Genomic DNA, 72089 nt, shown 5'->3' with positions numbered 1-72089 from the left:
CTTGACCCAGTAGCTGGGCAGTAGCGGGGGACCAGCAGCAGCTAGGGAGGTCTGGCTCCAGCTGTAGTGGGGCCAGCCAGCAGTGGGGCTGAGCTGGAGCCCTAGCCTAGGGCAGTGTTAAGCACTGGGCCACGAGGATAGGGACCTCCTCTGGTCCAGCAAATCCCCTCATTCGGGTCCTGTCATGTCTCAAAGGTGCCAGACCAGGGAGGTCCAACCTGTAGTTGCCTTGGGTCAGATTTAAAAAAAAAAAAGAAAAAAGGAGCACTGAAAATCAGAGACCACTTTTGAAAATTTCAGTTCCAGTTTGCTGGGCAAGAAGCTAAGTGACTTTCACCACCAGTGCCAGGTTTTGCTATAATTAATTTTAGAATAATTCTGTTTCCTTTTCTAATTTTAGTATACTGTAGTCAGCAAACCAATCTTGAGTGTATATATCACATCTGTAGCACTCCACCGCATTTAGATTTCCAAACCATCTGACTACTTGGGGGGAGCCATTTCTTATCCCCTGTGAGTATGGCCCTACCAAATTCATGTCCATGAAAAACACTTCATGGACTGTGAAATCTGGTCTTTTGTATGCTTTTGAATTATGTTAAATAATGTTGTACAGACAGTGTGCTTCTAATAGCAGCAAAGAAGTAATGGTAGCAGTACTACACACCTCTCCCACACAATAACCTTGTGACCCCCTTCCCCCTTCACAACTACTTTTTGGGTCAGGATCCCTGCAATTACATCACCATGAAATTTTAGATTTAATTAGCTAAAATCATAAAATTTACAATTTAAAAAATCGTATGACCATGAAATTGACCAAAATGGACCGTGAATTTGGTAGGGCTCTACCTCTGAGGTTTCCACCAAACATGTAGTTTCCTAAAAAACCTAGGCAAAAATCTAGCCAAAATCATTTCACTTAGAGCGTCTCTTGTTTTCTTGTTATGTTTAATAATGATATTTGATTTGTAGACTAATCCCAAAGTGCTTTAAAACTTACACACTTCAGCATTCATAGGAATCACTTCATGGCTTATGCAATGCAATATACTCCCATCCTTTAACCATTCCAGAATACACAGATAATGTGTAACTACCAATTCAGTGACTTATAGTATACCAGTCTGTGAAAATGTATCTTCTCCTCAGGAATGTTTAGGTAAAAATGTAAATGGAGCTAGATTACTTTGGCTGTGGAAGAAGAGTAGGCAGGAAGCAGTAGCAGCTGCAAGCTGTAAAATGGTCATTTCAGGGCTGCAGCTGTGTGTCTCTGGAAAATGTAAAGGGCTAGCCCCAAGAGAGATATCCTTATGGTTAAATTTTCCCATAAGTGGGCTATGCTGTGCTGGGAAGGGTTAGGCCAGATCATGGGATTTTGTGGGGAAAAGAGTGCCTGTTTTTGTACATCACAAATGGATTCATAATTCTTAGAGGCAGAGCATTACAGTTCCACCGTGGAACAGTCCTGATATCTTGGTAATTTCCTTTCACAACAGGAAGGTGAATTTCTTTCAGCTGAGAGATGACAACATTTAAAACCACAGCACTGAATGAAGTTCAAAGTGTATAACCTGTTCTGCACTCTGTCTCTCTAATAGCAGCTGTCAGGCAGGTGTGAATTCCCCCCTGTTCTCCTCCTCCTCCAGGTCTGTGTCTTCTATTTGCTAGGTCTGTTCTCTCTCTTCTCTGGACAGGCTTAGTCCAGTCCCTTCTCTTTGGGTACATCTAGTTGGATTTTCCTCTCTGGCTCTGTCTAGTCCATATCATTTTCTCTCTACAGGCCTGGTTCCTTTCCACACAGAACATTAGTATTTACTATTCATATTACAACAGTGCTTAGAAGACTGGGACCTGACTCTAATTGGTGCAGTACACAAATATAAAAACATGGGCCAGGGCCTGAGGGTACGTCTCAATCTAAGAAATGTACTAGGAAATTCGCAAATAGGGAAGTTAGTATTAAAATATTCTGATAGGGGAAGTATTTCAAAATTTTGGTTAAGAATCCATTCTCCAAGCCAGTTGTTTTCAAACTTTTTTCTTGTGATCCAATTGGGAAAGTCTCAAATGGAGACTCCTATGATTAATAAAATTCAGCCTTCTCATATTTACGGTCTCATCTGGTTCAAAAAGATTGTTCACTGGTGAATCTAAATTTCTCTGTGCTCTCTTGTTGATAATACTTGAATTAGTGATTGTTGGTTCAAGTTTTCAAATATATAAAGAAAACATTGCAAATTTCACAGTAGCTTTAACATTCTTGCAGAATTGCCTCTTAGAAGATGCTGACCTGACATATTTTGTTTACAAAGTGCACACATAATCAATCCATGCACTTGTTTAACCCCTACTTCTAACCACCACCCAGCAGCTTTGAACCTGTGATCCCTGGAACTTAGTGGAGGAGTATCTGCAGCTTGAGCTATTAAGCCAGCTAGCATGCTGCTCAGATTGTAGAGTTCACTCATTCTTATCTGTCACTGTATGCAGTCTAAGTGCCACTACATGGGACAGTGAACCACAGCCACAAGTGTGTGGGCTACATACATATAACTGACAGGACTTCCAAGGTGTTATAGGGGCTTCTACTAACCTCCACATTTTCCTACTTTTAGAAAAGAAAAGAAGAAATCTGTTATGTAACCTATAAAAATTTCAGGTTCTAACATGGCTTTAGATTTTATTTCCGGATATGAATTGTTCCATTATTGCGCCTATAATTATTTCACTGCCATATGTAAATATTTACATTCATAACTATTATTAATATAGCACTGTAAGAGTATATTGTAATATACAATGTCTGAGCTCTGATAAATAAAGCTGACAGTCAATGAGAGAATCAGACATAGCTGAGATGCTTTATTCTGAGAGAGTGTAATGTATTCTTTTGTGACTGCTTTGTAGGAAAAAGCTTGATTTTATATATTAGATTTATAAAAAACATGAACACTAGACCCAATAGGCTTAGATTAGGATTGGTAAAACATTGGGGAAAAAAACTGATAACAACAACAACAACAACAACAAATCTCCTAAGATGTTAGTGGTAGCAATTTCAAATGTTCTGCCATTAAAGGTACACTGAGAAGGCACCAATATACAGCTGGGAATTTCATTTATTGAAAGTGAGACCTTTAGTATATGAAGTGTCTCATTTCCCCCTCAGCATTGACCTTGCATGCGAGATTTTGACTGCAACAAGATCAGAATTGATGGAAAAGCCTTATATTTCCCTCTCCCTTTCAGTTTCACTTGATGGCTCCTGGAAATGATTGGCTTGCAAAATATTTCATCTTCTGACAGACATTTGGAGAGCAACAACCAATCAGCAATATGTTCATGCTGGAAGAAGACTAGCTATGTGTCATTCACCTCATTCTGGATTGCAGCAAGGGTATTAGGCATTTTAACTATGTGAAATATTATATTGGCATTTGTATCTCTTAAGTTACTATGAAAAGTCCCTTTTGCATGTATGGAAGGCCATAACAGTCTTTTAGTAAAAGAAACACTTATTGTGGGATGTATATGATTGGTTTAATTTATATTTGAATGAACACAGTTTTTACCTTTAAAAAAAATTTAGACCATGCTTAGAAGTATATAAGAAAATCAAGGTAAATGGACAATATCAAGTATCATAGTAATATTCTTATGTATGGCCAAATGCATCTGTTCATTGCAATCACTTTGGATCACATTATGCAGCATATGGAATATATGCCTTCCTGCATTTTAATATATTTTCAATACAGTAGAAGGCTTTTTTGCTATGTAGGGCTGATCATCCTCACAGTTCAGCATAATACTAATAATGTAACTGCCCAATCCACATAATAAGGGCTAGACTTCAAGTCTGAAATTGTCAAACCCAGGTGCTTGGAGTTATGTTAGTAGGTCTGGCTTGATATGATTAATAATGGGTCATGGGAGAGGCCTCTTTTTCTGGGAGATAGGATTAGGAAAGTGAATGGATCAGCAGGCTGGACACGGGGGCTACGTCTACACTGGCCCCTCTTCCGGAAGGGGCATGTAAATTTCACGAGTCGTCGTAGGGAAATCCGCGGGGGATTTAAATATTCCCCGCGGCATTTAAATAAAAATGTCCGCCGCTTTTTTCCGGCTTTTAAAAAAGCCGGAAAAGAGCGTCTAGACTGGCCCCGATCCTCCGGAAAAAGTGCCCTTTTCCGGAGGGTCTTATTCCTACTTCAAAGGATCCTTTCACTTCAAAGTAGGAATAAGACCCTCCGGAAAAGGGCACTTTTTCCGGAGGATCGGGGCCAGTCTAGACGCTCTTTTCCGGCTTTTTTAAAAGCCGGAAAAAAGCGGCGGACATTTTTATTTAAATGCCGCGGGGGATATTTAAATCCCCCGCGGATTTCCCTACGATGACTCGTGAAATTTACATGCCCCTTCCGGAAGAGGGGCCAGTGTAGACGTAGCCAGAATGTCTGTGTTAAAATTAGGGGAACACCCATTGACAATGGACAAGAAAACAATGAGTAAAATAAGCTTAGAATGTAAAAAGAGGGAAGGAGTGAGTAATGCGTGAACAGCATGCAAAGAGAGCATACGCTACAGGGATTGGTTCCTACAAAGTAACCAAGCCAGTATCAAAATGTGTGATACCAGGTATAGTCAATGCAATGTGATGTGTACATGTATGTAAGTGATTTACTGTGTGATGTGTAGGGATTTACTGTACTGTGTATGCCCAATATCCACTGTGGCGCTTGAAGCTGATCAAATCAGTATAGCTTTGCTGTTTGACAAATAAAGGAACCTGAGTGACAAGCCTGGATCGGGTCTTGTGAAACAGAGTGGAAATGGTCTTGGGGCAATCCCAACAATGCTTAGCATCTTGCAAGACTGGGCCCCAATTAAGCAACTGGCTTGTCTTCACTAAGTCATGGGACTGGATGAATCACTAGTATTATTTCTTCCTTTCCCCTGCTGGGGTTTGCAAACTAGGCTCAGTCTAGGAGTTGTCGCACTTGCATAACCACAGAGATCGATCAGTCAGAATTTTAGGAGGCACAATGTGGCTGGGCTTCAAGTCTAGTGCAGAGTCCCTTGTGTTAGACAAGGAACTCAGCTGTAGTGAATACAAAGGGGATTCGAAATCATTGGATTTAATTATTACAGGAGGTCAAAATCTTTCAGGTTAAACATTTCTATGAATTATTTTGCAAAAAACCCCCATGAAAATGCTATACCGTGGGATGTGTGTGTGTGAGCGAGAGCATTCAATAATTTCAGATACATTTCTATATTCAGATATTACACTTACAACTCTAAATGTAAGCACAGGTTTTTTCCCCCTTGGTTTTATTTCCCATTGTTCTGCCCTGGAGTTAGGACAGTTTGTACTGTTCGGGGATTTTATTACCATACAGATCCAAAACTCAAGCCAGAATGTACAAAGCTGATGAATTTGCAATAAATTTTAGCCGATCGGGCTGTTGTTATGAAAAATATTGTATGTATTCTTGTAAAACAAAATGATAACCTGACACTGTATGGGAGACCAGTATAAAGCCAATTGCTGTTCTGAAAAGTTTTGGGTCTAAGGCTCTGATGCAGAAATGCATTTACACAGGTGTGTAACTGAGTGTATGAATAGGCCCACTGACTTCTAAGGGGCTGAACAAATGTAAGTGCCTTCTGAGATCTGGATCTAAAAGACTTTCATAGCGAGGAAAAGATGCATTGTGAAATCCAGTGGAGAGAAAGGGAGTTTCTAACATAGGATTATTTTGAGTGGCTTGATGCAGAAAGGACTATGCAAATGGGCAAAACCCCCAAACCAAACTGAAAAATATTCATACCAAACTGAAGTTTCAGTTCTGCTAGGTATTGGGGTTTGTTCAAACCTGACACATAAACTGAAACTCTCTTTGGCCATAGACCTGTGTGAATTCAAAAAGAACAAATAGTTTGCACAACCCCTTGCAATCCCTTTGCTCCTGAGAGGCAGCCCTAATTTACCAGCAGTGCCATCAGATGAATGGGCGAGGTGCCGGTTATTCCTTTGTTTCTTTGGCAACATGCTTCAGAAAGAAAGGTCAATAGTGTGTGTTTTAAAAAGAATTTCTTCATTCCCAAAGCAAAGGCAATGGAGCTCAAATATTTGCAAGATTAGATGTGCAGGGTAAAAGCCCTGGAGCACAGCTACTGCAAATTCAGGTAAATTATAGACACCAATAACAAGCACAAGAGACACAAAGAACAGCAGCAACTGGAATTAATGTTATTTGTGATATTGTACTGGGGAGGCAAGCAACTGCCATTGATTGCAGAGGTCCCTTGAAGTAATGACTGACCTTGCTGGTATTTTGTATTTATGTTACAGTAGCAACAAGCTATCCTAAGCAAATGTAAGTGTCCTTGTACCAGGCACTATACAGACTCATAGTAAGAGACAGCTGTAGCCTGGAAGAGCGTAAGTGTAACTAGACTTGACAAAGAAAGAGATAGGGGAAGTTGAGGCAAGTGATGTGCATATTAGTTTACTGAATGCATAGTTTTACCACTGCTACACCCCCTCTTGCTACTTCATCCATCTCTTTGCATGATAAATTCACTCATGTCTTCTTTTGTTAGGCTGTAAATACTTTGAAGCAGGTGCTTACACAGCACCCAATGCAATGGGTCTTGTATCATTTGTCCTTTGGGCATTTTTTAAATTTAATAATAGTAATTAATAATAATGCATGATCTATATGCAGTATAAATAAGTAACAAAATATACAAGCTATTGAAAAGTTCCTAAGATACTAGAAATAATAGGCATATGAATTGTTCGCTGCTGTGCAGAAATATAAAGAACATCATAGAAGATTAGAGTTGGAAGAGACCTCAAAAGGTCATCTAGTCCAATACCCTGCTTAAAGCGTAACCAATCCCAGCTAAATCATCCCAGCCAAGGCTTTGTCAAGCTGGAACTTAAAAACTTTTCCTTAGGCAAACCATTCCAATGCTTCACCACCCTCCTTGTGAAATAGTTTTCCTGAGGCCATTGCTTCTTATTCTGTTAATACACATGTGACAGGAGTCTTAATATTAATTCCTGTCTTTAGTCATAGATGTGGAGGACAAAAATGAGACAGGAAGCAGTGCTCCTGCAATGTGTTTGGAAGAAGTCTGTGAGTTCCCTCATCCTCTTTCACCAGCCTTCCTTTGATCAGGTATGAGAGACAGATTATTGAATCCAAACCTGAGACTCCGTAGGATTCACAGGAAGAAATGCTTAAAAAAAAAAAAAATCTGCAGCAGAGACCAGGAGAATTAGTCAGAGATTCTTTACAGGACTCCATCAGGCAGCATTGTGAAAGCTGGACCTGAAGACTCAGATCTGTCTTTTTTATGGAAAAGATGGAAATAGTCACATCAAGCCTCAGTGTCAGCCCTGGCTGATATAATAGGCCTCCTTCTGCTGCAGGCCTCTCTACTGCAGCCATTGCAATCCAGGCTGCATTACTGAGTGACTGATGGTTTTTTTGCTCCTAACTGGAAACTTTCACCGCTAACTAACTGGTTACAGCACACTGGGGCAATTTATTGAAACCTTAAATGATTGACCATGACAAAGATTCTAACACCTTCTTCTGAAGCCTCTAGTCATAGACCCTTGCATGTTGAATAGTAATAGAGAGGTAGCTGTGCTAGTCTGATCTTGCTAAAACAAAAGGAAAAACTATGTAGCACTTTAAAGACTAACAAGATGGTTTAAGAAGTGATGAGATTTCGTGGGCCAGACCCACTTCCTCAGATCATATTCTGGAAGAGAATTGGCATTTGGTATATATGGTTGTGCCAATTCTCTTCCAGAATATGATCTGAGGAAGTGGATCTGGGCCATGAAAGCTCATCACCTATTAAACCATCTTGTTAGTCTTTAAAGTGCAACATAGTTTTTCCTTTTGTCATAGACCCTGGTACTGATGACTGCTGGATGCTGCATAGACCATGATTACTCATGTGCCTTAATACAGTAACACTGTTCCTAATTGTGAAGCTTTAGGTGGGGCCTTCATTTAGTTCTAAAACAGGTTATTAGTGCTGCCTATCGTTATTTCCTGCCCTGTTGCCATTCTCTAAGTATGCTTAGCAAAGAGCAGAGGGATTTTTTTAACATTAACATTTTGTTTCCTCAAAGACCAAACCCAGATGCAGCATCTCAAGATACATGAAAATGGTTCCAGCCCATGCACTTACCACACTGTGGTAAACTACATACCCTGCACTACTAAAATCTGTTACCAAGGTTTATTGCAGGGTTAAGAGTAACATATGCCAAGGTGACTTTTATTTTGAATATTGCCATATAGTTTGTACCTTAGTTAATTACATACCTGCTATTTGTGATCAGGATTGCTCTGGCATCTATCAGTTAGGAAGACCAAACCATTAGCTTGCATTTCAATTACAATCCAGACGTTTCACAGTAACATTGCAAAGTCTTCCAAGCTGAACGTTTTCTAGATACTATTTGTTATGATACCCCTTACAGCTTTCTTTATATGTATGTATTGCTCATGAGGAGAAAGGGACTGGCAATGTTGGAAAGTGAGCTGTTTATTGACAATTTATCCAGTCTCAATAAAGATTTTTTCATTGTCCCTCTAGTCACAGGGACAACAAAGTGAATTTAGCAGAAAATAGCTTGACCAAATGGCAAACCAGTGAGCAGTGCAAGCTGAAACATCCTAGCCTGTTTTTCTGCAATGATATCACATCAGTAAAATGCATAAAAGATAATTTCCTATAGATTGTAACAGGCCCAGGCATGGTCTGTGTTTGGCCATCACTAATGGTCCATGTAAGGCAAGTTAGGCCATCGCTGTTGGCACAGCCTTCTTAGGCTATACCTTGAAAACAGATTGGTTTACTCTCATCAGCAACTAACATCTGCAAGTTACTTTCTATGGGCCTCTTCGTAGTGCATCCCCTGGCCAGTTTGTGGGTTTGCTTGCTCACGCTGCAGTTTCTCCATGAGCATGGGTAACTGCTGAAATGTCCAAAGCTGCTAAACAATGAGAAGTCTTGAGCCACCGTATAGACAGATTTATCGGAGCATAAGCTTTCATGGGGAAAGACCCACTTTGTCAGATGCATGTTCATAGCTGCTAAAATTCAAAGCTGCTAAAGTTCATAAAGTGCTCTTTTAACTTGAACAAACAGCCCATTATGCAGTGTAAAGTCACTTTGGGAACAGTTGTTCTCCAGCAGGCCAGAACAGTGGGATACATCTTCCCTTTCTGTTCTTGTTTTAACCATAGTGGGATTTTGGTATGTATGGCTAAGCTTAGTCTGTACATTATTAATCAAACAGTTACTTTTCTGATTATTCCACTCTGTGGTCAAGTGTCCTTATAAACACACCATTTGGTTTTAGTTCTTTTTATTGACTGTCTCTTTAGCACAGCTGCATTTCACTGACTGGAAAACATAAGCATGGCTTGCAAAGATGAGCCTTACTTCTTCACTTTATCATTTAAATGAAAAAAAATCAATATATTAATTTTGAAATCATTTGCAGAAAGGGAAAGATGTCTGTTTAGCTACACGAATGCTACATTCTTGTGAAAGACTGTAGAAGCTCTGATTTTTCTTAGGCCAAGTCTTCACGACATGGAAGATTGACACTGCTGTGATCGATCTTCTGGAGTTCGATTTAGCGAGACTAGTTAAGACTTGCTAATTCAAACTTAGAGGGCATCCCAATATTTCTGCTTCTATGAGGAGTAAGGGAAGCTGACCGGGAGCATTTGCTCCTGTCAGCCTCCCACTGTGGGGTCGGTGGGGAAACTCAAAACAAGGTACATAGACTCCAGCTCTGTAATTAACATAGCTGGAGTTGTGTATCTTGAGTCGACCTTCCCCTTTAATGTAGACCTGGCCTCTGATTATTAAAGAAGTCTAGCTGTTGGATCTTGAGAGTTATCCTCTTAGCCCTCTGTTCAAGCTTTTCTAAAAAGGCCTTAAAGCCAAAGCAATTTTTAAAGTGCACTAAGTCAGAACTTTGGGGCTTTAGTGACTACAGTGATGCCACTAGTAGTTAATCAGTGCTGGACAAGAGAACCTGGTTTTTGGAAAAATGGTAAATTAGGATATAGAAGGGAATTTAATGGGGCTTGTTTACAGGGAGCAAAACCTAAAAACAACTGAAAGAACATGTTGTGGAGTGTAACAGGGCAGACCTCACAACCACGGCACCTCCTGCCAGTAGCTCAGGGAATAAGCTTTTTTTTTGGTGCTGGAGCACCCCCTTCTAGTTGGAGTCTCACCCACTGTTGTTCTCCACCACTCTAGGTCAGGGCCTACATCTCTCCCAGACCACGGCACCCTCTTATGGGGGTACTGCCCTACCATAGTGCCCTCACACTCTCAAGTATTCCCCCTCTGGGGACCCTTAATTCCCTATGCCTCTCTTATCTCAGCGACCCACTGCCAGTCTTCATCTAGCCCCTGCCACAGGGGCAAACTGCAGTCTGAAGTGGCCACTCTTCATTGGCAAAGGGATGTGGACCTGCTGCTTTTGCCTATCCTGGCTGCCTCCCCACAGCCCTAGCATCCTGAGGCCTTGCTTCAGGCCCTGCAGCCTGGGGACTTGCCTGGCCAGAGCTTCTCCATCTCTGCCTGACTTTCCCTCTGCTCTGCTCTGCTCTGCTCTGCAAGCCCCTGGCTTCCCTAGCATCTAGGTCCCTCCTACTCCCAAGTCAGAGCAAGAGTCTCTCTCCCTTCCTCCCTCCTGGAACCCTTATTTGTAGTGCCTGTGGCTGGGCCCTAATTGGCTCCTACCAGCTACAGCTGCTGGCTCCATAGCTCCAGCATTCCAGCCCTCTCCCCAGGCTGTGTTTAACCCTTAAAGGGCCAGTGTGGGGCAAATGCCCCACCGCCTGGAGCTATTCAGTATTAAATAAAACCCAGTCCCCAGGCAATAGCATGGCTTCTGTGGTGAGTCTGTAAGCATTTGAACAGTCTCCCCCACTCCCTAGTTTAGACAATGCTTTTAAGAATCCAGAAGCAGCTGGGCATATAACTCTTTTGAGATGATGAACTGCTTTGGCAAGGGTGGACACGCCCCTCCAATAAATGGAGCAATCACAACCATCTCCAACAGATGGAGTTGCTTGTTTCTGATAACACATTGCTCATATTCTGGTTGAGAGTCACACAGTTCAGATCCAAGTCCCTTTCTTGGCTAGGCACTGAGAAAGAATGAACCTGCTGTGTATCATCTATCCCAGAAAAGGAGGCAGAAAGTTCTCTGTTTTCAGCATGTTTAGAACAATGCAGTCTAAACCACCTCATAACCTCACTTATTTCACTCCTGTTGAACAGGAGGGCATGAGAGACTGGGAACCCTGGGACCATGCATGAGGAGATACTGAGAGTGCATGAGGAGCTGCTCACCACTGTCCTTTACAATTTTCCATTGAAGTAGGAATGGGACACTGATGCACACTTCCCTTGTTCACCCCTTCCCCGAAAGTCACAGGAAGGTCAACATCACTTAGTCGTCACTGTTATCAAAGGCTGCTGACCCATCTAATACAAATGGACACTAGACCAATATCCAGCATCAGAACAAAATTGTCAACCAAAGACACTAATGCAAGCTCTGTTTTGTTCCCAGATCACATTGCTAGGGAGCATACTAGGAGAATACCAGGGGGATAACAGAGTCGCTCCGCTTTTCTGAATGACTTGTGCTTGGTCTAGGATTTCAACTGGATTTAGTCACCATGCTAGTAGCATTCTAGCCCACTGAAAAATGCGAGCTGTTAACCAATACAAAACATGGCGCTGAGCTCTGAGCACTGCTACCGGTATACAATTATTGATTATATCTTATTAGCAAAATGTCAGAGAATATCACATTCCCTTTATTGAAAGGAAACTTCATTAACAGTTGTGTGAAAAGTGCCAATCCATTTCCAAATAAGTATATGTACCGTACTTCATGGCTTCAACATTATTGATAACTGTGCAATATTTTGATTTATACTTTGAAAGAGTGATACAAATAATAAATCAGGAACTAATTTTCAGCTGGTGTAAGTTTCATATATATATATCCTTCAAATCCCCTTTACAGGCCCAGAATGATGTAAATCTACCTTTGTGTGTATTAGAATCAAGTTCTCAATACACAGAAAGACATAACCAAGGGTTTCAGCAAAATGTGGCGTTCTTGCATACATATTTGTGTTTGTGTGTATGCTCAATATATGTGGAATGTAGTACATCTTCCCATGTTTGTCATACATGTTCTGGTTTTAGTGGCGGTTAGTATCAAAAGTAGTATAATAAAACCTACTGTGCAATCTAATAAATTTACCAAAAACATTTACATCAGCACAAACTAGCCCATACAAATAATTTTCAAAGTTTTTTCCTATAGAGAGTATCTGGGACTTTACCTATGGCTGCAGCCTATGTGCCTGGCACATATATAAATATACATACACTAAAAAATTTACCTGGCATGCCCAGATCCTTCAGTGAAGGTGGCTGGCAGTGTGAGGGGTACAGGATCTGGGGAGGAGGCAGGGCAGGAGACCGGGGACATGCAAGAGTGAGGGTTGGGGGCTGAGTAGGGGCTCAGGGCAGGGGGTCCCATCTGACAGGGCTTTCTCTCCCTGCATGGCTGGCAGTGCCTTTTCTCCCCCCTTCCCACAGTCCTCCTGGCTGGCAAGGTCCTTCTTTCTCCCCTGAGGACCCTTGGTCAGCAGTGGCCTTTTTTCTCCCCCACACCCGCAGCTGGCAGAGACCTTCTTTCTCCCCCAAGCTCTCCTTGGCTCCAGGGGCCTTCTCTCTCACCACAGTCTCCCTGATTGGCAGGGGCCTTTTCTCTTGCCCCAGTCCCTCCACCAGCAGGAGCCTTCTCTCTCCCTCCTGTCCCCACAGCCAGCATGGTCCTTCTCTCCTTCCCCAGCCACCCTGGCTGGCAAAGCCCCTTTCTCCTCCCTGCCCCATGCTGTAGCCAAGGAGTGGGGGTAGGGATTTGGGGTAAGGAGGCTACTTACCCAGTCTGGGGGCAGGCAAGAAGGCAAGCCCCAGCCTCAGCTCACCACTCTCTTGGTGGTGTGGTTGTCCCAGTGGCCACTCTGCAGCATTGCATTCCCTCAATCAGCAGCCCTCTCCCTTTCCATCATCTGGAAACAGTCCCATCCCCAGCATTTCCCATATTCCTGGAAAAACCAAACTCTGACCTTGCTTTAGGTAAGGGTAAGAGGAAGCTGCACACCAAATTTAGTAGCCGTAGCTCTTACTGTTTAGGAGGAGTTCTTGAACAAACAGACAATAGGAGTTAGTGGGATTTTTAGAAGTGCTTTGTCATGTAGGTTCCTAGCTCCCATGGATTTACAAGGGGGTAAAAGGTGCCTCAATGCTGTTGAAAATCCAACTCTCTGTCCCTTAATTTATTCATATGTAAAATGAGATATGGTTGCTACCCACCTTTGTAGAGCATTTTGAGGTCTATAGAAAGAAGTGCTGTGTAAGTGCCAATTATTGCTATTGTAACATTACAAGTGCCTGCATGTTACTGTAGGGCCTGAATTCAGGCCCAGTAAAGTAAATGGCAGCTATTCTACTGACTTCAGTGGGTGTTAGCTGGATAAAAGCAGACCTTTAGTTTTCAATGATCCTGCAGCTCTTATGCTCACAGAACTCTGGTAGTGCTAAAAGTACAACACGTACAATATAGAGAGTGTGCTAAACAACAGGTACCCAGTGCTCAGCCTCACAAGGCCTAGCGTTTACGAACCTAGAAAATCAAAGGAACAACAGTGCAATTTGCAGAACCTGAGTTAGGTGCCTAGGGCCCCAAGGCAATGAACGGGGAGTGCTGGGTGCCTGGGAATTTGGACCACAAAACAGCATAGCAGATGGGGAGCTGCCTAAAATAGCCAATGGGAGATGCTGATGAGAGAGGTGTCTTCAAAGTCCCATCCCTCTCACAGAGGTTGCTGCCTGAATGCAGACTGCAAGGAAACACCTGTCTCTGGTAGCGAGCCACATCTGGCATCCGCTCTCGTGGAGTCAGGTGGCTGAGGCACAGAAATTGTTTTTGTGAGAATGAATTTGGCACTTGCCTCGCTCCACATGACACAGCTGGAGGAGGAGGTGCCCGCTTGGCTAGAGCATTCACATAGAATGTGGAGGCTCAGGTTCAATTCCTCCTGCAATGCAGGGTAGGGGGAATGATTTGAAGAGGGGCTGCTAGCATCTCAGGAGGGTGCTGTAGCCGTTGATTGATGGGATATTCTGATGTGGGGCTCTCATAATCTCTCCTGTTGCAGCTGTTCCATTTAGGGGAAACATGTCAGTGGGCAAGAGAGAATGACTTCATAACCTGATGATTCGAGCACCCTCTTATAAGGTGTCCCCCTGAACTACCACTATCTGCTCCTCCAGCCGGATCTTGAATGGGCCTTATCCTGATAGGTGGCCGCTGGTTTGTGGATCACAGTAGAGCTTAGGGAGATGGGAGTCTGGACACCCTGAATGAGGCAGCAGTGCAGAGGCTAGAAGCAGAATCACAGATGCCTAGGGAATGTTGACAGCATAAATGTAGGTGCTGAGTGAATTTAGACATCTATAGGGTTAGGAGGCAGGAGTTCTGTGGATCACAGAGGAACCTAAGTACGTCTATGGGTCTGGCCACAATGGCCTGCAATCCAGTTTTTAGTGAAAGCTTTTCCCCCCTCTGTCTGCCCCTCACTTTTTAAAAAAGAATACTGTGAATTGCCACTTCATTTGGACTATCAGGTTTTTTTATCAGCTTTCCACAATGCACCCCATTAACTCCACTCCCAAGTTGTGGCTCCCATTTGGCATGACAGTGGCTTATCCCTCTCTCAGTAAGGCAGCACAGTGGCAGGAGGTATCCCCTCTTCCCTCCACCAAGAACAGGGACTGTTGCAGTGACATCTCATCTTCTCTAGACAGCAAGGGGGACAGCAGGGTGAGTCACCCAATACTTTCTTTATAAGTTGGGGTGTGAGGTTCTGCTTGGATGAAAAGAGCAGTCCCACTGTGCTTTTCTTGCTACACACAGAGTTTTCTGATGAAGGGGTGCTAGCAGAGCCCCACAGTGCAATGGCTCTGAGAATTAACCAAGCATTAAGATGAATGAACCAAATCACACATTTTAGAGCTGTGGTTGCAGGCTGGTTGCAGAATCAGGCAGATAACACTGCATTAGAGACCCTCATTGAGTTCAAGTTTTCAAGCTTTTCTTCACAACCACAAGGAATCATAAGCTAATTAAAAATTAAAAATTAGATTCTGGTGTAACCCTCTGATTTCAGGAACCAGAGCCCTAAGCAGGCATTTATAGTGCACTAACAAGTGAGGCCCATTGTCGACCGGGCCAAGTCATTTTGCAAACAAACTCTTCAAAATATAAAGTAGTATGCCGTGGTCTGACCCTGCCAAAGTTAAATTAAGTAAAGTGAGGCTCATCAGCTTCCCTTGATGCTTATGAGTTATCCAGTTGTAGGATGATTTATTTCTGTGGTGCTATACAGGTATATTGTATACAAACCAAACACAATTTACTCTGCTTGATAATAAAATAAATTTATATTTCTTTTTAATAGATGGACAAAAACAGAGCCAAAACTAGACAATATTTTCCTGAATGACCTGGGCACTATTTAATACAGTACTGATGCAATTAAAACATAGACATCTATAGTATGGTGCTTGTTTGATTTGTTAGGTACTGTACAGAGTTTTAATATAATATTTCTGACACAGACAAAAATATACATTTTATATCAATAGCCACAAATACTACCCTGTTAAATAGCAGACTTACAATAACTTACTGCCTAATTACACATTGTACTTGTTCAAATGACCTTAATGGGTAAAAGGCAAAATAAATGACCATTTTATTTCTATGATATTTATATTTTAAACCCTAAAATATTGTCCTATATGAAAATAAAAGGCTAAATTTGTTGCCATACTTGATTCACTTGAAGTTTACATTCAGTTCAGGTTCACATAAGATTATTTTATTTATAATACACATATCATCCTATGTGGACAGTTAAAGACGTAATAATAGTTCATAGATTATTTGCATTCATTTTTGATATCATGGCTCTGCAATAAGCTTGATGTTATGAACAAATCTCATGCAGAAAATTCTACAGATCTACCAAACAAGCATGTTTTCCATGGTAATTTTAAACGTATGGAAATAAAGCATACAATCATGATAAAAATACTTTATCCACAATGGTGGGCCTAGAAATAATGATCTCAATGTCTGAAAATGGACTTGTTCCATAATTTTGCCCTGTTGTTTGTATAGAGGATTTAGCACTATTGTCTAAAAAATGGTAAGCTAGGAAAGAAACATCAAAAGATATATGTCAAAACAAAGTTGGCTGATGAACCATTTGGCAGTCATATTTTGAAGAACTATATCCTATTGTCATTTTGCATGTGAAAATCTAGTTTTTTTCCTTTGAAAAAGTCAAGGTTAGGGTATGGCTCTTATTTTTATTCACATCTTTGTTCTCTAATGCTAGATAAACTCAACTAAAGCAAGAAGACTTGGGCTCGTCTAAGTTTATAGTGCTGCAGTGGTGCAACTGTAGCGCTTAGTGAAGAAGCTATCTGTGCTGATGAGAGAGCTTCTCCTATCGGCATTAGGTACTCCAGCTCCCTGAAAGGCAGTAGCTATGTCCCACAATGGGAGAAGCCCTCCTGTCTACATAGTATTATCTACACTGGGGGTTAGGGTGGTGTACTATGTCGCTCAGGGGTGGGGATTTTCCACAACTCTGAGTGATATAGTTATACCTGCCAAAGTTTCTAGGATGAATTAAGTCTTGCAAACAAGCATTATGCTGGGTTGTCTGTGAGGACCTTGGAATCTTTCAGTACTTGAAGGAGAGCATCAGTACAGTTCCGCTGCAATTTTTATGACTCCCCTCTAGGCAAGCATATAGATTTGGTTTGTAGATTGGCAGAGTTGTGGAGCCAGTGCCCACATCCCAGACTCTTCTGGTCCCTCTGCTGTGATTGTGATGCCATGGAATAAAGCTACTCAAAGAGCAACAGATATGGAACCCTCCATTTAGAATTGGTTGGGAAAACTTGGAGGGAACCATTTTCCACCAGCAAATATAATTCAGTTGAAACTGAAATACATTTGTATTAGTTTCACTGACATTTCACTTAGGAGATAAACCAGAAATATTTTTTTGATAATGTGGAACCTTTCTTTTTCCCTATTTTTGGAATGAAAGATTTTGATTTAGAAACATTTCATTTTGAATTTTTAAAATTCTGTATTATAACATATAATTTGAAAAGTCAAAAGTGAAATAATGATTGTTTCTTAGCCAAATGTTTCATTCAATCCAAACTTTTTTTGGGTCACTTCCTTTAGCTGAGAATGTAAAAGTTTCTGGGTTTCACTCCAAATTGAAACTAAATCATTTTTCAAAATCTCAGATCCTTTGTGAAATGGAATTTTCCATCATCTGCTCAGCCAGCCCCTCAGTACAGCCTCATGGCATTCTTCCCCCATGAACAAAAGGTCTGCAGTCATCCTACTGCATTCAAGCCTTCCAAGTCCATGGAAGGTGTTAGGATTTAGCCTTAAGGGTGAGATTATGGCTTCCCCTATACAAAGCCAAAGTATCAAGGCTTTGCATAGCTCATTTACAAATGGTTGCCAGATGGAGTCCTCAAATTCAACTTGGAACTAGGGCCCAGGCCACCTGCATTATGGCTGCTAGTACAAGCATGGTTCACTGTGTCATCTTTGAATTAGCAGATCTAAACTGGGCATACACCCACTGGACAAAATCCAGCAACTTTCCTGTCCTTTCTCTTCTCCTTTCCCTTCCGCATGGCCTAATGGAGCTCCCTACGTGATCTGAATCTCCTCTTCTACTCACTCACACAGTAGAAACTTGGCATTTTTGCTGTATATAGGACCATGTGTGCATTTGAAGGAGATCCTAATTTGAATCTACAGTCCTTAGAGCATGACTTAAAAAAATACAATACTGCAGTTCATATGGTGCACATTCAGAGCTGAGATGCAGTGTTATTTTTGAAATAAGACTTTTGGAAAAACATTAATATTTCCAAACTGAATTGTATGTACATACACAATATACATATAGCATTAAAACTCCACAAAAGGAGCAAAGTAATGTAAGGATCAACCTTGTGACAGTTACATTGACACTGAATGCAAAAGTTGATGGCTTCTTCCTTTAGCAGCAAAACTTATTCTTACATTTTTTTTTGTTCTCTGCTATAATTCATAGTTTCATGAATGCTAGGCTATTTCTACACAGCAGTGTTATTTCAGAATAACTGACATTATTCCAAAATAACAAAGTAAGAAACTATCACCAGTAATCAACAGAGAAAGAAATATGAATTTCAGTTTTACACTTTTCTGTGATCTGTTAATTTTTCAAGGTTCATTGGAGTGCTACTGCAGTATAACTTTTCATTGTAGAGCAATTTAGTTGTTAGGCCTCCCACTGGGAAAAGACTGTAACAATGGAAACAGACACAGACATCTAAGATATGGTCAAGTGACTGCAATTTTTATTTATTCTTAGGTTGCAGTGTCAGGTGATTGAGCAGTCTGGTGCTGCCTTTTATGGGTGATACCCCACCTGCTGACCAATCCTAGAGTTTCAAAGAGGCACTGGGATAGACCAGTTATTGCCCTCCCAACAAAGGTGGATTCCATTTGGCTGTTAAGCATCACTGTGCAATCTGTTGGGTGTGTGGATGAGCCTTTCCTATTGGTTGCTCTGCAATTTGGTGCCAGCCTTGATTGGGTTGAAAACTGGGATTTCAACAAGGTGAAATTTTCCACATGTCCACTTTCCACAGAAAATTTAGACTTTTCATAGCACAGCCAAAACAAAATAGATAGCATTTTTTATTTCAAAATGTTTTGTTTTTTTGATGAAAAGTAAAAGCTTTCTACAAAGTTCCATCCAGGTCTCTTGAGTCTCCCTACTATTCATGGACTGTTACATTTCCACATCAATAGACTGTTTATGTCCCAAATTCATTTTGACACTGATCAAAGAAATTGTTTATTTTTTCACAACTGCAAAACTCTATTTACTTTTACAAAGCATAAATTCCTATTACTTCACCCAGAGCTTAGTTTTTCAACTCAATTTATTGCTTTATTTTTTTTATTAATAAGTTTTTTATCCTCTATTGGTGACAGCCACTCAGTGATAGAAAGGAAGGGCATAAATAGTAATATAATTTATTTAAGGTTATCTTGCATACTGTATAAATATGATAACACCACTTTTAAATAGTGATATCTTTTTTAACCTTTTCTACGTATAATACATTTAACCCTCCTACAAGGAACTTATTATTAATCACACCTTTAATTACTTTAGTAGAAATAATAAAATACTGAACCTCTTTTTATGATATTTGTTATAAGAAAAAGCAAGAAAGGTTGTTAATTATTACTTCCTATTCAAGAAGGCTGATAATTAGCAATGAATCACAGTAGTGACCAGGTATTTTTCAAATAGTGCCAATAAAATGTTGACTGCTCATTATTTTAGATTGACCATATTATAATCTCATAGATGACTGAATATAAAATGTCAAGTATCTTTATTTACTGACTGATCTAAATATTTTCCCACTGTTTTCTCTTCTCTTCTTTTATTTTTGTTTTATATAATTATTAAATTCTGTAGTACCAAGGTCTCTTTGAGTGGGTGGGGATATGAGGAATTTATCCTTTGATATTTCACTACCCAATAGCAACAAACATGATAATAAAATATAACAGTTTATTTCACAGGGTCCCACTCTCATAGAAGTGATGTAAAGAATTGTGCAGTGGCATTTCATTCCTGGTCCTTGTTTTCCTTTTGCTAAAATGCCTCTTACCATTCTTCCTGGGATACCCCATTGCACTGTATTTTATCTGAAAGCAGAATTTCATTTTGTGTTGGTTACTAAGTTATCTTCAGCACTGGATAGCTCTGGACTTGAATCAATGTCACTGAAGGCTTCTTTATTTGTGAAAGTTGAGGTCAAAGTCAGACTGTGCCGAGGATTCACAGGTGCAAGCTCATTTAATATAATATTGTCACTTTTTACAAGAGTTGTTTTATCCATGTTTTCTTGACTGTACCTTGCAACAACAGCGTCAAGGAAGTCTAATTTTGGTGGCAAAGAACCACTTTCAAATAAATATTTTGCTAGGTAGGAAATTGCAATATTAGTAAAGAAGGAGGTGAGCATAGCAAGTGTTTTAAATGGGAATCGTTGGATGTATATATTATTTTTATCTGCATAGTAGCCAGGATAGAAGATCAAGGGCTGTAGGTAGAGATATGGTTCTCCTCCAGTAATTCTGAGAACAAGACCAAACAAATAGCCTGCAATGGCACCATAAGTGTTGGTTCCTTTGATAAACAACACACATAAGAGTTGAGGAAAGATGATGATGTAAACAAGATCAGAACTGAGATACCAGAGTCCATAAACTGACTTAGCTAGGAGTGCCATTGCTGTGGCTGATGCTCCGAAGAGGAAAATAGTGATTCGCATGACCCACACTATTTCCCTGTCTGTGGCCTAAAAAAAGAAAAGAAAAAAGTGTTAGTTTTCTAGTAATACATGTATGACTTTTATTATGACTAGATTATACATAAGACACTGAAAAATCAGAGGATTTTGCATGATTCATACGTCAGATATTGTGCAAGATTTACCAAGATCCATAGCATGTAAGAAGAAACAAATTCAGGGGCTTGGCATTCACTCTGAAATTCTTGCAGCTTTAGGGAGAAATAATTTAACATAGTGCACAAACAAAAAACCAAGTGGAATGACAACTGAAGTTTAAAAATAAACCTATCATGAAACAATTTGTAGATGTGAGAACATATCACTTCTTTGTTTACTCTGTCAGGCTTTGAAGCTATAGTTCGTTCTGCTCAGTTTCAGTCTGTCAAATGATTTCTAAGCATTTTTATTTTAATCAAAGTTGTGAAAATCAGTATCTCTTATGTTAATGATGTAATAAAATTTGTATTGACTATAATAATTAGGAATTGTTCAGGTATATTGCAACATTATGAATAGAGCTAAATACAGTTTCACCAGATGTTACTTCTTCATCTGTCTATTTAATTACAATTCCCAGGATTTCTATGAATTTTCATTTTCTTCATTTAATATTCTGTAATAAGAGAAATGTTACATTTTATTTTACTGTAGACAGAAACAAATGGAGAATATTTCAGTGTCACTTTGAAAGTCTCCCCAAAACCTTCCTGTTAAAAACAATTGAAATTTAATCTTACATTTTGTCGAAATGAAAGTTGGTAAATATTTCGAGCAAACATGGAACTTGCTGACAAGATTGAAGAGTCAGCTGATGACATCACAGCAGCAGATACTGCACCAAGGCCAAAGAAAGAAATATAGACAGGACAAAGATATTGAAGCACAATTGGTAAAATCATATCTGCTTCTTTTCTGTCCGTGGGGTCTGGTAAACCATACATAGTCCTGTTCCAATCTGTAATATAAATATATATATACATATAAATGTAGAGGATGCATATTGACTTCTTTGCCTTTGTGAATAATCAGTGATCAGTGCATAATGTCACGTTCATTCATGCTCATTGAGTCTATGCAAACCTTGCCAATTTGAGTTCAGATGATTGCAGCAAATCCAAACCAGCTGTTCTGCTTTGCAGGGGGTTTGTACCACCTGAGGTTCAGTAGGAGGGGTGGGCTCATTTAAGCCTGAACAAGCCAACTATAGCTGGCTACATTTTCTGATTTCACAGAGAAATTAATGGGTTGTGCTACTGTCTTCCCAACCTCTAACCTCTGCACCCAAAAGATCTCTTTCTTTTTATTTATATGTTTTGACGCAAGAGCCCTCAAACCTCCGTGCCTTTCTGGTAGCTTTTGGACAGTGGTGTAACCTACTGTCCTCATCTGATTCTTTGAAATCAGTGTGCTGGACTATCCCCCTCAACCATGAGGCCCATCCTAGGAAAGGTCTTCTGCTTCCAATCCTCCCAATCATTAGAAGCATCACAAGAAACAGATTCTTGGTGCTGCAGATCACAGTTCTGCACCACTCTTTTTCTCTGGGTGTCTCATCAGGATAACTAAAACCAAGAAAACCGTCTTCCTCTGTACAGCACAGCAAGGGGTGTTAAGACCTCAGACTTCCCTAGAAAACGGTGCCACAAAAGGAGCAACCACCTTTCCTCTTGTTGTGTTGCTGAATAGTAGTAGAAGGAAGAAATGCCCCAAGATGTCAGTGACTGCCAAACACACGGTGCCTTTACCTACTTACTTTACCCCTGCCCAGGTGTTTGGAGCAGGAAATATCTATTTGTTATGCTTGCATAGTGCCGAACAAAATTGACCCCATGACCCATGCCTGAAGCTCCTAGGCAATATAAAGGCAAATAATAAATGGCTAATATCAGGATGTAACTCAAACTAAAATATGGTAGCAAGTCTGCGAACACTGAGGAGAGGCAAAATAGTGGCAGCAACAGGAACAGAATTCCGGTTGTACTAGCACAGGGTTCTGCCACTTGCACAGTAGTACAGTCTCCGTTAGACAATATTTACAGAATGTCTATGACATATACACCTCATCTGCTCTGATTCCATTCGACAGAAGGTCGTTTTAGACATTTGCAATAGACAGATCATGAGCATATTCAAAATATATTAAATATTTATAGCATTAGACTGAACTGTGGGATACTCTGAGTCAGAAGAATGTTCTATACAGGCAGTCCCCGACTTACGTGGATCCGACTTATGTCAGATCCGCACTTACGAACGGGGCTTTTCTCGCCTCGGAACTCATGGGCGGCGGGTCGCCGCCCGTGTCCTCCGGGGCAAGAAAAGCTTATCTCGGTCTCCCTGGTCTGCTGGGGGGGGGGGGGGTCCAGCAAAGCTGCTGGACCCACCCAGCAGACCAGGGACACCCGAGCAAAGCCGCCACCTGGGCGGCTTTGCTCGTTTGCCCGGGACCAAAGCCACCCAGGCAGCGGGACCCCCGCCACCTGGGCAGCTTTGCTCCTGTTCCCCTGGTCTGCTGGGGGGGGTCCAGCGGCTTTGCTGGACTCCCCCAGCAGACCAGGGAGACAGGAGCAAAGCCGCACGGGCAGCGGGGTCCCTCCACCTGTGCGGCTTTGCTCGGGTCTCCCTGGTCTGCTGGGGGGGGGGAGGGAGCGCAGCTAGTGTGCCCTCCCCCCCAGCAGACTAGGCTTTTGTTGCGGGACGTCTCGGGTAGAGCAGCTGGGGTGCTGCCGGGTTGGTCCTGTGGGAACCTACTGGCCAGCGCCCCAGCTAGTCTGTCCCAGGCTCCAGATTCAGCAGCTGTTGAAACTGATCAGGCTGATTCCAGGAAGCTGGGGGCAGAGCAACTCTGCCTCCGGCTTCCTGTAGGCAGCCCCTGGTCAGTTTCAGTGGCAGCAGCTGAATCTGGAACCAGTTCCGACTTGCATACAAATTCAACTTAAGAACAAACCTATAGTCCCTATCTTGTACGTAACCCGGGGACTGCCTGTACAATTAAATCCAGGTCTATTCTTGTATAAAGGAAATCAGGAGAAGTTTAATGTTATTATCTGGCTGGATTATATGGAACACACACTCTGTTAAGGGTTTCATACACTGATAGCAATAGAGGTATTAACTCAGGTCACTCATTTACCTGTTGATGCTCCTATTGCGCCAATGAGTATTGCAGGAAGGGCCATCACAAGACAGCCAAAAGCAGCCAGAAAGGATAATACTTGAGCATATGTGGCAGATGAAGAAGAAAGAACTCGTTGAAAATATGCTTGCCATGGGATGCCTCCCAACATCTGAAAGTACAATAAACAACACTCTGTCATTTCTGATTTACTGAGGGTTTCTTTATCATATTTACATACATCGGAATAGGCAACAGCAATAACCTGTTCCTATCCAGTGTCCTAGCTACTTCAATTATATATGTAATACCAAAAATTTCAGCTAGGCATAGCCCATAAGAATTATCATAGAATCATAGAACTGGAAGGGACCTCGAGAGGTCATCGAGTCCAGCCCCCCGCCCTCAAGGCAGGATCAAGCTCCGTCTACACCATCCCTGACAGATGTCTTTCTAACTTGTTCTTAAATATCTCCAGAGAGGGAGATTCCACCACCTCCCTTGGCAATTTATTCCAATATTTGACCACCCTGACAGTTAGGAATTTTTTCCTAATGTCCAATCTAAACCTCCCCTGCTGCACTTTAAGCCCATTACTCCTTGTCCTGACCTCAGAAACCAAGAGGAACAAATTTTCTCCTTCCTCCTTGTGACACCCTTTTAGATATTTGAAAACCGCTATAATGTCCCCCCTTAATCTTCTTTTTTCCAAACTAAACAAGCCCAGTTCATGAAGCCTGGCTTCATAGGTCATGTTCTCTAAACCTTTAATCATTCTTGTCGCTCTTCTCTGTACCCTTTCCAATTTCTCCACATCTTTCTTGAAATGTGGTGCCCAGAACTGGACACAGTACTCCAGCTGAGTATTGAATATTTTCACCCTCTCAGGTAACACTGCAGTATTGTTATGTGTAATCACATCTCTTGTTTTCTGTGCAGGCCATTCACTTGAACAATCATCATTGATATTTTGCACTTCAGTATCACCAGTCACCCAAAGATCTCAATGGGCATCACAAAGACTAATTAAGCCTTACAACAAAGATTAGGAAATATTATCAATTAATTTCATAGATGGGGAACTGACAGACAGATTCCCCCTTTGAAGCCAACAAGATCTACCTTAGGCACCAGTGGGATTCGAAATGAGCATTTCATTATATGTGACATATGTTTTAGACCTCAGAACCATTAAATGATGGACTGTGTGATGTTCACTTCCAACTCAATCCTCAATACTTCCTGTAAGCCATGCAGCCAAAGTAATACCAATAGAAAGCCTGAGACAGCTGTGGCATAGAATTTTCAAACTCTCATAATGGTAGAGAATTTGTTTTTCTTTTAAAATTTATATAAAATATATAATTTTAAATAAAAGAAAAATATCTTTTCTTTTTAAAATGGTGTCTCTTCTTCTATCTTGGTGGATAACAGGAATAATGTTTGAGTAAATTTAAAATGACATGAAAATCTAAATTAAAAAGTACATTATTAAGATTGCAATGGCAAGACTATCCTGAAAGCAAGGTTTGAATAGTGTTCAAAATATAAGGGATGTGACCAAACACTGAACAAAGAGAAAACAAAATATTAAACAGAGGCTCAGTAACTGAGCACCATCCATCCTGTACTCCAAGTGTGGCAGGGGTCCTGTGAAAAATCATAGAATCATAGAATTATAGGACTGGAAGGGACCTCGAGAGGTCATCGAGTCCAGCCCCCCGCCCTCAAGGCAGGATCAAGCTCCGTCTAACCATCCCTGACAGGTGTCTATCTAACCTGTTCTTAAATATCTCCAGAGAGGGAGATTCCACCACCTCCCTGGGCAATTTATTCCAATATTTGACCACCCTGACAGTTAGGAATTTTTTCCTAATGTCCAATCTAAACCTCCCTTGCTGCACTTTAAGCCCATTACTCCTTGTCCTGTCCTCAGAAACCAAGAGGAACAAATTTTCTCCTTCCTCCTTGTGACACCCTTTTAGATATTTGAAAACCGCTATCATGTCCCCCCTTAATCTTCTTTTTTCCAAACTAAACAAGCCCAGTTCATGAAGCCTGGCTTCATAGGTCATGTTCTCTAAACCTTTAATCATTCTTGTTGCTCTTCTCTGTACCATTTCCAATTTCTCCACATCTTTCTTGAAATGTGGTGCCCAGAACTGGACACAGTATTCCAGCTGAGGCCTAACTAGTGCAGAGTAGAGTGGCAGAATGACTTCACGAGTTTTGCTTACAACACACCTGTTGATACAACCTAGAATCATATTTGCTTTTTTTGCAACAGCATCACACTGTTGACTCATATTCAACTTGTTGTCCACTATGACCCCTAGATCCCTTTCTGCCATGCTCCTTCCTAGACAGTCGCTTCCCATCTTGTATGTATGGAACTGATTGTTCCTTCCTAAGTGGAGCACTTTGCATTTCTCTTTATTAAACTTCATCCTGTTTACCTCTGACTATTTCTCTAACTTGCTAAGGTCATTTTGAATTATGTCCCTATCCTCCAAAGAAGTTGCAACCCCACCTAGTTTGGTATCGTCTGCAAACTTAATAAGCGTACTCTCTATCCCAATATTTAAATCCTTGATGAAGATATTGAACAGTACGGATCCCAAAACAGACCCGTTGTCTATGATCATACAGTTAAAGACTGTTATGGAATCAGAGAAGATAAGAGTTGGAAGTCACCTCAGGAGGTCATCTACTCAACTTTGGAAGCCCCGTGATACTCACAGCATATACCAAGAGCCACACAACGTAAGTGTGATTGCATATACATGCAAATATATATGCAAACATATGCAAATTTCACACTGACAGGCATGATTGCAAATATTAAGGCAAGACTACACAACACACAGGCCCCATTTAAGTCAGTTCTGCTGATGTTAATAACATTCAATATTTACCTGATTTCCACCCATATGACAGCACTTTTAATGAGAAATGACAGTCCCGGAATTTACCACCATCCTCCTAGTGAAATAGTTTTTCTTAATATCCAACCTGGACCTCTCCCACTGTAACTTGAAACCATTGTTCCTTGTTCTGTCATCTGCCATCACTGAGAATAACTTAGCTTGATCCTCTTTGGAACTGTCCTTCAGGTGGTTGAAGGCTGCTATCAAATCCCGCCCCCACTCTTCTCTTTTGCAGTCTAAATAGGCAGTTCCCTCAGGCACTCCTCATAAGTCATGTGCCATGGCCCCTAATCATTTTCAATACCCTCTGCTGGACTCTTTCCAATTTGTCCACTTCTTTTCTGTAGTGGGGCCCCCAGAATTGGACAAAGTACTCAGATGTGGCCTCACCAGTTTTGAATAGAGGGGAATAATCACATCCTTCAATCTGCTGCCATTACTCCTACAAATGCAGCCCAATATGCTGTTATATTTCTTGGCTACAGGGGTGTGCTGTTGACTCATATCCTGCATCTCATGCACTGGAATTCTCAGGTCTTTTTTTTTAAACTGCTTCTTAGCCAGTTGGGTCCCCAGTCTGTAGCAGTGCATGGGTTTCTTTCATCCTAAGTGCAGGACTCTGCTCTTGTCCTTGTTGAACCTCATCAGATGTATTTAGCATGAACCCTCTCCCTATTTCTCTCTCCCACCTTAGTGTCACCCAGGAACTCGCTGAAGGTGCAATATATCCCATCATCCAGATCAACATTAATGAAGATGTTGAACAAAACTGGCTCCTGGACCGGTGTTTCCTCTACGATCCATGAGCAAAATGAGTTTTGTCTTGTGCACCAATATTGAGGTCAGGTGCACTTGTTCTAACGTGTGCCACTGTGGCACCCAAATTATTAACTTATATATATTTTGTAAAATGTTATGGAAGAAAGAATGCTAAAACAAAACAAGGATGATGACTTTAAATATTTATGTAATATGAAGTCAAATAAAAAGAAAATTAATACTGCAAAATTTTCAGTAGCCAACTTCCTCTGCTTATAGCCCTCTCCCAGATCCTCCTGCAACTAGATGTACAGTATATGAATTCCCTTCCAGTCCTATGATTCTATGATTACTGTTGGAATTCAAACACAAGGACATTGGAGAATTTGCTAGCAATATCAGAAGTATGAGACCCAGAAGAAACATTTGAACTACAGCATCTCTCAACTTTTATTAGGATACTAAGGCATGACCAGAGTGCATCAAAGCAAGAAGATGTATCTAAGCCCCCTTAGTGCCTTCAGTATTTTCCACCTAAGCAGAAGCAAGTTCAGCTGCTGTTGTATGTTAAATTAGCCTCAAGGCCACTCTAAGTCTGCCCACAGTTCGATGGAAGTCAAAGGAGGCCAAGAATAGGCACAGTGCAGCACTGCTCTAGTTTTCCTCCAGAATGCCCCCGTCCTAGGAGTTTTGTTTGGGGGAGGGGGAGGTACCCCTTAGCCATTTCATTGGCTCTAAGCAAGATAGGGAGTCCCCTACCTACACTGGGGATAAGACCCAAGTAGGGAAGTGAGATCCTGCTTTTAGGGTACCTTTGTGCAGCTGGGGTGCAAAATGGCTACACTACATAATGCTGCACTAATAGCATGGACATCCACTAGCACAGCCAGGCAGAATCTGGGGCAGGGTGCTCCTTTTCTCCCTCTGCTGCAGCACTGATGTGGGAGCCAGCATCACTCCCTCCCCCTGGCTGGGTCCCTGCCCTGGGTACTCTCCACTCAGGCTACGTCTACACTGGCCCCTTTTCCGGAAGGGGCATGTAAATTTCATGAGTCGTAGTAGGGAAATGCGCGGGGGATTTAAATATCCCCCGCGGCATTTAAATAAAAATGTCCGCCGCTTTTTTCCGGCTTTTAAAAAAGCCGGAAAAGAGCGTCTACACTGGCCCCGATCCTCCGGAAAAAGTGCCCTTTTCCGGAGGGTCTTATTCCTACTTCGAAGTAGGAATAAGACCCTCCGGAAAAGGGCACTTTTTCCGGAGGATCGGGGCCAGTGTAGACGCTCTTTTCCGGCTTTTTTAAAAGCCGGAAAAAAGCGGCGGACATTTTTATTTAAATGCCGCGGGGGATATTTAAATCCCCCGCGCATTTCCCTACTACGACTCATGAAATTTACATGCCCCTTCCGGAAAAGGGGCCAGTGTAGACGAGCCCTGCAGTGTCTGAGTAGGATTGCCAGGTGTCCAGTTTGGAACCAGACAGTCCAGCTTTCGGTTTGGGATACAAATTGAGAAAATATAAATGAGCAAATATAAATGCCCAGTATTTTCTAAATAAGATGTACTGTAGATTGTGATGTAATGTCAAAAGTGTCCAGTATTTTTGTTGAAACCATCTGGCAACCCTTTGTCTGAGCCATGTTGTTCCTGTCTGCACAGGGAGGTAAAGCACCAGCAGGACAAGTGACAGGTAGTGCTGTGTGGGCTGCAGTGGGCCCAGGTGCTGAGCAAGGCTGCAATGCACCTTCCCCTCAGGAAGGCTGCCCCCACCCCCAAGGCAGAAGGAAAAGGCAACTCACTCAAGGGCTGGGATGAAGGTCTAGTGTCTCCAGCATCATTCCACCAGTAATGATAGCAGAGGAACGGCACCCTGTTCCTTTGCCACAGTGGCAGCCAACACCACAGCAGCTCCCTGGCCTCCCCATGCCACATAACACTCTGGCCCCCAGAGCAGCCACACTGCAGCCCCAGCTCTAGGCCCAGCAGCTGACCCACAGCCTGCCACAGAAGCAGCTACCCTGTGGCCCTACCCCAGCTCCAGACCTTCCTGAGGGCTGAAGCTGGCATCAGAGCTGTGTGGAGACTTCCCAGCTAGTCCTGGGTGGTGGCCCCAGCTATGCCTGGGTGGCAGGCCCTGGCAGGTAGAAGATCTGTTGCCATGGCCACACAGTCCTGGGCCAGCCCTGCAGGTGCAGGAGCCCCTGCTATAGCCCCACAGCCTTGGTCCTTGCCCCGACCCCTGGGGCAGCTGGGCAGTTATTATGTAGCTCTGGCCAGAGACCTGGGTAATCGGCGATAGCAAAGACCTGCCCAGCTGAGCTCTGCATGTCTCCCCCCAGCAGCAGCAGTAGCTCACCTTCTATCAGCATGCTGCTGTGCGGCTCTGCAAAGGAGGCGGGCAGGCGGAGAATTTTTTGTGCGCAGCACAGAGGCGCGCAGCTTAGGGGGAACTATGCCCTGGACCAGTGTTCCCTTTAGGATTTTCCATCCATGAGTGGAGTGAGTTTTGTCTTGTGCACCAACAGTGAGGTCACATGTGCTTGTTTGGGTGTGTGCTACTGTGGCACCCACCAGTGCACTGCTCCCCAAGAGACTCTCCCAGGTAGCACCCCCCCACATGGGGAGACGGTGAGTTACACCCCCCCCCCCCCCCGGGGAGGATTGCTCCCTGGGCAGACTGTGTGCAGGGCAGGGACTGCCCCAGGCTGCTTCTCATGGAGCTGGCTGTGAGTCCCCACCTGGGGCAGAGGGAAGGGTTTCCAGGGAGTGAGGTGCGATGGGTGGGGCAGTGACATGTGGGAAACAGGGGGGAATAGGGAATTGGAAGGCAGGGGGCTCTAAGGGGCAATAGAGAAGTGCAGGAGGCGGGGAAGAGAGATGCAGTAGGCCCCAGCCCCAGGAGTAGCCGCACCACAGCCCAGCTCCAGCTTAGGGCAGCTGCCATGCGGTCAGACCAGGGAGCAGTCAGGCAGCCACTTTGTGGCCCTGAACACAGCTCCAGCCCTGGGGAAGAGCTGGCACTGGCTTTGGGAGCAGCCCCACCACCACGTTGCCCAGTGCCTGTGCAGTACCAGGCCCCTGACACATGGCCGGCACCAGCCCCCTATCACACAGCCGGCCCTGGTCCCCTGCCACATGGCCAGCCCCGGCCCCCCACTGCACAGCCGACCCAAGCCCTGGCCCCCGGTTCCTAGCCACAGCCCCTGGCTGCTGAAGCAGGCCCTGGCTCCCCTGCCATGCAGCAGGTCCTAGCCCCCCCCACTGGAGCAAGCCCCAGTTGCCCACCCGCCATGCAGCCCCAGCGGGCCCCAGCCACTGGAGCAGATCCTGGCCTCCCCTGCCACGTGGCTGCAGAAGATCCCAGTCCTTCACTGGAGTAGGCCCCGGCCACCCACTATGTGTTCTCAGTTGGCAGCTGGAGCAGCCTCCCACCATGCAGCCTCAGTAGGTCCCCCCAGGAGCCACCCCATCTCATAGTCCCAGCCACCCTTCATCACACTTTGTGACAGCCCCCCCGCTTCACCATGCCGCCTCAACTGGACCCACCTGGAGCAGCCACCCGTCATGCTCCTCACCTTCCAGCAGGAAGGTGACCACTGCAATGTGGCTCTGCAAAGGAGGTGGGTGGGGGGATAATTTTTTGTGCTCAGCCATGCAGGTGCTCACCTTAGTGGGAACTATGCCCTGGACCAATCCCTGGGACACTGCATCATACCAGCTTCCAACTAGACATTGAGCCATTGATCATTGCCCAGGGAGCATTTTCTATCCACTTTATAGTCCATTCATCCAACCCATACTTCTTTAACTTGCTGGCAAGAGTCCCTATCATCCGACCTAAACGGGACCGACACATGGTCGGATTACCGAATATGTCAGATGATACAGACTCTACTGTAGAGAGCAATGGAACAGCTGATGCCGCTCCTGCCGGGGACAAAGTCCCCGCAGAGCAGCATCAGCTGTTCTGTTGCTCTCTAGGAGAAGCTGCTGCTGCTGGGACACTTCCAGGCAGAAGGAGCAGCAGCAGCAGCAGCAGCAGCTTCTCCTAGAGAGCAAGGGAACAGCTGATGCCGCTCCTGCAGGTGACATATCATCTGACATCATCTGTATCATCTGACATATTTGGTAATCCGACCATGTGTCGGTCCCGTTTAGGTCGAATGATAGGGACTCTACTGATAGGGACATCCTCTGCAGGAGCGGCATCAGTTGTTCCCTTGCTCTCTAGGAGAAGCTGCTGCTGCTCCTGCCTGGAAGTGTCCCGGCAGCAGCGGCAGCAGCAGCAGCAGCAGCAGCTTCTCCTAGTGAGCAACGGGGCAGCAAGCGGGGCCATTCTCTCGGCCCGCGCTGTATCCGACCCTGCAGCTCCCGGGGACTTTGTCCCCGAGAGCTGCAGGGTCGGATAAAGTGGAGTGTCGGATTACCGGGTGTCGGTTAATCTGGACTCCATTGTATATCATGTCCACCAATTTTCCCATATCCACAGAACCAGTTATCTCATCATAGAAGGCAATTAGGTTGGTCAGGCATGAATTGCCCTTGATGAATCCGTGTTGACTGTTCCTGATCACCTTTCTCTCCTCCAAGTGTTTCAAAATAGATTCCTTGAGGACCTGCTCCATGGTTTTTCCAGGGATTGAGATGATCATAATGCATAGACACAAGGGAGCCCAGTAAAGGTTGCAAATTAAATTCTGACAATTTTTGGATGTTTGGCTTGGCAGTCTTACTACAGGTGTGTGCGTGTGCACATGTATAATTTCCTAAGCTTTTTAAAAAAAGCAAATGGAACAACAGAAATTCCATCATGTAGCATTATATCAACACCCTTATGAGTCATCAGCAGGGTGAGAATATGTAGAACCATCAAATAAACCTCTTTCCCATCAGCTAACAGAGTGAGTAACAGGGACAATAACGTGTTTTATTCCTCTTCTTTGTCCCCAGTTTGGCCAAATTCAACAGATTTTCACAGGACAAGCACAAATCACATCCCTGGCATACAGGCCATCAAATTCCAATTCCCTTCTCTAAAGCATGGGGACCTTTGACTTCTCAAAGAAAAGGTTAACAGTATTTTTTAACATGGGCTAAAAAAAAATTTCTAGCTCAATTCTCATAAACAACTGCACCATTTTGGCTGAAATTTTATAAATAAATACATTCATTCAGCCTGAGGCATTCACCTGGAATGGAAAGTTGTAAGTTCAAAGAAACTGAAGCCAGGTTGTTATAATCCAAAGTGTTTGACAAGCGTAAGAATAAGTGGAGTTAACAGCCATTCCTATAGCCAATGGATTTTGCAAACACTAAACTGATTTTCATTCTGACATATGTCTGTCCATCCATCCAGTCTTTCTAATTCATCTACAACTGCGACATCTTTAGTCAGTTGTATATAGTATTTATTGCCACCCACAATATAGTCCTCTGGCAAAACATCATCTGTTAAATATTATCCCTATTTAATTCATGAACTTTAACTAGGTCTACTCTTTTAGATAAACAATATTTAATTGCTTTGCTGATAGGCCTCCACTTCCGCTGCTGTGCTTTCATATTTTACTGAAATATCATTGAAATCAATTGACTATCAGAATATATCTGTCTTGGAGGGTTAGCTATGTTAGGGTACATCTACACTAGCCCCCTAGTTCGAACCGAAATTGCTAATGAAGCACGGGATTTAAATATCCCGCGCTTGATTAGCATATTCCCGGCCGGTCGCCATTTTGGAAACTGACTAGCTCGAAGTAGCTGCCCACGTCTACAAGCGTCAGAGAAGTGGAATTCCGAGATAAACCCCTTAGTTCGAATTAACTGTTACTCTTTGTGGAATGAGGTTTAACAGTTAATTCGAACTAAGGTGTTTATCTCGGAATCCCGCTTCTCTGCTGCGTACAGATGCAGGCAGTTACTTCGAGCTAGTCAGTTTCCAAAATGGTGACCGGCCGGGAATATGCTAATCAAGCGTGGGATATTTAAATCCCGCGCCTCATTAGCAATTTCAGTCGCCCTCATTAGCCTCCCTAGTTCGAACTAGGGGGCTAGTGTAGACATACCCTGTGTCTGTAACTTAAAAAATGACGAGTAGTCCTGTGGCACCTTAGGGTATGTCTACACTACCCCCCTAGTTCGAACTAGGGGGGATAATGTAGTCATACGGAGTTGCAAATGAAGCCCGGGATTTGAATTTCCCGGGCTTCATTTGCATAAAGCCGGCCGGCGCCATTTTTAAATGCCGGCTAGTTTGGACTGCGTGCCGCGCGGCTACATGCGGCACGAACTAGATAGTTTGGATTAGGCTTCCTAACACGAACTAGCTGTACACCTCGTTCCACGTACACCTCGTTCCACGTACAGCTAGTTCGGATTAGGAAGCCTAATCCGAACTAGCTAGTTCGTGCCGCGTGTAGCTGCGCGGCACGCAGTCCGAACTAGCCGGCATTTAAAAATGGCGCCGGCTGGCTTTATGCAAATGAAGCCTGGGAAATTCAAATCCCGGGCTTCATTTGCAACTCCGTATGACTACATTACCCCCCCTAGTTCGAACTAGGGGGGTAGTGTAGACATACCCTTAGAGATTAACAAAAAATATATAGGCTCACAAATTTTCGTGGGTAAAACTCACTTTATCAGATGAATTGCAGCAGCGGTCTAGAAGTTAAAATTCTCCATGCACAGTTTTACTGGCATCTTTTAATTAGTCACTTTACATTTACATATGTCACATGGCAATACAGTATGGATGATTAAATGCTTTATTCTCTCATACACTCCATTACTTACCAGTAAAAAGAAATTGTCAAGCCAGGAGTAAACATCAAGTGGTTCAATGGATCCAAGCCAAGACTCTTCCTGTGCTGCTGTGAATCCAATGTTTTTAACTGCAGGATGTGACATTGCAAAAGGAACACTGATCCACTATAACCAAAGAGTGACATTTTATTGAATGTAAAAAGCTGTAGAAATATGAAATTATTGTATGAGAAATATATTCAGCATTTTCCTTCTTACTGTGCACTTCAGTTCAAATGCCAATTTTAAGCACAAGAGAACCACATTCGCTGCTGGTTTTACATGTGCTAGGGGAGTTTGGCATACAATGTAGATACACACACAAACCAAATGTATATAGATAAGAGGGAATTACGCTATAAATCAATGTTTCTCAAACTTTTGAAAGTTGTCTCTCCTTCTGGAAAATGAAACCGCCTGCATTCCCTGGTACTGGAGGAGGGACTTATAATTTGGCAAGGGAGGCAAGTGTTTGCCCCAGGGATGTGCCTTGTCCAATTCTATGAAATTCTGCTCAAATTTGGTCAAGTCTAAGCTTTAGAAAAATCACAATTTGCACATACATCTTCTTTGATTGTAGCAGCTAGAATCTCTGAAGATTCCATCCGCACTAGGCATGCTCCACCCCAGAACTGAGCAGGATTTTTCCTTCAATTGAAGCTCTGGGCTGCTGCAAGTTGCGCTGAGTCCAAGTCTGGGCACCTGAACTGGGAACAGGGAGCGTGTCTCTCTTATGCTTTCATTGGCCTCCACAGTTTAAAAGAGGAAGCTGCCTGATTTTACTGCAGAGGGAATTGACTGGACCTAGCGGGGAGTGGAAACTTAGGTGAAGGCTATCAGGATTGGAGAGGGAAACTGGGAGTGGGCAGAGTGGTTGTAGGGAGATTGGGAGGCAGGGACCAGGAACAGGGACAACCAAGAGTAGTACAGTATTATTGACTATACTGTCATACATACACACAAAGGGGCCAAATTAAGGCTTGTGGATTAAATTCATTTTAAATTCAGGCATTTCCTAAGAATTGAATGTTTGACTTTGCAACCCTAATAATGTTATTTGAATGCAACTATTGTTCATACAATATTGTATCACGTGCAATCATTAAAGGTCTGATTCTTTGCTGCATCCACTTTATATGAGACAGGAGAGAAGGGAGGTTGATCAGTAAATGCAGTAATGGATCCATGATTCTCTGCTCTAATCCCAAATCCTGGCATATTTTAAGGCAGTCTAGAGACTGCTCTGAACTGTGCCTGAAGTCTATGGTACCTTAGGTACCATATGCCAACTGGGGATTTCTGGAGCAGTTCCCCCTCTAGCTGCTCATCATCCTTACACTTCCTACTCCTCTGTGATGTAGGCTGCTGGGAGGGAGATGAAGACCAAGGGACTGGCTCCTGAAATGCTGTGCCTTTTGGGACTCTCCCATACCAGGTATATCCTAGCTAAGGTGTTACAACAAGTGTTGTACTGCCTGAGTTGTACAAAGAGGTGGAATGAGCTAAAAAATACAGTCCCATGTCCCTAGTTTCAAACTCCTGCTCAGCATCAGTGCATGGGCTCACTGGCACAAATGCAGTTCTGTGCTCATAGTGACCCCCCCCAGGAAGCAAACTGGAGCAGTTCTGCTTTGCAGACTGGATTTGGAGGCTTTGCATGAGGAAGCGAGGAAAGGTAGTGGATTGTCCTAGCCAGCTGACTCCTTCTTGTTGGAGAGGTGCTCCAGAGCGCACCTGCTTACTTTCACCTCAGGTTGTGTCCGAAGAACCACACTATTCAGCAGCATGGTGAGGGGAAGGAATTTTTTCTCTTCGCTGCCAGTGATCATACTCAGTTCCTAATCTCCAGTTTAGACTGGGTTCTGGGACTCTGGATTTCACCCATTTTCCAGACCAAGATTACACTTAGAAAAAAAACCCCAATGAAATATAAATGAGGAAACTCACCAGCCCCAGGAAGATGCAGAAAAGCTGAACCACATCAGTGTAGGCTACTGAGTATAGTCCACCCACCAAAGTATACAGAATTGCAATCAGGGCAGAAACAATCACTGAAATGTTGACATCAATATCAATGATCACACTTATAGTGGCACCTGGAGGGGAAAACAAAATACTTTAGCTATTCTGCTCTCTCCAGTCTCCTTTCAGAAAGCTCAAATCAGTCTCAAGATATGTCATGATCTGCAAAATAAAACTGGACTTTTTCTTTTGCCTGTTTTTTCCCCTTAAAGATCCAGTTGATAAGTAAGGTGCAGTGTGGAGCTGCATATTCTGCCTCATCTCAGGAAGACAGAATGCTTAGTGGACCACCTGATCATGCTAGGGATATGGGCTTGCAGCTACACCTCTTTCCAGGTGACATCTGTATGCTCTGTTCTATGGGTCAGTGCGTGGTTGCAGAGCAAGGATATAGCCTTGTCTCCTCCACACCTCATTTGCAGCACCGGATGCCTTTGAAGGAGTAGAGGTAGAGCAGTCTCTGTGCTCTGTTAATTGTAGCGACTGCCATCCTGCCTCTCTCTGACTCAGGCTGGATAGAGGAAGGAAGGAAGGAAGGAAGGCTCCTTCATACATCCTCTCATACTGAGCACACTTACAACAACCAGGAGACTATGCCTTTGATTTTTCACTCTGTCCAAACTGTGCTGACTTCCCTAATTCACAGCTGCCCAACTTTGGCTCCAATTAGGACTGCACAGGGATGAACCTCACTTACATCACTGAATGATGGAGTATAGTGGAGCTGTGCTTTTCCATGAGCCTTCCTGTCCTGCCTACAGCTCTTCCCCTTATGGCGGACAGCAGAGGAATGGCAGGGATAAGGGGGCAGAAGAGACACCTCCACTGGATTTACACCAGAGGTTAATTTCCCTGCCCAGGCAGAATGTTCCATCTACCTTCTTCAATTGCTTAAAGGCCACTTTGAACTGCCTTCATGGGGCAAAGTAGCCAGCCCCTTGCCTTTCCAGATGTTTTGCATGTGGCCATTACTCTAGAAATTCACTGCTTTTGTAGAACTGATTAAACGCACCTGATTCCTAGAGAACAAAACTTTAACATTCATTCAAACAGAAAATCTCAACAAAGCAGTTGCTGTTTTCCTTGGATGAAAAAAAGCCTCACAGCGTGCATCTTTTATCATTCATTTTAAAAAGCCTTCCCTCGCTCATTTCAGAATGTTGAATTGAAACTGTCACAATGATTTGCAGGTGTGGTATTTCCACAGCATGTAATCACTAAAGTCCTTGTGCACCCAGAGTTGGGAAAGACCTAGCAGTCTAGCTCCTACAGAAGCTGTGTTATTTTAGGATTTCAGGGGGCAAGTGGGAGGCATGCTGTTACTTCAACAGCTACCTTCAGAAAACCTCCAAGATTCATGGTTTGGGGGATGGGTCCACAGACCTTTTTTAGATAGCTGCAAACCCATCTCTTTCTCCCCATGAAGAGGAAATTCAAAGTCAAAACCTATGGAAGTTCTATTCCCCAGAGTGGATATGACATTCATAGGGGAGAATGGTCCAGTACATTTGGAAGCACAGAATGGTTGACTTTGTTCAAATAGTAGCTAAAATGGAAAACCCGTGCAATTTTATTGCCTTTAATTGCCACTTGTTAATATAACATGGTAGAAAGGCATTCACAATGCTTGCTTGCTTGGAAATACCACATAAAGCCGTCTTAAAAATCAATTGATCTTCATTCAAAAAAGAACATTTTAAGTTCTCAGAAAGTTCTTCAAATCATTCACTTCCCATCAGCTCAGCAGGCAGTTTATTCTCAGATTCATAAGGGTCTTGTGATGAAATTATGGAGAATAAGTTCCCCAGTGCTTTGCAGTTAATCAGAGCACAGTTGGAAAGAAGCTTTACATTTTATATTTTGTTTTAAAAAAGATTGCCCTGTAAAGCCGTACTATGCATGTGGGTTACTTGATTCGCGTCATGACAACTAAAGGTGATTAAACTCGAGAGATGTTTCTATTTTTGAAAGGACAGCAAAATTCAAGTCTGTAATAGGGATGGGAGAATGGGGTGGTGATTTTCTTCAGACAAATATTAATTTTTCTTTCTGAGACATGTTTCCATTAGTTCTATGAGTCATTTTTGAAACCTAAGGATATTCTTTATTTTCCAAATACAGATGCATTCTGACGTTTAACAAGATTTCGCTTCTTTGATTAGTCCAGAGCATTGCTTGTGTTCTATGGGCCACTGAAATTGTTTTACAATTCTACAATGGTCGAATACTAGGGATTACACCATTTATATGCACTATCAAAAATTTTGCATAACTATCCTCTTTCTTTACCCTGGTATACGCTGGGGCTTTATTTTGAAATAACCCCCCTTAGGTCAGATTTATAAGTGGAGAGGCCACACTACAAAGCCTGTTATTTCGAAATAACAGGCCGCTTATTTTGAAATCTGTATTCCTGCTTTCCTTGGGGAATAATGCTAATTTTGAAATAGTTATTTTGAAATAGCGATAATGAGGATACTCCAGTGCTGCTATTTCAAAATGACTACAGATTGGTCCTTATTGATCCGGCATCCTCAGAACCTGATTGGTGCCCAGATGAGGGATTATGCCAGACCAGGGAAGATCATTTCTGGGACTCCCCAGCCATGGCCTCGCTGCCAGCCTCCCAGTTGACTTCCCTCCACCGCTGGCCCCGCCAGCTGCAAGACTCCTGACCCCACCTTGGCAGCCCTTCTGTGGCACACACAAATCCATTGCTGGGCTCCCAGCTCCGGGGGGCAGCCCCTCCTGCTGGGGTCCAGCTGTGCAACTGGGAGACAGCCCTGCTTGGGCTTCAGCCTCAGTCGGCAGCCCCTGCCTCCCAGCCTCACTGAGCAGCTTCGCAGGTGGCAGTGGGGCTGCCAGGCTCTTTGTGTGCTACTGAGCAACAGCCCCACTCCTGGATTCTGGCCTTGCTGCCCGGCAGCCCCGTGATCAGGCTTCCAGCCCTGTGGGGCAGCCACACTGACTGCTAGTCCTGCCGGCAGTTGTGCCACTTGGCAATAGTGGGGCTGCCAGGCTCCTGGTTGTGCTGCTGAGTGGCCCCACTGCCTCTTAGTCTCGCTGGGCAGTTTTGCTGCTGGACTCCAGCTCCACTGCCTCCTGCTCCCCCAGCCCTTGCAGTGTCACCACTGGGGGGCAGCCCTACTGCTGGGCTCCTGTTTTGCTGCCACAGGGCAGCTCCACTACTAGGCTCTAGCTCTGCTGTAGGTGCCCAGCCACCAACCCTCCACTGGGAATCTCTGGTCCTGGGACATCCGTAGTCCTACTGGACCAGGTATGTTGCCGGACCAGAGGGTCTCGGTTAAGCGAGTTTCTTCTTGTATTCCCCAGAGTAATTTGAACTATTTACTCCCCAGTGCTTTCTGGGGCTCTAAGTCGATGTAGCACATCCACAATAATGGAGCCTGCCTTGGACTCATTTCAGGCTTCCCCATAGTGTGGACATGCTATTTTGATTTTGTTATTTTGGGAGTTATTAAATCAATTTTAGTTGCTTTGAAATAGTTTCCTAGTGTAGACGTGCCCTTTGAGAGCTATTACTCTCTGTGATCCTGAGGGTGTCAAAAAAATTGTGATACACTTAACAGAGAGGAATATGTTTTCAATTAGAATGGAATTACTCAGATCCTACTGTAGCTAAAGAAAGCTGTGTTGCCAAAGCTTTTCAGTACTGCTTGTAAAACACACCCTTCACATGTAACTAAAAATATATATATATAAAAAATCTTTGCACTCTTTTAAAGTGTACTGAGATAGTCAAGGTTCTGATAATCAGGAACCTTTAGACCAAGAAAACTATCCTTTTAAAAAAGTTTGGACAGGGTAGTTAGCAATTTAAATAGTCCCTGGATTTAGGAATTGATTTTGAAGTGGTGCTCCTTAATGCGTTTCTGATTTTTTTTAAACTCCCTTTGGTCAGTGAACTAATGTTATTCCTGCAGATCTCTTACCTAATGCAGAGAAGATGGCTGCAGCCCAAAACATTTCTCCCATAAGAGCAGGTATAAATAGCAGCCCTCCCATTCTTTTTCCATAAAGCTGTTGAAATGGGTCTAACATTGTCACATAGCCTTTGGAACGCATGGGTTTTGCAAAAAATAGACCACCTGAAAAGTGAAACAACAAAAATTCCAGCGTTAGTGGAGAAAAGTGTTTACAGTGAGTCAAATATTGTTAGTTTTCACAGGTGTAAAAGTGTCTGCTTGACTGTATTTTTACAGAAATGTAAAATAAAATTAAAATAGTCTTGAAACAGAAAAGGAAGGGTTTTTTTAATGTAAAGAAAGCAGCAGTTCAAAGACAAGATCAATGAAAACCATTTATCACTTCCTACCCTATGTACACACATGGGCTACTTCTAGACTGCAAGCCTCTTTCGAAAAAAAGCGTCTAGACTACAACCAGTACTTTCGAAAAAGCAAGCTGCTTTTTTGAAAGAGAGCACCCAGGCAGTCTGCATGCTCTCTTTTGAAAAAGCACAATTTGCGTTACATAGCGCCTTGTTTCGAAAGAGCACTTTTGAAAAAAGGCATTCTTCCTTGTAAAATGGGGTTTTCTGTGGTCAAAAAAACTATTGCATTCTTTTGATTTATTTTCGATAGAACGCAGCAGCAGTCTAGATGCAGGGGAAGTTTTTTTTTAAAAAAAGGCCACTTTTTTCAAAAAAATCCTGTAGGCTAGACATATCCATAGTGACAACATACATGTTCTGGTTCTGAAAAACAAAATGTGAATGTGTAAAGCCCTGTGATTTAATGCATCCAGCTTGCTGTGAGTAATGCACAGTTGTTTTCATTTAATGTAAAGGCATTTATCTTGAGATTCACATATTGGAACAGCACTGTAGATTTTTTCCCCTCAAATTTCATTTAGTAATGCAGTTACCCAATATACCACTTCACCAGAAACAGATATTGGTACTCCAATGACTGTGGGCCTATGTTATTCCAGATTTACGCCTAGATTGCCCTAATAAAAGTCAATGGAGTTCCACCGGCATAAATTTGGTGTAATGTTGTGGAGACTCAGGAGACTCCTGTATAACTAAGAGTCCAATTTGCCCCCTTCACAGTCTATTGCAAAATATCCATTGTCTGTAATGGCTGTAGGATTGGTTGCTTGGTCAGATACTTCCTACTTGCACCATATAAGCTGCACCATGTACAGAAGATTTAACATATTTCTTCAAATTTCTCTACAATTGAGTCCCTGCTTGTACTTTATAAGGGTTCCAGAATAGCTTACTAATCATGAGCAAATGATATACTTTCATATTACACAGTAGTTAGTTTACTCTGAAAGCTACAGACAGCCTTTCTGCCATTCTTGTACTGTTCATGAATCCCATATCTATTGTACTTCTCTTAACACATCACTGCCTTTTTAGGGTGGCGTAAGGGGATTTGAGAGTGGAACAAGGGGACTAATAAGATGACAGGTATCAGAAATGTCTCAGAGGGGTTGCCATGTTAGTCTGTAACTTTGAAAACAAGAAGTAATCCTATAGCACCCTAGAGACTAACATATATATATAGTATCATGAGCTTTCATGGGCAAAACCCATGAAAAAAGTATGATATTGTCAATTTTTTATACCTTACATACCAGCAGCCATGCAGCATAAGCCTCCTAATTATGTTATATCACTGGCTTTCATTCTGCATTGGAAGGGAAGGATGATCCTGCACTTAGGATACTAGCCTAGGAGCAGGGGCAGATGAGGATTTTGCAGGGCCCAAAGTAGTTTTGCGGGGCACTTCCTTTGACACGATGCATGCACCATGGCACCACGGTGCATGCGCAGGGCTTCTTGAAGCATGGTGCCCGGGGTGGCTGACCCGCTTGCCCTGTCCTATATCCGCCCCTGCCTAGGAGTTAGGAACCCTCAGTTCAATTCCTTGCTCTGCTACAGCCTTCTTGTATGACCTTGGGCCATATATAATAGCATTCATAGACAGATTTGAAGAAATAAACGCTTTATATTACTGTAATAGTCCTCTAATGCAGTGTTTCTCAACCACTAGAATGAGTACCCTTAGGTACTCGAGAGAAATGTGGGGGGTACGTCAACACAAATGAAATTTGGAGAAAACTGATTTTTTGTTTAAAGTTTTACAGTGCTTTATTATTTTTGTACTTTTTACACCCAAAAAATTCATCGCCAGCCTGGCTATGATTAAGTTGTTTAAACAAATGTACAGGCAGTCCCTGAGTTATGCGGATCCGACTTATGTCGGATCCGCAGTTACGAACGGGGCCCTCCCTCTCCCTGGTCTCCAGCAGACCAGGGAGAGGAAGCAAAACGGCGGAACACGCGGGCAGCGGACAGCCCAGACGCTCCGTGGCTTTGCTCTGCTTTGCTCCCCGTCCCCCTCGTCTGCAGACCAGGGGGACGGGGAGCAAAGCGGCGGAACAGACGCGTCTGGGCTGTCGGCTGCCCGCGTGCTCCGCGGCTTTGCTCTGCTTTGCTCTCCGTCCTCCTGGTCTGTAGACCAGGGGGACGGGGAGCAAAGCAGAGCAAAGCCGCGGAGCCTGGGGTTCTTAAGTTGAATCTGTATGTAAGTCAGAACTGGCATCCAGATTCAGCTGCTGTTGAAACTGATCAGTTTCAGCAACGGCTGAATCTGGACGCCAGTTCCGACTTACATACAGATTCAACTTAAGAACAAACCTACAGTCCCTATCTTGTACGTAACCCGGGGACTGCCTGTATTACAATGGTAGAAAAAAAATGTGTATGTCTGAAAACTGTAGGTACTGGGGGTACTTATACTTTTTTTTTCTAAAAAAGGGGTACTTTATAAAAAAGGTTGAGAAACACTGCTCTAATGTGTTCAAAAGGATTAACCTGTGGATGTTCAAGGAATTCTTAATGCTTTAAGATCTCAAATTATTTCCAATAATTAGTAATATATTAGTTTCCGTTCTAAAGTCCTTATTGAAAGGCCATGAAGGTCAATGGAAAGACTCTCATTAATTTTAATGGTGCTTGCACCAGGCCTAACTATGGGATTCAATAACAATTTTAACATCAGCATATTTTTAAAAACAGAGAGTCTAATTTATTTTTGCTTACCTAAAACCAGACTAAGTGAGTATCCAATAGGTGCTTGAGCCCAAGCCAGCCCATAGCCTGGAACATATACAGCTTCTGCTGTCCCATTGATGTAGCCGCCTCCAACCCAGGTGGCTGAAGATGAAGAAGAGGAGGAAGAACGGAAAACGTAAATCTTATTTTGATGGTCAACATGTATCTCAACTTCTAATGTACAACTAAAAGCAGAACTCAACTCAGAAAATTCTTAACTTTTACATTTAACAAGAGTTTAACCAATGGAGATCCTGAAAATGTGGCTCGAATTTCACTCTCCCGCTACATTAAAAAATCTCTTGATCTAGCCAATTTTCAGTTACATAAATGCCATTAAAATTAGAGCTTTGGTGGGCATGTCATCTACCAAAGTTTTAGACTTTGCCACATGTATGTAAGATTCTTAAAGATATATTCATGTAAAAGTAGAGGTCCTGCTTTCATTCAAATAAAAACTGCAACATTGGTCATATTTCCAACCATTGGAAGATAATACACTCATTCTGTCTCTAATGGCAGATTGCCAAACCTCGGAGGCTGAGGATCAAGATTAAGTCTGCAGATCTCTCTCACACAGAAGTGTATTGTAATTACATCTGGGCAAATAATTCATAGAAAATAATTGCAGTGAATTTGAGTTCTTTTCCTGTTTGCAGATTATCTGCAAATAGATCCTGATTTTGGTTAATATATTTGTCAGCTACATGTATCGCTGAATGATATTCATGAATTAATGCTTGGATCTGTAATTTGTTTATCAGCAGTTCATTACAATTATTAGATTTTTGAAATGCAAAACCTAAGCTGTTTTGATTGGACACAGAGATCACAAGATGTTGGTTTTATTTCGTAATTAGATGAAGAGGAATATAACTCTTAGAATCATACTTCCAGTGTAAAAACTTATGATTCTAAATTAGAAATTCACTTTCTATGAGTAGTCTACTCCCAGTAGCCACTATTTCTACAAACATTTATTTTAATAGACTAATTGGTTGGAATATTTGAAGACAGCAAAGATACCACAAAAGAAAAACATTTATTTAAATTTTTGAATTATTTTTATGGAAGATTGTTTACAGTATTCTCCCCATACTTTCTGTAATAATATCACTCAGTCACTGAGCATGTACAGAAAGTTTTTTTTTAATTTGAAGCTAAATTGTGTACCTTTCTATAGGCTAAGGAACAAAGCTAATAGTGAGGTTCCAACTGCAAAGAGAAATAAGGATTATTTTTCTCCTCTGCATTCAGAATCATAGCTCTGGTCCAGTGTGCATCTGCAAATCTTTGCAGGAGATGTTTTTGGGACAGCAGCAGGGTCTGCTCCTGGTAGTAGTGGTCAAATCCTTCTGTCTGTAATTCCGCTTTTACAGTGTGCATTTTGATAGCTTGCTAAGATTTGTTGCAGAATACACAGACATTGCCTATGATAATTATGCATGCCCAAATATCAAAAGACAGAAGAGCACTCATCCCATTGCTGATATCTAGCACAAGGACCTAATACAGGCAGTCCCCGGGTTACATGGATCCGACTTACATCGGATCCCTACTTACAAACGGGGTGAGGCAACCCCACACTAGGTGCTTCCCCCCAGCAGACTAGGGAGACGCGGAGTGGCTTTTCTCAGCAGACACCTCAGCTTGAGAATAAAAGACTGAAGGAAGTGAGATGTGGGAGAATAAAACTGAGCTCTGGAGAAATGTTTGGCTAGAGTTTCCCCTACAATATGTACCAGTTCCGACTTACATACAAATTCAACTTAAGAACAAACCTACAGTCCCTATCTTGTACGTAACCCGGGGACTGCCTGTATTACAGACTCATTGACACACTGATCATACTATAGGCTTTTTATCCACTGACAGGGATGGATGGAAAGGCTAGTGAAAACATAGTGCTCTCTAGTTTGGCTCTCCAGTGTCCAGACATGGCTGTGATATATATTGCTAGCTGTATGTATAGTTGTGGGATTGAAGTGTCTAGATACCGCAACAGTAATACCTACACTGAAAAGGCTTAGGTGGAGGGATGGCTGTTTTACCTTCTTCCCTAAGGAAGGTATGGACACGAAATCTGTATCGTGGTGTCCAGTTTTCAAAGGTCCAAGTCTGGAATAACTTGTTGGCTGAGTAAGATCAATTGCACGAAGTATTGGTTGCATTTGGGATAGGGAATAACAGGTCCGGACCCCTTTACTTTTTCATTCCAACATACTCACTTTTCTTCCTATGCTGATTAGGCATTTTATACCTGCTAAAAACCATGTAGGAGGATGTATATTAGGGTTTTAAATGCACTGAAGGGAATATTTTTCCAACATAGCCTTTCTGATCTAGCTTCCTTAGTACCAGACTGAACTTTTTGGCTATGTCTACACTGGCATGATTTTCCGGAAATGCTTTTAACGGAAAAGTTTTCCGTTAAAAGCATTTTCGGACAAGCACGTCTAGATTAGCAGGACACTTTTCTGGAAAAGCACTTTTTTCGGAAAAGCATCCGTGGCCAATCTAGACGCGCTTTTCCGCAAAAAAAAGCCCCGATCGTCATTTTCGCGATCGGGGCTTTTTTGTGGAAAACACTACTGTGCTGTCTACACTGGCCCTTTTCCGGAACAGTTTTCCGGAAAAAGACTTTTGCCCGAATGGGAGCAGCATAGTTTTTCCGGAAAAGCACTGATGACTTTACATTAGATCGTCAGTGCTTTTCCGGAAATTCAAGCGGCCAGTGTAGACAGCTGGCAAGTTTTTCTGGAAAAGCGGCTGATTTTCCGGAATAACTTGCCAGTATAGAAACAGCCTTAGGGTATGTCTACACTGCAAAGTTAATTCGAAATAACAGCTGTTATTTCGAATTAACTTTAATAGCGTCTATACATGCAAACCAGGAAAACTTCCTCTCCTCTCCCCCCAGCCCCAGAGCCATTAAAGGGGTAGACTCTGGCCACAGTGCCTGTGCCAACTCCAAGCCTGCCAGCCCAGAGCCAGCAGTGGCCACCAGGGTCCCTGACCCAGTGGTCCCAAAACATGAGCCAGCAAGCCACTGGCAGCCAGCCCTCCACCGCTCCCCAGGAGCCTGTCAGGGGCTGGAGAAGGCAGGAACCTTCCTGGTACAGGGTGGAGATCATGGACCTTGTTCAGGTTTGGGGGGGGATGCCCCCAACGTCCATGATCTCTGCACTAGATGGAGGAACGTGGCCATCTTTAGCTGCCAGCCTGACCACCAAAGGCCACATGTGAACCCAGGAGCAGGTTTGCATGAAAATCAAGTTGGTGTGGTGAGACCTCTACCCCTGAGCTTCCCCTCCCCCTTCTTCCCCTTGCTTCCCCCTTCCAGCTCCCTCCTCCCAGGTTTCCCCCTCCCCTCTCCCACCCTCTCTCTTGCCCTCTCCCACCTCCTTTTCCCAGTCTCCCCAGAGGATCATTCCCCCCCCCCCAGTCTTGTTCAATAAACCCAGTGAACACTCTCCTGCAGGGTCTCCTGGATCCCCCAGATAGCAGCCTGCAGCAAGTGCAGCTGGGCTGATGGCAACGACCCCACGAGACGTACCGGCGTGCCCAGAGGCAGCTCTGGCTCCATGTGGCCAAGTGTTGTGGTGTTCCGAGTGTGGGCACTCAAGGCACTCCAAGACAGGACTGCTTTGCTGTCCCTCATCGAGGTAGACAAACAAGTGGGTAACCCTGAGAACTATCTGTCCGGGGTGGGGGTCCCTTTAAGCACAGAGCTCAGTTAGCCTCCGGCAGCAGCCCCACACACTAAGTCCTAACCTGGTGCCCTGCCGGCACTGGTTCCGGCCAGCCTTAACTTCAGTGTCCACTCAGTGTGAATGCGCTATTTCGAAATAGCAAAATGCTATTTCAAAATAGCTTTTGTATGTAGATGCATTAATTTTAATTATCTTAATTCGAATTAACTATTTTGAATTATGTTAATTCGAAATAGTGCTGTAGTGTAGACATACCCTTATTTTTTTATTTTATCAGACCCTAAATGAATAAGACTTAAAACTTTGGAGGTGCTGGTTCTAATATATTTACCATATTTCTAATGAAATAATTTCTCATTTTAGGAAAGAACTGCTGGGCTTCCCCTCATGGTCATTTCACTTTCCTTCCCTCTCAGAACTGCTCACACAGTAATATTCATGTACCTACATGGCTGCAGATATAACATTTCATTGTATTGTTCTTTATGATATTTAGAATGTTCTGACAATGGCCCATAGTATTATATCAGAGGATGTCTTAATAGACCTTTTCCTGAACCAGTTCATGAGAGTGATGTTGGCTTTCAGCACCTCTCTGCATGAACAGGGAATTCTGTTCTCCAAAAACAGAAGATCTCTGAGATCTGTGCAGACCTTGGGAAATCTGTGTTATAACCAATCAGGACATTATCTCTTCTTGCCCTAGCTATGGACAAGGAAGATTCTTGGGCTGGAGCAAGATCAGTATGTATGGGTATGTCTACACTACAAAGTTAATTCGAACTAACAGTCGTTAGTTTGAATTAACTTTCATAGCGTCTATACATGCAAACCACTAGTTCGAACTTAATTCGAACTAGCAGAGCGCTTAATTCGAACTAGATAAACCACATTCTACGAGGACTAATGCCTAGTTTGAATTAAGTAGTTTGAATTAAGGGCTGTGTAGCCACTTAATTCGAACTAGTGGGAGGCTAGCCCTTCCCAGGTTACCCTGGTGGCCACTCTGGGCACAACCAGGGAAACTCGTCTGCCTCCCTCCCGGCCCCGGAGCCCTTAAAGGGCCACGATCTGGCAACGGTGCTGGTGCCAGTTGCAAGCCTGCCAGCACCCAGCCAGTAGATCCTGCACCTGGCATGGCATGAGCCAGCGACCCGCTGCCACTCAGCCCTCTTCCTCTTCCCAGGACCAGGCTGCTGGCTCCCAGAATTAAGTTAGTTCGAATTAGTGCTGTAGTGTAGACATACCCTGAGAGAGAAGGTCTGCTGATAGGACATTCTCCATAGCAGCATTATGACTTTCCATTCTTATCACAAATAGCTCAGATTGACTAATCTTCACTGGATGTTGTAGAGCTAACCTATTTTCACAGGCTTTCGAGAGGAAGAGATGCACCAAGAGCTGATATTTGAGGAGAGAATGGAATATTGTTCAGTATTAATGTCTTGGCTGGTCAGTTTCTGGATCTGAGGGGTGAAGAGGAGTGGCTCCTAACTACATTTTTACTTGCAAGACTATCTTTTAAATATCTGTTGAAAGAACCTAGAGCATTGAGCATTTATGTTATTTTAATGTAGTTATTGTGCAATCCTCTTTTTTAAAACAAGCCAATCAAAGGGAATAAAAAACTAATAATCTATAGAATCTTTCACATATGGGAAATTATTTCAATCTTTTATCTGCCTACCCTTTGGATGGGACACATACAACACCAATTTTCCATTTTAAATGTACACTGGGAGAAAAGTTAGAGATTATGCACATTAGTGATGCAGAGTCAAATTCTGCTCTTAGGTCAGATGAGAAACAGACACTCACTTTAAGTGATCTTTCTCTACAACAGCACATATCAAATATTGGATTTTTCAAGTCATTACGCAGATAAAAAACCAGCTGGCATTTCTTTATAAAATGGTCTGCTGACTGAGCACTCAAATTATTATCAAGATAATGAGATTTTGTAAAACAAAGCTACTGATCACACAAGCATCATATTGATAATTTTTCATTGTGTAAGAAAATGTAGCACTCTCTTTGACTAAAATAAAGAACAGTGTTCAAGGATCATGGCTCCATTTGGAGAATTATTGTTAGGCTGTGGCAGCATTTTGATTAAACAACTCCAAGTGTTTCCCCCAGGGTTTAATCACAACCATAAACATTTATGGTGGGCTAATTTTGCTACAGATCTCATCTCTGAGGTAATTAAAAAAAACTAAATAACATGCTAATAATTGGCTTATATTTACATGTATGCATGTAAAATGATATATGAATTAAAGGCCTGTTTTGTTGTTCAATAAGTCGTAAACAATTTCATGTTTAAAATGAAATGTCGTGAGTTGTGCATAACTCAGTTTTTTAACTTTATATTTTGAAAACAGTGGATATGTTCAACTTTGAACAGTTTCATGTTAAAACATATTATTTACTTTTAAAACCACTATTTCTCAAGAAACATATACCTGCATTTAGATTTTCCTCAATGACCATTTGCTTTTTATAAACACTCTAAATTCTTATTTACAAAATAAATGTTAATAACTGTAAGGGCCTTCCTTATACTACTCCCATGGAACTCAATCCAAAAATTCCTATTAACTCCAGGACTCGACTCTAAATTAGGTGTTAAAATCTATGTATCAGTTCTGACACCCTTATGTTGAGTAAAACCTGATGGTAGGAGTCAATCCTTTGATTTCAGTGGCACTGCTTGTTAAGTAAGGCACTGTGCTGCAGGATTCTAGGTTGCAGCATTGGGCCCTATTCTTATAAACACAATTTTTAAAAGGAAGTTTTAAATTTTTTAAGTTTTCTGGTTCCCACTTGCTTGTGCTATGGGTGTGCTGTGATGCTCAACAACCAGATTTTCGTTTACATTCTCATTTACATGACAGACTTTGTTTTTGAATTAGCACGTAAACAATTAAGGAAACGAATGGTATATATTTATGTTTGAATAATATTCCTAAAATATGGGAATTTCAAAACTCAAACTAAAATACTTTACTTTAACTCATTATGTCTGGTTATCACAATATACTACCGAAAAATCAAAATCCTCCATTGTTTGATGATATGAAAATATCAAGGCATAATGTGATGGTATATTATTGTTGATTATCATAATCTTACATTTAATAATTGTCTTTCGTTCCTGCTTTATAAACTGTGTGGCCCAATCATCCCTGCTCTAATAAGACTTAGGCTCTGATTATGCAAAAATGTATGAATAACTATAAATTTAGCACTGTGCAAAGTGCCACTGAACTGAGTATGGGACTAACTTTATGCGTGGTTGGCAGTGCCATGTTAACTTCAGTGGGACTACTCACAGCACATAAAATTAAGCATGTGCATCAGTGTTTTGATAATCAAGCCTTGCACCATAAAGTACATGGGATTTTTACCTGAGCAAGGACCTCAGGATTGGACCATGTGTGAGTACAGGAAGCATCACCAGCAGAGATGATCAGAGGATAACAATTTTGTTTTGTGGCAACTTTTGAGATTTCAAAAATATTTGTCTTTGTTCTTCTTTTGTTTTGGGAGAAAAGCCTTTGGAATGTGTTCATGATAATGGCATTGTGTCAGGAGGATGTATGTGTCTGGATGGGTAGAACTGGGATGTTTAGGTCCCTTCTCTGCTTGATTCAGAGCAGAGTTTTCCATCCCAAATCCTGGGTACCTAGGTCTTCCAAAATCAAGGCCTAACTGTATGCACCAGCATCCCCGCATCCTCCTTTCATGAAAATGAGAGGTTTTGTTTTGAAACTTCATAATTTGCCATAAAATGGAATCCTCACTCTTCAGTCGCCTCTACTGGTGACGTGCCCCATTTGTTCCAACCAGAGATCATCACAAAAGCTATTTAGCCACCTTTGAATAGAGAGGTGGCAGTTTAGCAAACAGGAACATACGAGTGCTCAGAGGGGAATAGTGTTTTAGCCATGATTCAGAATCTATTGGCTTTAAACAATATCCTTACCAATTTTCCTACCCTACAAACAAATCTGTAGTCCTTAAGTGAGCAAAACGCCTATTGCAGTCAGTGGGAATTTTGCTTGACTAAGGAGCACAGGATTTTGCACTTAGTTTTCATGAGTCTCTTCCTGAATTCTGAAGCTGGAAATATAGCCAAAGAAATAAATTTAAATAGAATCTGATCAATCTGATTTGGAGGCGTAAGAGCTTCATGTTGGAATTGTATTAAAAATCTTACAAAACTGAACAATTTTAAAACAAATATAAAGAGGATATCCATTCAGTTTGTATGCAATGGAATTTTGTACAAATTAGACAGATAGAATATTTGAAAACACTTGCAATTTAGGATAAGATTGTGATGCTTTTACTCACATCACTGAAGAATTACTCACATAAGAAATCCCATTGTCTTCAGTTAGTCCAGTGGGTTCTCTCAGACATTCCAGCGCACCCCTTTCAGTCTGAGAGGTTGCACTGGTATGAATGAAAGTAGTACTGAAATCATTTTCTAATCTCTGACTGCTCACACTAATACGCACAACACAACCTTAAATTGGTTTGCCCAACTATGGCAAAATAGGCCAAAATGATCCCTTGTGTAATTCTACTGAAATCAGCGGAGTTAAATTTGGCCCGGTGCATCAAAAACAGTCTTTGCTTCAGCATGTTTTCCCATTCCTTTTTGTATTTAAAGTTTCCCCCTCCCTAAAACCCATCACTAACCAATGGGTTTGGGATGCTATAATACAAGTAAAATATATAGTCACTCCACTGAAAAATTCTGATGACTTCAGTTTTCTACCTAAAATCACTGCGGACAAAAATGTCTCATATTTTACTGATACAGCATCAGTATAAAATAAAATAGAGTTAATTCTTCCTTTAGAATATAATAACTATTTAAATCACTCTGATATTTACTTATTAAAAAATACAGTATCAAACAAAAACCATCCATCTTAAATCATGACTCTCCATTAATATTGAAATTTTTTTCCACTTTGCATTATTCAAAACACAATATTTCTTATATCTTTTATTCATAGGAAAGAAAGAACGAGATGCTGTATGTTTCATGTATAGAAAAGAGGGTTTATCATACCGGTCATTGTAAATCCACCAACTAGTAAGCCTATATCTCTTCCACCGACTATAATAGCTTCTCTGCGATCTCCATCGCTGCCACTATTTTTGGTTTTCCAGGCAGCCCATATTCCAACAAGCAGGATTGCCAGATAGAATACAATTATAGCAACCAGCCCCTCCACATGGAAAGGCATGTCGAAATCACGACTGTTCCCTGGATTGCTAATTCATTAAGATGTCTGGAGAGAATGCAATAATATATTATACATTATACGTTTGATAAAAGTAAACCGAAAAAATCATACATGGCATGAGACCAGTTAGAACCAGAATATAAAAAAAAACCTAAATTGTTCATCAAAGAGAGTCTATAGATTATTTTATTGATAGGTTATTTCAGATGTAATCAGTAGTAATATAAGTCATGTTTAAAACAATTCAGGTTATCACTACTTAAGAAACTTCTGACAAATCCTTGAAATGAAAGCCAAATAGACACTTAATTTTTTAAAGTTTGTTTTAAGAATAGAAAACAATCATTACATGAATTAAACAAAACAATCTTGCTAAAAATTAGGGTCTTGCAACAAATCACTTATTTTAATCTGAATTCTAATTATTTTATGTACTCCTTGGTACAGTAGAACTCTCTGCTCAAGAAGTACTTTGGCTTACTGCCTCCAGAATAGAAGATATTATTAATATCAGCTGTTAATTTTTACAAATGATCATTAATGAGTTAAAATCCACGCAACAAAATTATATTAATGAACATCTAAAGCTGTGGACAAATAATAGCCATACTAGAAAACTTGAATCTTGAAATCTCCACACTTTCCCTCCCCACATTTGCTTCCCCCTTTCATCTCCTGTACTTATACACCTGTATGTACCTGCTTTTGCACATCTGGATTTGCTTTTTGATATGAAAAATTTCTCACACACTACAAGAATTTTTTCAATTTTGTCATTCATTTTATAAATAAAAAAATTATCAACTGAATGGCATTTTACAAAAGTCACAGCAGTACACCATGGCAAATAGAAGACAGGTGTAATTGAAATAATCTTAGATACATAAGTTCTAGACAATGCTATTAAGTTATATGGCTATTCAATGCACCTTTGTCCTCTTTTCTCACAGTTTCTTTGCACCCAGTTTCTCAGTTAAACAAAGAAATAAACTCTGTGTTTTTATGTACTAGTTATTGATACCAAATATGCCATCTTTATAGCAATGATACTACAGATCTCTACATAACAGAAAGTATTTGTTTGCCTACAAGTGAAGTTTAACTATTCCCCTAGGAATTGCCAGTACTACTGTCATCTAGGCAGAGAGTAGCAAATTCTTCCAATCCCCCCTCCTCTCACAATCCAAAACCTTTGATACACAGAACTGATTCAAACAAGGCAGGCAGCCTGTAGTTTCTGAGTTCACAAAGGCAAACCCTGAGCTTGCCTTCTAGCTACAGGAGCAAGTTAGAGTTATTGCTCCCATTCAGAAAAAATAGGATCCAGACACACACAGTTCCCTGCATCTTCAGCATCACTCAGCCAAAGCTTTTCCCTCCCCAGTGTCACTAATCCCATCCTTGATCCAATTCACCTCTTTTGTGGCAGGGTCTCCTCTTTCCCCTTCTTTCTGTGCTCTCTGTCTCCCCTGTCTCATGCACTGGAATCAAGCAGTCAGATCCCAATGCCTTTTGTCCACCCACAGAGGTAGATTGTGAGAAGCAGCGTTCTCCTTTTTTAAAGGGACAGTTACATTTCAAAGAGCTCCAGCCCCACAGGAGCATCACATTGACTAGAGCGAATGTACGTTGTGTCCCCGTACAACACGGCACACTACTGACGCAAAGGCAGTCACGCGCTGCGCCAACTAGGAGGCTCACTGTTCCCCTTTTCAGTGTGGGGAGTGTGTGTGTGTGTCACAGATGGGGGGGACATCAGAGTGCAAGGGGGGACTGGGTAAAGAGATGACTCAGAGGAGAATAACTATCTGAGCCATGACAGAGGGAGGGAATGAGGAGATGGGAAAAGGGGGAGGGAGAAAAAAAATGAAATAAAGAGTCAGAAAGGGGCAGGGAATAAGGAGAAGGAGCTAAAAAAGATTGGGGATGAGAAAAGGTGAAGGGGAGCGAATGCGGGAAGGGAACCAGAGAAAGAAGGTGCCGATTAAACTGCATGTGCCGGGCAAAAGGAACAAGGGCAGAGTATTAGGTGGGAAGGCAGGGAAGGATGAATGAGAGACACAGGGAGAAGGTTTGATGAATTAGTGAGTGCACAAGTGGTATAATAAAAAAGTTCAAAATCCAGAATATATATTAGGGAGATAATAGAGAGATGTATAAATAGTGAAAGAGCTGAAGAATGTGTCATACATTTTAGTTATCCTGTAGTCCCAGGATCAGCCATGTGGAGTCTGGAAAGTCCTCCTGATAACACAGCACGTGATCAGCCATTCAGTAGGCATGCAGCATCCTCAGCTGCACTGCAGCTACCCTGGCACTGTTCCTGAGACCCTGACTGAGGTTCTTTGCCACACACCTCCCCATTCTGCATCTGCTTGAGCTTGCACTAGAGAGAGAGTGGCTGCTTGAAGCCTGGCAATCTCTCCTCAAGCTGGGTGACGAGGAAGGAATTTCTTACATATGAATCAGTTCATTACTATTCTGCTCACCACAGCATGGCAGCATCTACCACAGATCTGGTCAGTCACATAGTCCAGACTGGTCTTCTACTGATGAGTCAGGGGCATGGCACTTCATGCATATCTTTTGAAAACTGGCAGTTCTGGCATCTCCTGGAATTTGTCAAGGAGATTCTTAGCCGCGATATAATGCCTGATGTTAGGAAGAGAGAAATGCGTTAAGACTGGTAGCCAAGAGTGTTTGTTGGTCTCGTCATCTCTGTTATTCTCATCATTAGACTCAGTTGTACATCAACTAACTTTATATCGCAAGAGGTTAACTACGCAGGCTACGTCTAGATTGGCATGATTTTCCGCAAATGCTTTTAACGGAAAAGGTTTCCATTAAAAGCGTTTGTGGAAAAGAGCATCTAGATTGGCACGGACGCTTTTCCACAAAAGCACTTTTTGCGGAAAAGTGTCCTTGCCAATCTAGACGCGCTTTTGCACAAAAAAGCCATTTTCGCGATCAGGGCTTTTTTGCGCAAAACAAATCTGAGCTGTCTACACTGGCCCTTTGCGCAAAAGCTTTGCGCAAAAGTGACTTTTGCCCGAACAGGAGCAGCATAGTATTTCCGCAAGAAGCACTGATTTCTTACAGTAGGAAGTCAGTGTTCTTGCAGAAATTCAAGAGGCCAGTGTAGATAGCTGGCAAGTATTTCTGCAAAAGCAGCTGCTTTTGCGAAAAACTTGCCAGCCTAGACACAGCCTGCAGTGTTTTCCATTTAAGTATCAGAGAGCTACTCCTGAGTTGTGCTGTGTTTGTATGTTAGCTCCTCAAGTTTAGCCCACAGGAGGCCATTTCTATTCTTTGTCTTTTGGGCCATCTTGGTAAGGTGGTCTTTATAGTTAAGTTTGTGAGTTACGGATACTCCTAGACAAAGCGGCTTTGGACGGGGGCTTTGTTCTCCATTCAAGATTATGTTGAACTGTTGTGAAGTTTTGGTCTGGTTGAGATAGAAACATGACAGCAGTGTTTTTGACTCTGGGCTTAAGTCTCCAATTCTTGCAACCACAATAGATGGCTGACATGACAAGTTCAAGTCACCCTGATTTTTTTTTTAAATCTCTGTCTCCTGAAGCTAGACAGATGTCATTTGTGTACCTAAATTTCCTTGAAATTGTTAGAGGCCGATGTCCTGTAAATATATTTTAAAATGTTTGAGCAAGAACATATCCCTAACAGAATCAATTCTGCTGGGATTTCCAAATGCTCAATTTTTTTTGGCCTAGTATACATTGGAATTGTCTGTCTCAAAGCATCATTTCTGAAGCCATAACAACACATGGATGTAACCTCACTGACATCTTGATCAGCAGAGCTGCATGCAAGATGGTGTGATATGCTCCCATCAAGAAACACAGTCCACATCTTCTCTTTCTGTTGGAAACTGTTTTCTTGGTCAGAGCAAGGACTTAGAAGTGTGAAGGCTGACCCTTCCCACAGCTCCCTGTGATTGGAAATGGTGAAGCAGAGCCAGTGGGAATTGTGTGTCTCCATGGCCATGCAACTTTTCCAAAATGGGCCTGCAGAACACTTTGAGAAACACAACCTTAGCTCATGGAGTCCTATGAATTCATTAGAACCTTAGCTTTATTTTAAAAGTTTCTAGCCCTCATGCTGATAAATAAAACTGCAATGCTGAAACTCCAAAAAGCAATTGGAGAGAACCCCAAAACAGTTACTAAACATTTCATGATCTTAAGCAGATCTTGTGATTTTCATTAATGTCTGGCATTGTCAGGGGATCTGGAATAAGACCCTTCTGTAGCCATGGCAGGGTAACACTGCAGGAAGTGGGAATTCATCGTTGCTCCTTAATGGAAGAAATATACAAAAATGATGCTACCAATGAAATGAAGAACTCCGTTTTCTTGCATATTGAGATATTTTGTCTTTTTTTAAAAGTCATGTTCTTATAGGAACAATGTAACTGTCCTCAGCATGGATTTGACATAAAATTATGGTGTGTTTGGAATTAGTTTAAATAGAAAGGATGGGTTAATTACAGCCTTTCCCCCCAACTCTTTAAGAAAAAGGAAACAAAGAGCGGTCAAAGTACAGTAAAGAAAATTCTCAAAATCTTACTCAAAAGGTTTTCTTGGCCAAATATTGAAATTAAAAAAATATTCAACCAGCCCAAAAGACAAAATTCCTCTTTTTTTGGTGCAGATGCCACTCAAGACAAGCTGCTTTTTAAGCCAAACTTTGGTCTACTGCCTCCTTCCTCAGAGGCAGGGGTAAGCAAACTTTTTGGCCCAAGAGCCACACCACAGTATGGAAATAGTATGGAGAGCTCATGAAATTGGCACTGGGGTGCAGGAGTGGGTCAAGGCTCTGGCTGGGGATGCAGGCTTTGGGGTGGGGCCAGAAATGAGGAGTTCAGGGCATGGGAAGGGGAACGAGGGATTCAGAGGGCGAGTGGGGGCTCCAAAGTGGGGTGAGAGTTGGCATGCAGGGAGTGTGTGAGAGCTTTGGCTGGGGGTGAGGGTGGGAGGGCGGGGCTGTGGATGAGTGGCTTGGGGATAGGGAGTGCTCTGTGCAGAGACCAAGGGGTTTGGAAAGTAGGAGGGGGGATCAGGACTGTGGAAGGGGGTTGGTGAGTGGGGGGTGCAGGGTTTGTGTGACACTTACCTCAGCCATCTCCTGGAAACAGTGGCATGTCCCCCCTTCTGGCTGGCTCCAATGTGGAGGCACAACCAGGTGGCTCCGTGTGGTGCTTCTCCCCCATCTGCAGGCACCCCCAGCCAATGGGAGTTGTGGGGTGGTGCTTGTGGTGGGGGCAGTGCATGAAGCCCTCTGGCTGTCCCTACACATAGCAGCTGGTCAGAAGAGAGACATGCCACTGCTTCCAATGGGAGTCCAAGTGCCAGATTAAAACAGTTTACAGGCCAAATGGGCCTTATGGGCTATAGTTTGCCCCCTCCGCTTATAGGCCTAGGCAGCAGATTTGGCTTGAAATTCCCCTCCATGGGTGATGGGGGGAGGGTGGGCTATTCTCAGTGCCATTCAGATTTGGCCCAGCTGACCCTCCATCCTGAGCTAGAGCTAGAGTGGCATCTGCTCAGGTAAATCCTGGCATCCAATGAACATTCACAAATCCGGGCAGGGCTCCACTGAAGTCAATGACAAAATGCCTGTGGATTTCAGCTTAACCTGCATTTCACCCCTAAAGTTCAAGGTTAAACAAGCCAGTTTTTTTTCAAGTTATAGCATTGGGGGGAAATTATTTCTTCTCGTTCCTGAACATTTCCTAACTAATTGTGACAATTTGAAACTCAGAAATAGACTAACACCTTCATAATTATTTATCTCTGATGAAAACTAGTGGACAGGTCCACATTGTACCTGTGCCTAATTCTTTACTTAGTTATTTCCCCATAAACATGTTAAATTATGTATTTTTCTATAAGGAGTTAATCAGATTGGTAGGTTCATTGAGCTCTGATATGGGACTGGATCCCCAGGCTCCCTTTGCTGCTTCTAAGTGGTCTCACTCCACTGCCTGAGAAGAGACTGTGGTTGCAGTTTTATCCTGGATTAGATCCATACAAACCAGCAGCATTAACTATTTAGTGTCCCTTTTCCAAAAATACTCAGCAGCACAAGAACTCGGATGTTGGATTTACAGTTGGTATCCCAACACATTCCTTTTGTACCCTCCAAACTCTATTGGCTAGCGGTTCCAGGCAGGATCAGTGTAGCATAGGAGCACCCAAGAACATTCATTACTCATAACTGCACCTGGAACAATGAGGTTTATATTATTGCATGCAAAAGAAACTATTTTAAAAGAGCACTATTTAGGTTGCAAAGTCAAGCTCTTAAAAGTGAGGGTGTTCCATAATCAAGTCTGCCATTGCAACCTTAATTCAGCCTCCATATGCATTACGAGGTAATTACATGCCCACATATTATTTTTTCCCACTGTTCAGGGATTAATCAGTGTCCTGAAGCAGGCTGTATAGGTCCTTTGTCTTATTTGTGGCAGGAATTGGATGGTGTGTAGTATTTGTACTTCTGGAATAGGTGGGGCTAAGCTGACACAGGTCTTACTAAAACACATAACTATAACTAACACAGGTCTTACTACAAAGGGAAGAACCACTAAGTCTAGGCTACAATTACTTGCTGGGGACAGAAAGAGAAAACAAAAATGAGAGTGATGTTTAAGGCTGAAAATCAGAGGACCAGAAGGGGACAAGGAACAGAGAACTATCAATCCTCAAAGGCATCTAAGGAGACAATGGACATAGTGCAGAAGAACTCTGTCCAAAGCTGTGATCATATAAGGCCCCACAGTCAGAGAAACACCGCCCCCATTCAGCTTCCTCCTCTTGGTGTGACGACTGGATGTCTTGGCTGTGCTAGGAGGAGCTGACAAGGGTGGCCCACTACAGTCCTTTGCCTTCCTTACAATTCAGGTAGCCACATGTGTCAGGGTGGGACTTGAAGGCAAGTAAGAATGTGCTATTAAGCACAAGTATGTGCAAGTATGTTATTGGGCACGGTTCACAGGAGGAATGACTGGATGGCATTCTGCTGATTCATGGTGTGTTAGGGGTGGACATGGAGATTCGCAGGGCAGGGGCCTGGCAACAAGTTCCAGAGAGCCAGGGATGAGCCAAAGTAGGGAGCAACCTTCCACAAGACCTACTTAAGAAAGAAAGAGAAGGCTGCCTCTCATCTCCGGGAGTACAAAAGAGCGACATGGAGGGTGGGAAGTCACTAGCACTGACCAAGTGCTGCAAGATTCACTCATTCCCTTTGTAGTCTAGGAGCTCTCTGATATGGTGACATCAGCCAGATTGCACCACTTGCATGTGGAGATGGGGGGTAGTACAGCAGTGGTTCTCTCAGGGGGTTCTTCCCGTTGGTGGCCACTGCCGACCTGATTGTTGATACTAGCTTCCAGGTCCTGAAGAGGTTCTGGTAAAAGACTGGAAGCTCACAGGTCTTGGGGAAGACCTCTTAGGTGGAGATTGTATTAATGGGAGTTTCTAGAGGTACTGCTGAGAGGGTCAATTCAGGGTGAATTACTTAGAGACAAGACTACTTATAGCCCAAGACTGGGGGTCCTCCTATATATGGCACACCAAACCGGTCATTAGTAAGAAGTCATAAAAGCAGCTCCCTTCAGACACTCCAGTTCTCCTTTGTCAACAGCAGCATCACTCCTTATACAGATGGGAGGTTCTGAAAACCAATCTCACCAAATGAAAAGTTTCTTCTGATTCCAAAGGACTAGTCACATTTCCAGGTTAATTTATAAGTCAGCGTTTACCCCCAAAAGTAAGCTGAGGAGAATGATGAATAGCTGGCTTGGCAAGCGTCAGCCCAACTATAGGTCTCTCATGCCCAGGCCCACAAGGTGCCATCAGGATCATCTGCAAGGCTGGCTCTTGAAGCACCAACCCTGTCATCCTCTTGTGGGGGAGATTGAGGAAGGACCTGATAACAATGGTATACAACTGGCTGAACAATAGCCAGTCGGGCAATAGGAAGTTCAGATGTACCCCTGGACCAAAGCTGACAGGTGTGGGCATGGCCTAAGTTAAGTCCACACCAACAGCAAAAGCTCATGAAGTGGGGCTCAAAGCCAAACTCTTGCAGAATACTCATGAGCTACCTATGATCCACCCTGTCAAATGCCTGCTTCTGGTACAGAAACAGAAGGGCAAGTGACAGATTATCTTTACACACTAGGGCTACGTCTACACTGGCCCCTCTTCCGGAAGGGGCATGTAAATTTCACGAGTCGTCGTAGGGAAATCCGCGGGGGATTTAAATATCCCCCGCGGCATTTAAATAAAAATGTCCGCCGCTTTTTTCCGGCTTTTAAAAAAGCCGGAAAAGAGCGTCTAGACTGGCCCCGATCCTCCGGAAAAAGTGCCCTTTTCCGGAGGCTCTTATTCTTACTTCAAAGTGCCCTTTTCCGGAGGCTCTTATTCTTACTTCAATCCCCCGCGGATTTCCCTACGACGACTCGTGAAATTTACATGCCCCTTCCGGAAGAGGGGCCAGTGTAGACGTAGCCTAGGAGTGGTAGGTACCAGACCAGATATAAGTTATCAATGATGGCCCAGCATGGAATGATGTAGGCCTAGTCAGGGTGGATCACATCCACCAGCACAGATCCCAGTGAGATAGCTTTTGCTATGACCTTGTAGTCCATACTGAGCAGTAAGATTGGGCACCAGCCTTGTGGCAGTTCCCCCTTGCGGCAGTTCCCCTTCTTAGGCAGCAGGGTGGCAAGAGCTGGGCTGAAGGATATACCAGAATGTGCAGTAGAACTCCATGGTCATCTTTTTGAAGCTTGTATATTTGTTGGTGGGCTTTAGAGGGAGGATTTCCTACAACTTTCAGGTAACACTGTGAATAAAAAAGCAGGCAGAAGTGTCTCCCATAAATGTGAACACATTTGTTTGTCTTAGCAACTGGTTGAACAAGAAACAGGACTGAGTGGACTTGTAGGCACAAAAATTTTACATTTTTTGTTGTTAAGTGCAATTCTGTAACAACTCATGATTCAGAAATTGCACTACGTATGAGTGAATTGAAAAATGTTATTTCTTTTGTGTATCGTTTTTAGAGTCCAAATATTTGTAAGAAAAATAATATAAAATGAGAACTGTGTACTTTGTATTCTATGTTGCAAGTGAACATTGAAATGGATGTATTTGAAAGTGTAAAAAAATCCAAAATATTTAATACATTCCACTTGATATTCTATTGCTCAACCATACCATCAAAACTCCAATTAATCACATAAGTTAACTGCAATTAATCAACAGCCCTAGATGGAATCATTGGAACTGATATTTTCTGATTAAATATACAGCGGATAATAAATAGATAAGACAGCATAGGTAGGGGCCAATGTTATTGAGACCAGGGTACCAGGAAAATCTTCTTTTCTCTGGATTGGTATTCTCTAACTTGTGCCCCTTGCTAACTTAGTTACTTATACTTTTCCACATTACATATCCATTAGCATTCCTCTAATCAACATTACTTAACCTAAGCAGCATATCCAGCTATACATTTATCCAAGCTCTTATAAATTGGTTTTACATTTTTCATCCTGTGCTATTATAAATCACTAACATTCCATCAACATTAAACTAATAAAATGTAACCCTTATTTTCTACCATTCAGCTATGTTCTACATATGTTACTATCATATATGTATCATCTTAAAGTATTCATTTATATGTTTTATTTCTTATTTGAGTAGGAAAGTGATGGGGAACAGCTCATCAACCCAACTTTATTTAATTGTTCCCCAACACAGATAGTGGACCAGACCCCACAGGTGAGATAGGCAGAGGAATGACTGTCATCCCCTGGTTTATGCATTACTCTGAAGCATAGGTATCCAGGTGCCTGCAATTGGGCTGCAGTGCCCAGGAAAAAGCATAGTCAACATTTACTGCAAAGCTGTAGGTATGGAGTGATTTTAGGCACCTGCAGGCATCAGTAGCAGCTGATTAGCATTATAAATCTCAATTTGGCCTGATTCTGGGATTTAGGCACTTAAAATGGCAATTAAGTGCCTAAGTCTGTTTGTGAATCCATCCACAATGGATGGTAGCAAGCCAGGAAGGGCAATGGGAAAGCCACGGTAAGATGATCTGAGCCATGAGTCCCTGGTACTGTCTTGTATACATCTTTCTTGCTTCTGTACCCAGAATGGAGTTTAAATCCCTAGTATCAGTGGCTACAGGGCTCCTGCCTAGGAATCTATTATCCTCTTGTCCAACAGACCTCACTACTCGTTATTTACTATATTCAGAAGCCATGCACAGTTGCTTGTTGTGCAAGAGAACTTTTCTAGGGCCACTACCAACCTGATGTACTTAGTTTCTGTTACTGGTGTCTCACATCGGATGGGTGCAGCACCTAAAATGGATAAACTTTAAAAGTTCTTTCAGGATTTAGATGTAGTAAATTTTACAGAGATATTTGCTCTGCTTAATATGGGAAATAGCTGGTTACCATCCCTCAGAATTCCTTCTGATGCTGTTCTGTGTGACCCCTGTACCTGAATTTTTATATGGATTTCTTCTTGCTCTGTCGGTGCTGATGATATACAGCTGTCTCAGCAGGAGATTCAGTTTGTGGAAATGATGTCTTCAAGACTCCAGCAGCTATTGGATTACTTTTCATTAGCAGCCCCTGGCCAACATCCAGAATGAGCTGGCCACTCCTTCCAGCTGCAAGCTTCTTTCTTGATCTTCCCCCGAGAATTCCCAGGCTCCATTCTGTAGGATGCTATGCAGCTGCACCTTGGAACAGTTTCTGAAAGCACGCTAAGAGCCACAGTCTGTTCTCACGTACAACAGTACAAGTCTGGAGTAATTCAGCTGAAGTTAATTGAGTCACTTTCAATTTACATTGGTTTAGGTGTGAGTATAACCCTGCTTTAAGTCTAACTTTTACTACCCTTTGATTCCTTTCTTTGTGCATAGATGCCAAGCTGTGCCCAGCATTTTACTGAATTCTTGTGTAATAATTTACAACCTTAACCAGATCTTCATAAAGAAATGTGTCTATGAATTGTTCAGTCACCAGAGAAAATGGTCATAGTGGACAGGGTAGATCAAAGTATTTGGAGGAAAGGAAAAAGTAATAATTCACCTCAGTGTGTTTTAAAAATACAGGACTTTTAACAAGGCTTTCTCTTGTTAAAATGCTTTTACTGTAGCTTAGTTTAAAATCTGCAGTAAAACATTTTCCTGCGGTAGATGCTAAAGGAAGATTTAATGGTAGAATTATTTAAAAACAGGGTCTTGAGACCAGTTTGTGGCTTTCAGAATATCATTCATCATAGATTCCCATTACAATTTCTTTATTAGCCATGGAGTCCCTAAAGAAAATTTCCCATCCATTTGCTCCACTGCTCTGCAAAACCATCTGGATGTAGTAAGGGAAATATTGGAAGATATAGCTGAAAGAAATTAACACTTGCTGATTACCTTGAGGGAAGATAAAACTACAGTTACAGTTCTGTGCTCTCAGGCCCCCAGACAGCATGCATCACAAACATGAACTTCTTGATTGTAAACTGAATAAAATGTTGAAGTAGCTGCTGCTGTCTTTGTCACACTGGCAAATAGCATATATGGCACATTATTTAATAAGAATTGAAGAACATAAGAATGGACATACGGGTCCATCTAGCCCAGTATCCTGTCTTCTGACAGCAGCCAATGCTAGATGCTTCTAGAGGGAATGAACAGAGGGTAAGCATCAAGTGATCCCCCTCCCCTGCCACTCATACCCAGCCTCTGACAAAGAGAGGCTAGGGATACCATTTCTACCCATTCTGGCGAATAGCTATTGATGAACCCATCCTCCATGAATGTATCTAGTTATTTTTGAACCCTGTTAAAATCCTGGTCTACACAACATCCTCTAGCAAAGAGTTCCACAGGCTGACTATGCGATGTGTGAAGAAATACTTCCTTTTATTTGTTTTAAGTCTGCTACCTATTCAAATATTGTACTGCATAATATCCATCTATAGTATATTAAGTTAAAAACACCTGTGTTAAAAGAATGTTAAGGTTGTAAAGTTAAACTCCCCAAAGTTAGGAAAAGCCACTATTAAGTTAGGTTGTGCAATTTTAGTTCAATCTGTTTGTGCCTATTCATTATAGAATGGTCTTTAATCACATAACCATATACTATTTACCCCCAAAATATCCCAGTCTCATTCAGTGAGGAAGAGTTCTTTAATATTTCTTCTTATCCTCCCCATTGTGTGTATAGTCCTGGGCCTTATTTACTGCACACCATTCAAATTCTGCACTGAATACAAGGTTACTAATTTCTCTCAGGAGGTTTCCATGGTGCTGTCATCCTAGTATTCAAACACTTAAACAGTAATTAATTTATTTTTACAACACCTCTGTGATAATAGGTGTCGTTATCCTCTCCATCTTGTAGAGATCAGGGAGAAATTAAGGCTAAAATTTTCAAAAGTCCATTAATGTTCGGTTCCCAGCTCAAAACACCTAAACCCTGTTTTTTCCAGTACATTTAAAATTTGTATACCTCTTTATATCCTCAAAACACAGCTTGAGTTGATATCATGACTATTTAGTCATGAGAGGACAGCACTTCTGCAAATCTCAAAGGGTACGTCTACATAGCAGCAGCAGAATACTGGCGCTATTCTGAAATAACTTAGTCCACGTCAATATAATGTCAAGCTGGAGGACTTCTTACTCCAACTCCTGTAACCCTCATTTTAAGAGAAGTAAGGGAAGTGGGAGGAAAAATGCTCTTCCTCAGACTTCCTGCTATGTAGACAGCACCAAAAGTTGAAATAAGCTATTTCAACTTAAGCTACGCAACTGTCATAGCTCAAGTGGTGTAGCTTATTTCGGCTTTAGCCTTGCTGTGTAGATGTGCCCCAAAATAGCTAAACCTTACAACTTAAAACCTGATACTGTTTTTAAAAAATTCAGCCTTAGTCAGACATCAGACATGGAAAATTTCAGCCTGAATAGTTAATATATGGCAAAGCTACAAACAACTGAATACAATCTTATAATTGAAAGTTTCAGGCAACATTAAATATAGATATTGCTACCTATACTACCAATAATTATTATGCAGTAAACACACTTTTATTTGTGACACTTCTTACCATTGTTAGTCCACAAAGAGATTCATTTTGTCCTTCATCTATTTCATTTATAACTAAAAAGTTGTGAATATAAAAAAATCAAGACAAAAATGAAGTGGCTCTGATTCTCCATTCTTACTCCACTTTGAAACCAGTCTGACCCTTCTGACTTAGTAGAATTGTTCCTAGTTTAATTCAGTATAAGTGGGAAAAATCCATGATATTTGTAACATGTAATAGTATGGCATGTTACAGTACCATGTTATTTGTACCATGGTATAGTGTGGCATTGGTCTCTGGTGGCCCAGTCCAGAGTAGCAGGCATGTTTCTGCCTCATTTTCCCCTTACAGGCTATCAGTAAGTTCAACAAAACTTGTATATAGTGGGCAGTTTCCCCTCCATGGTTCAAACAAGTCTTCACCCCCCCCCCCACCCTCATTCCACTTCTCGTGGAATGAGGAGTAATGGTAGTTCGAATTAGGATCTTTAATTCAAACTACCTACTCCGTGCTGTGTGTAGCTGTGGGCACGGAGTTCGGACTAAAGGGGATTTTAAAATGGTGGTGCCCGGGATATTTAAATCCCGGGCTTCATTTGCAACTCCGCTTGCCCTCATTACCCTACCTAGCTCAAACTAACGAGCTAGTGTAGACGTACCCTCAGAGTCCAATAGCTGCTTCCTTTGTCTTTTTAGATGCAAATAATGCAGTGGGCAGGGAAAGAGAGAGGGATGTCTTGCAGTGACTGTCCCTTCTTTTTATAGTCCTGTCCCATTTTGAAAAGCATGTCCACATGGGAGCAAGGCAACAGGCAGTTTGTGCTTTTTGCCCCTTCCCCTTTCCTGACAAAAAGTGGCCACTTTGGCTATATCTACATTGCACACTTATTTTGAAACTAGCCAATTAGCCCATCATAAGACAGGATTTTCAGGTCTCTCCTCCACGTCGGTCTTCTCTCCTAGGCCTTCGGTCTCTCGCTGCGTCTCTCCTCCTCCTCCTTCTGGCTCCCCTTCTCTCTTTCAGCTCTCCTCTCCCTCCTGCCTCTCACTCAGGGGACCGTGGAGCCCAAATGGCCATTTGGGCACCACGCTCCCCGTGCTGCATGGGGGGCACGGAGCCCAAATGGTCGCTTGCGCCACTTGCTCCCATGCGGCGGCCTGGCTGAGTGGTGCAAAAGTCAGCCGAGCGCCACGGCGGGAGAAGGGGGGCAGGGTGGTGACATTCACAGCCAGGGGCAGGGCCTGGAGCCGCTGTCATGCCACACATCATTGCCCCACCCTCCTTCGCCTCCCGCCATGGCACTCGGCTGACTTCTGCGCCACTCAGCCAGGCCGCCATGGGGGAGCAAGCGGCCGTTTGGTCCCCACACTCGCCATGCAGCACGGGCCACCCAGAGGGAACAGCCAGCATTTCAGCATTACAGACTCACAGACACTGGGCTACTACATATATAATAACCGAGTGTGACTTGACACAGCATTTCAAAATAATGAGCTTCTTACTCTGACTCATGGTAACCCTCATTTCACAAGGAGTAAAGGAAGTTGAAGGTAGAGTGTTCTTCCTTTGACTTCCTGCTGTGTAGACAGTGCCGAAAGTTGAGTTAAGCTGCTTCAGCTATGCATTTAATGTAGCTGGAGTTGTGTATCTTAACTCGACTTTGTTCTGTAGCATAGACATACCCCTGGCAAGTAATGGTCCTTCAGCGTTGTTTACACTTGGCTGAGGCAACAGCTCGCCCTTTGTCTTTGTGGAACTGGTGGGGCCACTTCCCAGACTTATCCGGAAAACACTTTATTCATGATTGCAGCTTAGGTTTATAATTTCATATAAAATGCTGCTACATGCATTTTGTCATGATATCATTGCTCAGCAAATTGTTTTTTAAATGGCACCTCATAAGGCATACCTTGTGCAAATATTATTACAATAGTGTGTATGGTGTGAACATGGCTATTTTCTGTCAAACTCTGATCAACAGGCCCTTTATTCTCAATGTGAATTTCACATCAGCCTCTGAACATTTCTCAAACAATCCATGAAAACAACCTTCTTTCAGAACAACCAAAGCATTCTAACCTGGAAACTGTAGCTGATAGGCTGGAATCAGGAGAATTGTATTAACTATTACACATTCAACTTGATTTAATCATTGCATTTACCCAATACGTCCAGTACTTAAGAACATACTTAGTACTTACCAAGCAATACCAATGTCTTGAGCCAGATTTTTGCTTGAATGGTGGTGTTTTCTTGGAACCATCCCACTCTATCAAGTGGATAAGGGTCCAGAAAGGACAGAATTCACCATCACATTTGGATCAGGGTCTCCACCTTTTCTTCTGGTATAAAAAGACCCATCCCATCTTGGATTTAATTTAGAGAAGACTCTTATGCAAAAGACATCCAGTCATTCTCATGTTAGAAGCCCTTTTAACCTGTAAAATAAAAAGAGCCATAGGACAATGCCATTGATTTTGGGAAGCCACCAAGGTGTAGGGCAGCCAGTTAGGCTGTAGCGACCCAGTGCCTCAACATTACTCCTTGAAATCTCTCTTGCTCCCTTGGCAATATGAGTGAATAGCTGGTGAGCTACCACAACCTACTTACCAGCAACTGATGCTGACTAGAATGGATAGGTAACAGCTTCAATCAAGTTGGAAGATGAATTACAAGAGGATGCCATTAATGCTTATATTCCTGTCACCCCCATCCACATACGTCATCTGAAATAATACTGAAACGTTTATGAGAGTTGTCATCCTTCTGGTAGAAAGTAGCAAAGGAACTGATCTGTTCCTTTGTGAGGAGTTCAGGATTAGCTATACTTAAGATTTTTGACAGTGCTGAACTTTTCCTGGGCACTATAATTGACAAGTCCATATAATATACATCAGATCCCCAAGACATCTTATTAGTTACCATGATCCTGGGCTGTAATGATGGAAAAGTTGGGTTTTAGAGTTCAATAAAGGTATATAAATTGCTGAGGGAGAAGAAAAACAGATGCCAGCATGAAATTATTTCATAATGTAAATCTGCCGGAATTTATCACAATATTCCTGCATCTACAAATCACATCACATTTGTTTGTACTAGGAGAATCTACTCAAATTGAATTACTTTCATAGAATCATAGAAAAGTACTCCTGGGATGGGACCTTGAGAAGTCATCATGTCCAGCTGCATGTTCTAGGCCATCACTGACAGATATTTGTTCAAGCTGTTCTTAAAAACCTCCAGTGATGGAGATTCCACAACCTTCTTTGCAAAGTTATTCCAGATCTTAACTACATTTATAGTTTAAAAGCGTTTTTCCCCTAATATCGAACCTAAATTTCTCCTGCTGCAGATTAAGTGCGTTAATTTTTTGTCCTGCCTTCACTCAATATTGAGAACAATTTATCAGTGTGTTTTTTTTTTCAACTGTCCTTGCGATATTTGAAGACTGTTATCAGATCTCCCATCAGTGTACTTGTCTTAACTCTAAACATACCCTGCTTTTAACCTTTCCTTTCAGGTCAGATTTTCTACATACTTAATATTTTTTGTTGTTCTCCTTTGGACTCTACAATTTTTCACATCCTTCTTAAAGCATGGCATCCAGATTTGAACACAGTAATTCAGCTGAGGCCTCATCAGTGCCAAGTAGAGCATGAAAATTACCACCTGTGTCTTACGTATGACACTCCTGTTAAAACAGCCCAGAATGATATTAGACTTTTTTTTGCAGCTGCATTCATATTGTTGATTCATATTTAATTTGTGATCCATTTTAACTCACAAATCCTTTTCAGCAGTACTACCACCTAGGCAGTTATTCCCCATTTTGTAGCTATGCATTTGATTTTTCCTTCCTAAGTAAAGTACTGTGCATGTGTCTTTGGAGGATAGGATTAGAATTCAAAGTAACCTTGACCTCCCCCCCCCAAAAAGCTTAAAATCAACAAGATTAAATTCAACAAGGTGCTTGCATTCCCTCCCAGATTGGTGTTATCTGCTAATTTTATAAGCCAACTCTCTATTACAGTATCCAAGTTCTTAATGAAAATATTGAATAGTACTAGACCAGGGACTCATCAAAGCAGTACGCCGCTAGATATATCTTATCAGTTTAATGGTGAACCATTGATGACCACACTTTCAGTATGGAATTTCAATCAATTATGCATCCACTTTATAGTAATTTCATCTAGCCCACATTTCCCTAGTTTGCTCATGAGAAAGTCATGTGGGACTGGGGAAAAAAACCCTTACTAAAATCAAGATTTATGGCTACTGCTTGTGCCCTCTCCACTGGATCAATGACACTGTCAAAGATGATTTTGCATAGTCCTGGTGATGTTTCTAATAAATATGTATCTCCACATTCAATGACACATATTTTTGACTTTTTATTTTGGACTGGGATAAAAAAAGAGATTACTTTTGTTCTCTTTCTCTTTCTTTAGTTTTTTTGTTTTATATAAAGACTGATTTGTTTCATGTGTAGTTGCTCTCAAGTTTCACCATAATCATAATAATTAGTGAAAATTCTGAGCTATTCATTTAAAAACATATATAATAATGTTAAACCATACCATTATGCAGTATGATTTATAAGCAATCTTGTCAGATATTATCAACACTTTTCAAATTTAATACATTTGGCAAGATAAAAATATGAATATTCAACATATGTTTCATTATCATTTCAGAATTCCATTTCACTCTTTAGAAGACACTCTTCTAACTAACCTCCCCAAATAGGTATGCTTGTGTAGCCAGACACGAACCCCATCTTGTTTCCGTCCCCCTCCAGAGAGCAAGAGAAAGGCAGTCAGCCTTTGATGCCCTGGGAACGCAGGTGTGGTGCCTGTCCCTGACTCTACCATAAACAGAAACCAGACAGTAAATGGGCTAGCTGATGACTGGGAGGCCTCCCGTCACCGTGATGGCTAGTATCAGTAATTGACACGCCTGCACTGTCTCAGGAGAGGAATCTTCTCCCATCACATACCAGAGGTGCCCATTGCCTGCATCTTCCCAGGTGTGAATTATGCTTTGTACCCTTTGTGGGAAACTTGGTGTTCAAAGCCATTTTTCCTAATTGGCCACTTGAGACCAGGAAGAAGCCCACGTGACCCAAGGGATATAAAAAGGGGTTTAGTAGCCCACCCCATTTGAGCTCCAATCACCTACACCTGCTGGCAGGTATTGATTGTCTCCCGAGGTCCGTGGGACGCCCAACCTTGCCATACTTCTTCCCGAGGGATTGAGAGAAAGATGCTGGCCATGCCAAGTCTGGAACGCAGGGGTGAGAATTGTACCTGCAATGTGTTTCTTTATGTGTACACTTTAATTGTCACTCTGTTATAAGTTTAGTTACTTTATTATAGTTTCTTAAGGCAAACTGCTTCATTTCTATTGTAAACTGCCTTTGGTAAGGTGATTTAGCTATAAACTTTGGGAATAAGTGGGGTGCCCTCATTCACTTATAAATATATATATACTGAACCAAGTTTCTTTATTTTATTTTCTCTTTCTTTCTCCTATAAATAAGCCAGTGCGTGTCAAGCTTCTGACTTGAACCCGTGCTGCTGTACCCGAACTGAACACAAACAAAAGAACTTCAGCCGGTCAAAAGGGACAGGTATAGGAACAGCTTGGGCATTTTGGATTGTGTCGCTTCCAGGGGACAGATCCGTTGGGGCACCTCTCAGCCTCCCCAGGCTGCCCGCTGCGAAGGGATTTCTGTATCCTAGCAGCTAAAATCTGAGATGTTATAAGCTCTCCCTGTAAACTTATTGGGGCACCTGTCAACCTCCTCCAGGTTGCCCGCTGCAAGGGACCCCGGTCTCAGCAGTTGAAGTCTCGGGTATATAGCGCACACACACACCGGGGCGTCTGAGAGCCTGTTGGCTGCCCTCTGCGACAGGACCCCGGTCCTAGCAGTAAAGTCACAGACGTTAAACTATTTTTCGGGGCGCCCTCCAGCCTCCTAGGCTGCCCACTGCAATGAGACTTTGCGTCTCAGCAGTTGAAGACTTGGGTATAACACACACGCACACACTGCCCTGACCATTTCGGCTGACAGCTTGCAAAATAAGCCTCAGTTTCTACAAGGTGTAAGTAAACTAGTTAAACTGGTTTTGGAGATGAAAATTAGGCTAGAGATATTCTTGGAGGAATGTGAAGGAAGTTATATACCTTTTTTGTATTTCATTCACAGTATCTAGGGCCAGGTCTACACTAGACCTGGAAGGTCGGGTTAAGGTACGCAGCTCCAGCTACATAAAATCCATAGATGGAGTCATCTTACCTTAAGATGAGCTTGGCGGCATCCACACAACAGGAGGCTGATGGGAGGAAATGCTCCTGTTGGCTTCCCTTACTCCTTGCAACTGTGAGGAGTACAGACACTAGCTGAAGCTGCCCTCAGTGTTTGATTTAGCAGGTCTGTACTAGACCCACTCAGTCGAATGCCAGATCGTCAGTCTCTGGCACTGTGAGTGAAGATGTGTCTTAATAGTCTACTTAATCCTCCTTTTAACACTTCTTAACTAAATTAATGTAAAATTGTCAAACTGAAATACTTGCCTTGTGCTACACTTAGTGGCAATGTGGATAGAGTCAGCACTTCCATCC

At 42.4% G+C, this 72089-nt stretch overlaps 1 protein-coding gene across 2 annotated transcripts; it reads right to left on the bottom strand.

Annotated features, from left to right (window-relative positions):
- Positions 1-15631: 15631 nt before the first annotated feature.
- SLC5A7 (solute carrier family 5 member 7) lies at positions 15632-54027 on the bottom strand. 2 transcript variants are annotated; one of them, XM_006114558.4, is made up of 9 exons: positions 53742-54027; positions 52149-52371; positions 43335-43448; positions 40210-40365; positions 36182-36330; positions 34226-34360; positions 23768-23921; positions 21372-21589; positions 15632-20640 (listed from the first exon to the last, which is right to left on the bottom strand). In XM_006114558.4, the coding sequence occupies exons 2-9, from the start codon at positions 52324-52326 to the stop codon at positions 19999-20001; spliced, it is 1746 nt and encodes a 581-aa protein (XP_006114620.1). In that variant the 5' UTR covers positions 52327-52371; positions 53742-54027; the 3' UTR covers positions 15632-19998. The 2 variants fall into 2 exon arrangements, with proteins under 2 accessions (XP_006114620.1, XP_075774003.1); XM_075917888.1 differs by lacking the exons at positions 40210-40365; positions 43335-43448; positions 52149-52371; positions 53742-54027 and adding an exon at positions 36954-37087.
- Between the last annotated feature and the right edge of the window lie 18062 nt (positions 54028-72089).

This window comes from Pelodiscus sinensis, chromosome 1 (assembly GCF_049634645.1).
Source record: "Pelodiscus sinensis isolate JC-2024 chromosome 1, ASM4963464v1, whole genome shotgun sequence".
Classification (NCBI taxonomy): Eukaryota; Metazoa; Chordata; order Testudines; family Trionychidae; genus Pelodiscus; species Pelodiscus sinensis.
The sequence above is the reverse complement of the archived record's forward strand: the minus strand, read 5'-3'. Positions and strand labels throughout refer to the sequence as shown.

Bases quoted from the DNA above. Each gene is read 5' to 3' on its own strand.
- SLC5A7 (XM_006114558.4), bottom strand. From the start codon at position 52,326: ATGCCTTTCCATGTGGAGGGGCTGGTTGCTATAATTGTATTCTATCTG. The intron at 43,449-52,148 runs GTATGATAAACC...CTTCATCTTCAG, and splicing joins TGGTGGATTTACAATGACCG to CCACCTGGGTTGGAGGCGGC. The intron at 36,331-40,209 runs GTAAGAGATCTG...TTTCCCCTCCAG, and splicing joins AGCCATCTTCTCTGCATTAG to GTGCCACTATAAGTGTGATC.